Here is a 64,286-nt window from a genome sequence, read left to right on the forward strand (position 1 = left end):
TGAGTGATTTGACCAAAGATCAAAAATATTTCAAACATAATTCAAAGTGATTTTTATAATGGTTTTGAAAATGGCTTTGCAATTAAAGAAATGGAAATAGAAAATAAAAGACAAATCCCCTCCTCTCCCTCTTCCTGGCCTGATGGCCCAAATCCCCTCTCCCCACCCACGGCCCGCCAGTGCACCTCCTCTCCTTCTGCTTTCATAGGCCGTGAAGCTCAGCCAGCCCATGACCCGAGTGGCGCCCCACTTCCCCTCTCCGGCCCAAGCCAGCGCACCCCTCTTTTTCCCCCTTTCCCCTCCGCTCGGCCCGATACGCAGCAGGTCAGCCCAGCCGCGCCTCCCCTTCCCTTCTTTCCACTGCCAGCTGGGCCCCGCTTGTCAGTGTCTTCCCTTTCCCTTCCTTTCTCCTTCCTCGTTTCGTTACCAAGATGGACTCCTACCCCAACCGCGCCATACGATCCCAGAAACCCGAGATTTCCTTGCAAACGTGTGGTCCAAGCTCACTATAAAGGCCCTAAGACCCCGCCGCGACCCCCTTTTTCTTAGCGCACGCTTTAACCGAGCCCTAGCCGCTGTTTGCAGCGCGATTTGGATCTCACCGGGAACTAAGCTCGCCGCTGCCGTGGCTCTTGCAATTCGCGAGTGTTCGGCCGAAATTGATTTGCTGCCGAGCTCCGCGTTTGGGTAACGAAGCCACCAAGACCTTCCGTTTGCTCTCTCTCACATTCTAGGCCACGCTAACCAATGCCGAACTTGCTCAGGAAGTCACCGTCCGCCATCCGTGTGGTCCGCCCGACTCCAAGCTCTCCCCGGCCTTGAAAACCCTCCCAGTGAGTTCGTCTTGACCTCCTCTTGCTTCCCGTGTTTTTAAATTGGAGTTTGGCTCTCGGTAGCATGTTTCCCATCAACTCCGACGAGGCCATCAATGGCGCCGCCACCGGAGGTCCTGTTCCGGTGACCGGCCGGCTGAGAGACCCCTCTCTCTCCCCCTGGAATTTGATCAGAGCCATTGAAACACGATCTAACGGCCAGATTTGGAGGATACCCCTTCGCGGGGATTTTTATTAAAGAGCCCCTCTACTTCTTAGATATAGAACCCACATTCCATGACGGTTTCTGAGAATACGCTTTGTCCTTTTGAAAGCGTAAATAACTCGTCTTGGTTTCAAAATACGTTTTCAGTATTTACTAAATTGCCACTGAAAGTATTTTGCTCATAAATTGGTCATTTTAAATCCGTTTTGATCCATTCAAATTGCGTTAGGTTCGTTTTCATGAGCTCTACATGTTAGTAAACCTTATTCACCAGTTTGAAACTTTTTAATTTCGTGACCTTAATTAATTAATTACTCTTCTATGTAAAATCTTAGAAAATTCATAACTCCTACGTTTTAACTCCGATTTTCGTGATCTTGACGTCTATGAAATCGTAGCGATGCGTAAAATCATTTTATAAATTTTTCATACTGTTTTTATATGATTGCTGTACTGTTCTAATTGTAGCCTTGTTTGCTTCGTGTATGTTGTCTCCGATTGTTTGTGTGTTGATGATCGATGATCGAGTTTAGTCGGTGAACAATTCGTGGTGAACAAGAGTACTTCAGTGATCAAGATCTGAGCCTTGGACAACTTGTGAGACCAGCAGGATAAGCAAGAGCAATTGGATTAAGGCAAGTATAGCATTTGGATTTTATTTCTGTGACCATGATCCTGTGACTAGATTAATGTTAAGTAATAAATGATAAAAATGACTTTTTAGCAACTTGATGACTTATCTGTAAGTGATAACCGGGACAATAGTGCAACCATGAGGGCTATAATGGCTCTGGCTTTAGCTCAGTATGAAGCCCTTTTCTAGCTTGTTAGAGGTTACCCGAAAGGGCGGAGGGGCTGAACTGTTTTGGGTATAGTGTGGCCTCTATCTGTATGTGTATAGGCTGCGCGTCATTGTGCCATCGGAAGGGGGGCTCTATATCTACGCGCAAAGGAAACCTTGCGGCCCTAACATGTTAGACGAACTTTTGAAAGGCTTCATAGCGATCCCTACCGACCTTCCTTGGAAGTGGGTTAAGAGGCTGATCACCTCGGGCGAAAGGGTAAATCATGACTCATGGGTAAAGATGTACAACCTCTGCAGAGTGTAGAACTGGTATACTAGCCGTGCTCACGGTCATGAGCGGCCTTGGGGATTCTTGCATCGACGATGATGAATCTTGTGTGTTAAATATGCTCATTGTTTATTATTTATTTAATGCTTTACATTATTTATGTCACATTGATCATGAGATTGTGGGAGCTATACAATCTAGTTGCTATACTTGTGGAGTTCGACATGGACTCACTCTTGCTATTTTCCCCCACACTTCAGGAGATGGTTTAGGCTTGTGATCAACCAGTTAGTTGGATCCTGTAGAGTGAAGTTAATACCCGAAGGTTGGAGTTGTCTATCCGCTGTTTGCTATCAAAGGTTATATCTTTTATACTAAGTACGTTATATATTTATGCATTGTCTTTTGATATTACCCCTTATTTGTAGTTATATGTGGGATTTGACTTCTAAAACTCACATATGGTGCATATCTGATTTTGTCCTTAAAATCGGGTATTACAGAACGGCATAAACACAGATATAACTTGGTATATCCCATTATCACTTTTGGGATCTCCATCTCCATCTATCTGTTCATCATGGTGATCTCCATCTCCATCATGGTGATCTTTCATAACATAGTTTCCAACACATCTATATTTTGGAAACAATGAATAAGAGTTTTATGGGAATGAAACTCTCTCTACTCGCATGAAACTCTTATCATCTCTCTTCATTAATATAGCGCCACATCAGCATATTTAATGTGCATGAAACTCAAATAAAACCCCATGTCTCAATGAAGTTTCACCAAGAGTGTCATGCATATTAAATAGTCTGCCACATCAGCAAGAGCACACTTTTTGCAAGAAACTAGGAGGAGAGAGAATGGAAAAGTTTCACCCTAGTGAAACGATACAGCGTTGTTTTCAAAATGTCAAAAATGGTGTGAAACCCGCATTGAGAGCCACGATTCGTTTTATCCCATCGGTCTTGTTCAACACTAGCCCCGCGGACTCCGCTACACGAGCCACCTTCTACAGTCGTGCTCTACTGCGGTCGCGGTCTGTTGGCATGTAGTCGCTGCCTCCACCACGGTGAGGCATCGGTGGCTCCACCAGGGCCTCCTCGTCCACCCAAGGCGAGTTCACACAGAGGGCACATGCATGGTGAGGCATCGGTGGCTCCACCATGGCCTCCTCGTCCACCCAAGGCGAGTTCACACAGAGGGCACATGCATCCGTACACAACCGTGGATGCATGCCTCCTAGCGTGGCAAGCGTGAGCGCCAGGTAGGCGCCACCACAGGGCTCCTGGCCTCGAACCAAACGACAATACGCCGCTAAATCCCAACTCCTCGACGATGCACGCGGTGGACCACGGGTGCTGCTCATCATGACGACTCGTACCTCCTCGACAACACGTGGGGCGGACCATCGTCATGCAGAAGAGTCAGTGTGCAACCGCCGCAAGCGGGAAGGCCAGGCGAGGGCGAGGGCGAGCTGCTGCTGGGCGCGGACATGGGAGAGTTGTTGTTGTTGATTTCAGGAACACAATCACAAATGCTAGATGATTAGATTGGCTAACCTATGAACACTGGATCGCAAGAATTGAACTCAGACACGTCGGGAACCGCCAAGGTGACAGCTCCCCTTTTCGCTTTCTCCAAGTTTAGATAAAATAGTGTTTACAACCAACACTCTGCGATAACACACTCCCTAAACATCCAGCCTTTTATACCAAGGCTTACAACTCACGCTGATAACACAGAAAACAACACCGCACATGATACAAACGAGGTAAAATGTAACTGCCTGCTTGAGTGTCTGTTGGGTATTTTAAACGCAAACAGAAAATTCCACAAGCGCACGGATACCGATGTAGCTTTCACCCGGGAATATTCTAGAGTATCGATTTTCCACAAGGAACGTGAGTGTACTAATTAAGATTCAAGATCGCCCAAGGATAACTATATAATTATTTTTGGTGGGAAGAAGGGAAGTTTCCTGAGAGTTCTCTAGTTGATCTAAGGATCAAGAATTACTTCAAAGATTATTTATTTCGAGACATCAGAACACTAACCACAGAAAGAGATGAGAAGGGGGCTAGGAAGCTCTGACTACGGTCCTACAAACACCGATCCGAACGAGGTGGAATACGTCGACCGTTAGGGTTGTCACTACCCTAGGGCTACCACAACAATCCGCAGGATTGAGTGCAATTCCAGGTAATTGCAAGACTAAACACCACGTCTAATCTATTAATTACTACTCTAGCGTTATAAAGACTAGAGCACTTGATGCAAGCGAGAATCCAATAAATAACTTGAATGTAAATAAAAGTAATTAAAGAACTCAGGAATTATGAATTGAAGAACCTAGAGAACGATGAAGAACTAACCAGTTGCTGCAAGAGTACAATGTTGAGGAAGATCCAACAGACCCGGCTTCTCCTCCGCTCTCCTCTTCTCTCTCCCTATTTTCTAGATTACAACTAGAACTAACTAGAACTAGAATTAGAGGAACTAGAACTAGAACTAGATAAACTAGAGGGATCCTCTCTACTTGGATGAAGAATTGAAACCATAACTTTGATTCTGTAGAACTTTGAGTCTTTTCAGATGAATCTAGGCCGTCGGATCAAACCGACATTGATTGAACGGTTATCCTTGATCCTTTATGTCGTTGGAGCGTGATCCGCGAAACGGGTCCAAATTGGACACTATAGGAGGGCGGGCGCCCTAGTCCTTAGGGCGGGAGCCCTGGGCCAGGCCCTGTTCTCCCTCTGCTTCGTTCCCGTGGCTTCTGGAGTCTTCTAGATGATAGAAAATTGCGTGGTACGTTAATATCGCTATGTAAACCCGACGTGTGGGCCTTTCCTCCGTATTTCCTGATAACCCCCTGTAGAAATAGACAAACACCAAAACTCGTGGAATTCTATCAGATAAAACCCTAAGTCTAGGTGTTAGTTGCATTTGGATCCTTTTCCATGATTAGTTGATGGTTAAATGTGAGCATTAAGGACCGTCAACAAGCTCCCCCAAGCTTAACCTTTGCTCGTCCCTGAGCAAAGATGAACTCAAGAGTTTCTGCAGTGGTTTCATGCCTTAAAGGTACACATGCGTTCAAACAAGATCTCATCTCTGGGTTAGGGTAAACTGTTAAGATTTAAATTTACTCATTTTACCTTCCACCATGGGGCTTGCAACCGTCACTTGTGTCTTGAGTAGTTAAAAGATAGAACGGTCTAGTCAAGTGCCATGTCTCTTGTTCTTTGATTAACTATAGCTCTGGAGTTTTTGAAGATTTTCAAATAAAACTCAGAGATTCCTTGTATGACTCTCTCTAGTCTCTCTTTTGTGGTATTTTTGGATCCTTACCAAGGCAGTAGTGGTGTATGCCTTCTCTCAAAGTTTGTGGTATTTTTGGTATGAGGCATAGTGGCATTGCCCTCTCTCTCACCCTACTCTAATAAGGTTTTGATATCTGGAGCTCATAGGTGGGAGACAACTAATACATACTTACAAGACATTTATTGCATAGTCAAACCATGGATCTAGAAGAACAAGTCAATAAGTCAAATCAAGATATGCATGTGTGGTGAATGAATGGTGTATGGTGATGATGGTGATAACAATGGTGAAAGTCTAATTCTACTTGTGCTCTTTTGAGGGGATACATACCTTTCTTGCTCTTTTGAAACTTTTTGAGGAGAATGAGAATGATGATGGTGATAACAATGGTGATGTATGGTTCATAGTCTAATAAGCATGTATATATGGCTGTGGTAGGAATTTAAACTCTCATCATACAGGAACTCATCATGTGATATTTTAAAGATTTTTAAAGATAAAATTCTCCAAAATTCTAGCATCTCTAGGAACAGATAAACAACAGCTCAACCTTCCCATGTCATATCCGTTAACAACTTAGACTTTAGATCAAGTAATCTTCCCACAAGTTCAGGTTTAGAGCAAATCTTAATTAATAACAGTCATGCCTAAATTTGAGAGAGATTTCAATTTTGAGAACTAGTCATGGCAGAGCAACTATTCATCCTTTCCATGTGAGAGCTTATCACGAGGGTTCATAGAAAATTTTATTTATTTATTTATTTAGCAAACTAAGCAAAGATATATATATATAAGCATAAAATCTTTATTTGGGTTTTTATAATTATGCATCTTTTTATTATTTGAGTAAAGTATAAACATGAGTAGAACACTTAGCTGGATAAATGGGGGTGCTCTCCCCCAAGCTGGATTTTGACGTAATTTCTTCTGATATAGCTAGCAGGTGGCGGAGGTGTATTTGAATGTCGGCAGTACCCTGACAGCGATTAGGATGTCCTCCGTCTACTAGTCTTCTTTGATCCTTGAATTCTGTGGAGCTCAAATAGACAACAAAGCTTTGTGGAACTGGTTAAGTGTTAACATAAATATCTAGCCTTTATCATGTTGAGCCTCCTCAATAAATGTTACTCTCTTTAGTAGGATCATAAATTTATTTTTATATTTTCATTTTTATAGGATAGGAATATATTTATTTTATTTTTATGCCACCACAGTGAATGTACTTATGGGTTTTATGCCATGAGCATACTCACATGGGGCTTACTATTTTTAACATTTTTATTTTCTTTTCAAGATGATATGAGCCTGATTAACTAAGCAAACTATTTTAAATAATTGAAAGGAAAAGGATAACTACCAAGTTTACCTCTTGGCAAGGCGTTCGGTGTTTTTAAGTCCTCCAAACGAGACTCTCCGTTTTCTCAGTCGTCCTGGGATTTGCTGGATGGCGTAGTCGGTGGTTCCGGCGGCGCCTTCGCTTTGTGTATAACTATCTTCTCTCTCCACACCTGACTCGGTGCTACGGTCTCCTCAGGACAGTTCTGTTCAAGCTGTATGTCTTCAGACCTTACAACTTCTATTTCGTAGTCTGCCCATCCGTCCTTGATGATTTCCCTTCTCTGGTTGCGGTTGCGTCGTCTTCTTCTTGTCGTGACCTACTTAGAGTCTTCAACTATATAGTTAAGGTCAGTAAAATAACGTCGTACCTTCTCAGAGGAGAAGTGCATGTGGACTTCTCCAGTTCCAATGTAGATAATTGCTTTAACGGTGCTGAGGAATGGTCTCCCAAGGATGATGGGTGGATCGTACTTGTCTTCTCCCATGTTAATAACCTTTCGGAATGTCTGATCTGCCATCCGGTGTCGCAAAGCGTCTTCTGGAAGTTGGTTAGGAATGGTGACTTAAGTCGACGATCTTGACCTCCTTGAACTGCAGTGACCATCTTAGCTGACTCAGTCTACATTTGCTTGTTCTTGTTCCTCCTGTTGGTCCTCTTCTTAGTTCATGTCGGGATTGCTCTGAGACTTGTGTAGTCTTGTTCTTGAAGGAAAACATCTCCTTCCTTCCCTTTATGTAGAAACTGATCTTGGCAGTACTAGCGTAGATGTCAACTCCTGAGGTGTTCAGGAATGGCCTCCATAGGATGATGGGTGTCGTCTCATCAGTACCAGTCTTTATCACCACGAAGTCTGCTGGGGCGTACAAGGTACCAACTCGGACGCAGAGGTTCTTCAATATTCCCTCTGGGAAACTTAGCATACGATCTGCAAGCTACAAACACATGGCTGTTTCTAATAAAGGATGTGTAAAGAATTTTTCATAGAGTACCCTGGGTATAATGTTGACGCTGGAGCCAAAGTCGCAGAGTGCTTCTGGGAAGTTCACCATGCCGATGGAGATCAGGATGACGGTGCGTCCTGGATCGCCTCTTGACCGACAGAAGGTCAGTAATTTCTTCCACAACGGGGTTACTCCAGTAGTTACGTCCCCAAGCATCTCAGGGCAGTGATTGCCTGAGTGTCTAGTATCTCTAGTGTGTTTGTGCTCGTAGATCTAGGTTCTTCACTTGGTGGAGTCTAGGAGTTGTAAAACTCCTTCATATTTTGCTCGAAGTGTACCTGCTCATAGAGACAAGGCAGTGATCAAGTGCATGGGCCCTGTTGGTGGAAAACACCAATAGAACCAAAAGTGTATTTGTTCTCTCTAACCTTAAGCATAGTGAGCAAGACAAAGTTGATGGATAATAAGATCATGAGTGTAACATTTAAAACATTTGTCAGATCAAATCGCTCAACCTAATGGAAAGATAATCTTTCTATACTTATGTTTTTTATATATATCTTCCAAAGATTGAGTGTGCAACATTTTAGCTTATATGATTAGGAGTGTGGGGTCACCAAGGTGGAAGGACTAAACATGTTGAATCGATTGGGTTGATAAATCTAGAGTTGTAAATCATACATGTCTGTCTCTTTTATTCATGTGAACACCAGAACCAAGGAGAAGCTTATAAAAGTGATAGTCTAGTACCTTAAGATGTTACCTTACTTGAAGAGTGATGGTACAGTATCACCTTATGGAAGCTTTCCTTTCTTAGCGGTTGTGCATCGTGGTTGTGGCACCCTCCTTGCACCATCTCTTGCGAGCTATGCCTTCCTTGTGTAAATTGTTAACCTTCATGTGTCACTCTCTTTGTCTCCAATGTGAGTTTATCTCAGGACTTCCCAGGTCGATATTGAAAGTTTTCCTGCAGGGGTTAATCCAACAAAATATCCCATATCTACTATAGCATACTATCGGCTCAAAAATCAACCTAGACACCATGTCTAATTTGATTTAGGAGGGCATTTTAACCTAAGCATCAAGCTTAATTTAGACTCCCTTAGAAGTAAGATCATCAGCCCTAAACTAAACACCATGCTTAATTAAGAGATAAATGAAACTACTCCAAACCTAGACATATACTAATGTAAATAAAGGTAGCATGAGAGCATTTATAGAGATCTACTCAAGTGGAGATGAAGTAGTGTGATTAGTATTTAACAAATTGAGCATGTCTCAAAGGTAGGGACAACCAACATAGCAACATGGCAAAGGATGTTTTTAATGTAAAGTACTCCTCCAAGCTTGAATTTTACAAAATTCAAGTTTGGATGAATTTAATTCAGTGTTGTATGATGATTGGTTGGACATACCTTGTGCTTGTCATTCATCCGATCTTCTTGCTCCAATCCTGGAAAGGTTAGTGACAAGAATACCCAAAGGAATTTTTTTTACAATCATCCTTATATGCTCAATACACAAGGTAATGTTGCAAATAATTAAAAGCTCATGTTACGATCTGATGAGTGCTTATTTTAGGACACTAAGCTTGTCCTTGGGAAACCATCAATTTATGTCTGCGAAGTGGTTTCCCCTCCAACGCTGACCTATATCAAGATCAACTCAACGAGATCTGCAAAATTTATTATAGACATATGCAAGACTGAACACCATGTCTAATCTATTAATTACTACTCTAGCGTTATAAAGACTAGAGCACTTGATGCAAGCGGGAATCCAATAAATAACTTGAATGTAAATAAAAGTAATTAATGAACTCAGGGATTATGAATTGAAGAACCTGGAGAACGATGAAGAACGAACCAGTTGCTGTACAATGTTGAGGAAGATCCAAGACACCCGGCTTCTCCTCCGCTCTCCTCTTCTCTCTCCCTATTTTCTAGATTACAACTAGAACTAACTAGAACTAGAACTAACTAGAACTAGAACTAGAGGAACTAGAACTAGAACTAGATGAACTAGAGGGGTCCTCTCTACTTGGATGAAGAATTGAAACCCTAACTTTGATTCTGTAGAAGAGGTATGCTCTCCAGGGGCCAAAGGGGCCTTGCTTATATAGTCTTTTCAGATGAATCTAGGTCATCGGATCAAACCAACATTGATTGAACAGTTATCCTTGATCCTTTAGGTCGGTGGAGCGTGATCCGTGAAACGAATCCAAATTGGACACTATAGGAGGGCGGGCGCCCTGGTCCTTAGGGCGGGCGCCCTGGGCCAGGCCCCGTTCTGCCTCCGCTTCGTTCCCGTGGCTTCTAGAGTCTTCTAGATGATAGAAAATTGCACGGTACGTTAATATCGCTATGTAAACCCGACGTGTGGGCCTTTCCTTTGTATTTCCTAATAACCCCCTGCAGAAATAGACAAACACCAAAACTCGTGGAATTCTGTCAGATAAAACCCTAAGTCTGGGTGTTAGTTGCATTTGGATCCTTTTCCATGATTAGTTGACGGCTAAATGTGAGCATTAAGGACCGTCAACAGTGTCTGCTGTGTCTGTGCTCACCACGCCAGCAACTGCTCCCGCGTTCCCGGTCACTTAGAATTCAAATGACCCCCGCTCCCGCTTTGCTGTCATTCACCATGTCACAGACATCCCACAACATCAGGCTTACACTCAACATTCTCCCCCTTAAGCCTGATTTACCTCAAGCTCTCTCACACCAAGCATGTGCCTCATCTCTCCCAACTTTGTCACAGCCATTGCCTTTGTCATAGAGTCAGCTTTCTGCTCAAGTGTTCCAATCCATTTCACAGCAATTTGACCCTTGTCCACACACTCCTTGATGTAGTGGAATTTAATGTCAATGTGCTTGTTGCATCCATGAAATACAGGATTCTTCATTAACTCAATTGCAGACTTATTGTCAACTTTTATCACCACACACTATAGCCTCTTCCTTGTGAGCTCACTCAACAGACTCCTGAGCCACATGGCTTGCATTGCAGCTGTTGTTGCAGCCATGAACTCAGCCTCACAACTAGATAATGCCACTGTTTTCTCCTTATGTGAACACCAAGTGATAAGTCCTCCATTGAGATAAAACGCCATTCCTCCTATACTTCTCCTGTGATCTCTATCACCTCCATGGTCACTGTCTGAATACCCAGTCAGGATCTCCTCCTTTTCTTCTCTGGTATACACTAGCCCATAGTTCAGAGTTCCCCGCACATACCTTAGAATCTGCTTGATGGCATTCTGATGTAGCACAGTAGGTCTTTCCATTAATCTACTAGCAATTCCAACAGAGAATGCCAGATCAGGCCTTGTGTGTAGCAAGTACTCTTGTACTCAGTTGCATCAACAGTTACTCCCTGCTTATCATCATGCAACACAGTCCCTGGATTGATTGGCACTTTGGTTGGATTACAATCTGTCATTCCAAATCTTGACAGAACCTTCTTGGCATAACTTGTTTGCTTAATAGTGATGCAATCACTCTCCTGCTTAACCTCTATCCGAAGATAGAATGACAACAAACCCAGGTCACTCATCTCAAACTCAGAAGTCATCTGCCTCTTGAATGTTGCAATTTCATTTGGATATCCTCCAGTCACTATCAAGTCATCCACATAAACACCAAGTATCAATCTTGTCTTTCCAATTCCCCTTGTATACACTGCTGCTTCACTAGCACACTTCTTGAATCCTAACTTCTTTAGACAGTTATCAAGTTTCACATTCCATGCCGTTGGAGCTTGTTTAAGTCCATACAAAGCTTTACTCAGTTTGTACACCATTTGTTCCTTGCTTCTAACAACATAACCATCTGGTTGAGACACATACACATCCTCCACAAGGTCTCCATTCAGAAATGCAGTTTTAACATCTAAGTGATGCACTTCCCAGCCCCAATTTGCTGCCATTGCCAAGAGTAACCTGACTGTATCAAGTATTGCAACAGGTGCAAATACCTCATCATAGTCAATTCCTTTCTTCTGTTACATACCCTTTGGCAACTAGCCTTGCTTTATGCTTCACTATCTCTCCTTCTACGTTCTTCTTAAGTTTAAACACCCACTTCAATCCTATGGATTTTGACCAGGTGGCAATTTAACCAAGCTCCAAGTTTTGTTCTTGTTGATTGACTAAAGTTCACTTTCCATTGCTGCTCTCCAGTCCACACTGTTTGCAGCTTCCTGATAACAAGTTGGCTCTTCCATGACAGTCAATAAAGCATTCACCTCTATGTCTACATCTGAAGTTACCTCCACCTCAGCAGCATCCTCATAGACTTCATAAATACTTCTCATCCTGATTGGTGCATCATCATGATCAACATCCATGTTTTCATCATTCAGCATTTGATCTCCATCCAATTCATGATTCACAGAATTTTCCCCTTTTGTCACTTGACTATCAACATGTTCAATCTGAACATCACTGCCTTGCTGCATTGAGTTTTCACCACTCCCAACTACTTCATCATACTGATTCAGCTCATGATTGATACCTCCACTATCTTCAAGCATATGTTCAGGTATTCCCCCTGAATTCTTTTGTATCACTTGTTCAGGTACTCCCCCTGAAGCTTCTTGTGGCTGTGCATTATGGTTTTCACCACCATAACCACCAAAGACTCCAGCATAACCCTGTTGTGCCACTCCTTCACCATTCTCTTCCACCCTGAACTCTAAATTTTCTCCAAATTCAGTGTTCCATCTCCAGGCTACATTTTCTTTAAACACCACATCTCTACTCACTACTATTCTCCTAGTCTGTGGGTTGTAGAGTCTATGTGCTTTACTTCGCTCTTCCACACCAAAATACACCATTGGTACACTTCTGTCTTCAAGCTTTGTCAGATGTGCCTTTGCTGTTCTGACATGTGCCTTGCAGCCAAAGACTCTCATGTGTCCCATTTGTGGCTTTCTGCCATTCCATGCTTTAAATGGTGTTCTTGATCCCATTGGTCTTGTGGGAAGTTTGTTGAGCAGATGTACTGAATGCCTTACTGCCTCACCCAGAACCTTCCAGGTACCTTCATGCTTTTCATGATTGATCTTGCCATCACCATGACAGTTCTATTTCTTCTCTCAACTACTCCATTCTATTGAGGTGTGAATGGAGCTGTCAATTGCCTTCTTATCCTTGCCTCCTCACAGATCTCCTTGAAAGCAATTGCAAGAAACTCACCTCCTCTATCTGATCTCACACATTTTACTTTGTTTCCCAAAGTATTCTCAGCTTCTGCCTTGAATTTTGCAAAAGCCTCAACAGCCTGATCCTTAGTCTTGAGAACTGACACTATCATCCATCTTGTGCAATTATCAACCATTAACATAAAATACCTACTCCCACCTTCTGTTTCTAGAGTGATAGGCCCACACAAATCAATGTGAACTAACTCAAGTGGCTCATGTGCTTTCCACCTAGAGACTGTTGGAAATGAACATCTAGTTTGTTTTGCTGCTAAACATGACTGATAGACTTGATTAGGATGATCTATCAGTGGTAGCCCCCCTGCCATCTCCTTCTCAGATAACATTTTCAATGACAAAAAATTTATATGCCCAAGTCTTCCATGCCAAAGCCATGACACATCATTCACATTAGCTAACAAACTCACTGGTTCAACAACTTTCAGTTCAATTTTGTATAATCTATTCACTGATCTCTGCACCCTCATGATTATTTTGTCAGGGTTCTTTTGATCTACTTCAATCAAGTGATCATCCATGATTACTCTATGTCCTATCTCAGTTAACTATCCCAAGCTAACCAAATTACTCTTCAACTTTGGAATGTAATAGACATCATAGAGCACCCACTGATCACCTAACTGTCCCTCAAACACCACTGAACCCTTCCCCTTAATCTCAACAGTTGAACCATCACCAAATGTAACACTACTAGCTATAGTAGTATCAATTTCTCTGAATTTCTCCCTATCCCCAGTCATATGATTACTAGCTCCATTATCTAGATACCATACATCACCATATGACACACCATCACTAGTGTAATGGAGCTTAGGGCAAACTTTTACCACATTCAGAGTTAACTGACAGTCATTCAACAACAAGCTCTCTGACGGTGTCTGCTTCAGCTTCCACGACACAGTTGTCTTTGCTTCTTGTCTATTCCAGGACACTTATTTGCATAGTGTCCTTTCTCGTGGCACTTGACGCATTTGATGTGGCTCTTCTCTTGTTTGACAGAACCTTCACCTCGTCCTCCGCGGCCTCCGCGTCCTCCACCATGGCCACGACCCCAACCTCGGCCTCCACTACTACTCTCCTGTGAATTTTTCTTCCCTGAACCTTCACTAGTTGCACACTTCTGCCTTGCTTCCCACTCGGCCTACGTGAGCAGTGCTTGATTCCCTTCACACTTCACTGAATTGGTTCCTCTCCCGATCCTCTCCTCAAATGCCTTCAACTGCTCGATTGCATCTACAAATGAGAGCTTCTTCAGATTGAAGAACTGCTCGATCCCTGCTACCACTTGGATGAATCGATCGGGCACTGTGTCGAACAACTTCTTCACAAGTGCTTGATCATCGAGCGATCCACCCAAATTTCCATACCGGATTGACATCCCCATCAACTGTCTAGCATAGGCATCGATAGTGTCTCCTTCCTTCATCTCCAGATTGTCACATTCACTTTTCAACGTCCGAAGACGTGCATCCTTCACCCGCTCCTCACCGACATACTGTTGACGGTCCTTAAGTACTAAAATTAATCATCAACTAAACATGGAAAAGGATCAATATGGACCAAACATCTAGAATTAGGGTTTTATCTGACAGAATTCAACGAGCTTTGGTGTTTATCTATTTCTGCAGGGGGTTATGAGAAAATATGGAGAGAAGGCCCACATGTCATGTTTACAACGAGATAATTACGTGCCGCACAATTTTCCTCAATCTAGAAGAGTCCAGAAGCCACAGGAACGAATGAGAAGACGATCGGGCTCGGGGGCAGGGCGCCCGCCCACCCCCCTTGGGTGCCCACCCAGGGTTAGAGTCCAATCAGGACTCTCTTTTGGGACTAAACTCCACCAACCTAAAGGATGAATCTAAACCATACAATCAATGTCAGTTTGATCCAACGGCCCAAATTCACTTGAAAGGACTATATAACCAAGGCCTCTCCACCCCTGGGGAGAGAGGAGAAGAGAAGAAATCATTATCAGAGGTAGCCATCAAAGTTAGGGTTTAGAGCTTCTCTCCCACAGAGAATTAGAATTAGCTACTCCCTAATCCTTCAAGTTTAGAGGTTTGATTAGATAGCAATTAGAGAAGTAGAGCACTATGCTCTGGATTCGGATCTTCGGTAATAAAGATTGGTATTATTCATATCTTTCTCTAATTCTTTGTTCTAATTGCATTATGTCTCTAATTATTATGTTCTTAGTTTGCTCTAGTTCTATATTTGATATAGTTATGATTGATAATGAGTTTATGTATAAGTTTGCAAAGTGCTTAGCTCTTAACGCGAGGGAGTTAAGTGGTAGATCACATGTTGGCGTGGTGCTTAGATGTTATTTACCTGCAAATGTATCCTATTGGCCGGGTCGTGTGGTAGTTCGCGATAGTGACAGCTTCGTTGATTCTTATATAGTCCACCCTCCGTTGATAGGACAGGCAGAACTGGTATTGTGGAGTAAGTCTTGCGATGTTCTGATTTACTTCAGCAATGTTCCTTATACATGAATGAAGAGTCTTTTATGCTATATATGATCTTGTAGATAACTAGAGTAGATTATGACTTAGTAGATAGTAGATAACTTAGAATCCATTCTCTAGCTAATCCGACGTCACCTACATATATGAGGAGTAGTCTATTTTCTAATCGCTGTGTTATTTACTCTTGAACTTATAATTCATTATCATTATCTTTATGGTTTACCCCCTGCTAAAGTAAGTGACTGTGTGACGAGTTTCTCATTAGTAATCATGTTCTTGCAAGTTTATCTCTAGTCTATGCCTTGATAGATTTTGTCCTTAATTTAATTTCATCCCTTTTGTTCTCTTAAGCAAAATTATAAATAACGATACCTGGAATACTTATCCTGGTGAAATGCTACAATGAGGTGTTTTATCTGTGTGCTTGCGGATAGAATAGATTATTTTCTAGAGAGCTTTTACATTTATAAATACCTTTGTACACTCTAGCACCATGCTGGGGATGACAACCTAGTATTCAAGTGGTGTTAGCTAGTGTCAACAAGCATTTCTGGCGCCGTTGCCGGGGAACAAAAGGGTAATACATAGGAACGGTAAGGAAAGTCAGGAAATCAGTCAAGGTTATTCACATAAAATATTAGACTAGACTATAGAGAAATAATTGCATAAACAGCTACTAAGTGAGAAATCATAACAAGGCACCTCTGCTTTGGCAGGTTCACCCTGTTGTTTTTCTATGTTTATATTTTTATACAGGGTATATCAGGATTGACTTTGGGTACATTCAACTCTTCATCATCAGAACCAAAGCAATCAAGAGAAGAAGAAGCTAGCTACCAATTGCTAAAGCTATGGCACAGAAGACCCTACAAGAATTCTCTGCTCCAAGTCTTGAGAACATTCCAACTGGTCCAAGATTTGCAGTAGAAGGAGTACCCGAGTTTGAGCTCAGGTCAAGCCTCATCAATTTGGTGCAAGCTACACAATTCAGTGGAAAGGCACATGAAGATGCTAGTGCACACTTGCAGAATTTCTTAGAAATTGGAAGCACAATCCACATCAATGGAGTTGACAAAGACGTCATACTACTTCGCCTTTTTCCATTCTCACTAGAAGGAAAAAGCAAGGAAGTGGTTCTACACTCATCAAGATAACATCAACAACTGGACGAACTTGTCAGATGCCTTTCTATCAAAGTTTTTCCCTATAGGCAAAATAACTGCCTTAAGAGGAAATATTGTCAGTTTCCAACAGCAGAAGACAGAAACCATTCAAGAAGCATGGGAGCGTTTTCAAGAATACATATCAGATTGTCCTCACCATGGAATGGCCACATGGTTACTTATGCAGACCTTCTACCATGGATTAACCCAGAAGGCTCGTGAGTGCCTAGAAGCATCTGCTAAAGGATCATTCTTGGAGCTTACAATTGGAAAAGCAGAGATACTTTTGGATAAGATAGCAGAAAACCAAAGCTGGTTCCAAGATGAAGCTCAACAATGTCATCAAACTGAAGAAATACCAGAAGAAGTAAAAGCACTATCAACCAAGATGGAAAATTTGCTCCATTGGATTGACCAGAGGGCCAAGTTCAAAGAAGATCAAAGGGCCATTGAGACAGCATACAAATATCAACCTACCTCGAGTCAACCCAATAGCAAAGGTATGAATGCAGGTAATACTTTCAAGCAACTTTCATTAAAAGAGATAATTGCTAACCAAAATTAATGATGAAGTTAAACAAAGGCTAGATACAAATGAATCATCTCTAAAAGATATACACAATAAAATGGATTTTCTACTAACTGCCTTTGATGAGCAAAACACTCTTAATAAGAGGGTAGAGCTTAAATTAATAAAGTTAGCTGTTGCACTGCCTGTTGCTACTAACATTGAGCAGGTAAAGAACATAACTACTGGAGGAGGCAAAGCCACCAGGGATCCCCCATACCCAAAAGAGAAACAAAGAACATCAGCACCAGTGCAACCAGTAGTGATAGAAGAAGAAAGCCTAGTTGAAGCAGAAGATCTGCTGCAACCACCAAGAACTGGAGAAATGAGAAAAGATTTTTACGACACCAACTATTTGCCATTTCCCAGAAGAAACAGAGGACTGCAGTCGGATGAGCAGTTTGGTAAGTTTGTAGAGGTCATTCAGAAATTATATGTCAACATACCTCTACTTGATGCCATAGAGGTACCCACATACGCAAAGTACATCAGAGATATTCTTAACAAGAAGAGACCACTGCCCACCACTGAGGTTATCAAGCTGACAGAAGAATGTAGTGCGGCTATCCTCAATATACCACCAAGGAAGAAGGAAGATCCAGGATGCCCCACTATTGATTGCTTGATCGGAAACCAACACTTCAATGCACTTTGTGATCTTGGAGCAAGTGTCAGTGTGATGCCAGCATCAGTCTACAAAAAGCTTGAGCATACAACCCTAGAACCAACATCAATGTGTCTACAACTAGCAGATCAATCGGTTCGACACCCATTGGGCATCGCCGAGAACATTCCAGTCAAGATCAGAGATTTCCTGGTGCCAGTAGACTTCGTAGTACTGGACATGAGTCCTGACTCAAATGTGTCCATCATCCTTGGAAGGCCATTTCTGAGCACTGCCAATGCCCATATTGATGTCGGGAAGTGAGAAATCAAGTTCAACATAAACGGAAAAGAAGAACACTTCACATTCAAACCCAGACCAGAGAGACCCTACAGTGAAGGAAGTCCATGAAGAAGAACCACCGGAGACACCATCTCCGGAGGAAGGAAATTCAGAAGATTAAAAGATTTGGAGGTCCAGCTTGGGGGACCTAAAAATCCCAAACCCTCGCTGGGAGGTAAATCGATATTTATCCACATTGTTTAAATTCTTGCATAATTAATTCTTGCATTAGTCATATATACTCATAGCATTATTATAATAATAATAAAGCCCCATATAAATAATATTTGTGGTGTGTTACAACCCATATTTATTAATTATTGTGGAGGCACAAAAATATTTTTCCATTATCATTTCAAATAAGTTTTAGTTCTCATAGATTTTCCTGCATTATATTATATTATAGCAACCTTCTAGAAGCATGACCCACAGTCCTTGGGTCCCACATGTCATACACCACACCTCACATACATCCCATCACATTATTTGATCCACCAACATATCTCCACTCACCAGCACTTTTCCACCGACTAACCACCACCATTGATCTATTATTTTGCGTAAGAATTAAGCAAGGGAGGGAGTGGAGAAAGGGCAGCCAGGATGAGCACCACAAGTGGGCGCCCGCCAACCTACCAAGGGCGCCCGCCCTGCCCTTCCTTCCTCCTATAAATAGCCACCTTCTACCTCCATCTTCTTCACACAAGCATCCCAGAAAACCACGCAAGTTTCAGTTTCCAGAAAAAGAGCTCTTGTAGTGAAGTAAAGAGAGAGTAGAGAGGAAGAGAAGAGTGGGAAAGAAGTTGGTAGTTTTTGAGTGAGAGACTGAGTTTCACCTAGTAAGTAGTGATCCCGCTGTCCAAGCGGAAGTAAAAGTTGTTGAGGGGGAGGTTCTGCCAAACTAAAAACTTGTCTTGAACGACTAACCCCTGGACTACTGACATTTCAGACAGCTAACCACTAACATTTTCTCTCACATTTTTCCACTAGTTGTGTTTTTTCCAACTTTTGTCTTTAGGATGTTTAAGAAGGTGAAGAACGCAGGGAAGGCTCTCAAGAACATAGGTACAAGGAGTTCATCCCGACACTCCTCACACCCATCAGAAATGAGCGTCGACCCAGCGCCCACACAAGCTCCGTCATCTTCATCTGATCAGCAAGTCAAGGTCCTTCTCAAGATAGGAGACCTTGGACTAAAGACCCAAAGGGAGAAGGAAGTCTACGAGCAACTAAAGAACAAAGATTTCATTCACACCCTACTCTTGATCCAATCTTACTACAAGAAACAGGTATGGATACTGAATTCGACTTAATTTTCCAGATGCTAGGTTGGACAAATTTTTGGAACATAACTGAGCTAGGTTCTCGTCTTCTCACCCTCAAATTTCTATGCACTTTATAATATTATGAGGGGCTTCAGATGTTCAAACAGGAGATTATGTTGTCTTGGAGAGAACTGAGCGACCAACTTGGTTTCTCTTCAAGATGCATCTTGAACATTGACTCCGACCTACCCAATTTTGAGAGACACCAGTTCTGGAGAGAAATATCTAGAGATAATTTTTATAGTCAAGCCCGAACCAGTGACATGGAACACCTCACTCTTACGATGTTCCACAAATGGCTTGGGTACAATCTTTTCTATCGTGATGATATTAGAAAAGTAAGAGTAGGAGATTTACAACTTTTATATGCTTCTATTAATAAAGTACCCACTTCACCTGTTCCACTTTTGGTTTCTCATTGGCTTAGTATACCTAGTCTTCAGGGACCAGTAGGATGTACTTCACTTATCACTCGTCTAGCCTCTAATCTGTATTTACTAGAAAATTCATCATTGGACTTCATAAATGAGTTAAGAATTTATCATGGCTATGACACATTTAGACAGGCTCGGATGTTAAAGAAAGAGGGGAACATAATGTATATGCGATATGATGATAAAGGCAAGATTCGGTTACCTAACCCGAACCTTGGCCTCTACGTTGTTCAAAATTTTTTGATTGAGATTGCAGCAACACCAGTAAACCAGAGAGCTCCACAGCGAGTGGCATCTGAAAGGATCACCACCCACCGAGAACGCACCTGGTAATAGAGCTGATCCCACACTAGAAGAAGCAGTGCACCTGCATTATAGTGATTACAACCCCCGAGTCCTTCGAGACCCATGGGTTCGACATGCACAACCACAAGAGCCAACACAGGAGACATGGACGGAGAGCCAAGATCACTAGTGGACAAACCCGACTTTTACAGGCAGGTACTCCACAGATCCATATGGAGCTTCAGGATCCAGACCTCCACCCCAATTCGATGCAGGACGATACTCCGACGCCTCCAACGCTTTCACAAATGACTACTACCAAGAGGCCAGCGCTTTCTTCAACCGCACCGACAACACTCTCCTTGACATCCAGAACACGCAAGCAGAACATGGAAGACTCCTGGAAGAACAACAAAAATAGAACCAGGACCACACCACTGCAGTACAAGAGCTGAGACAAGATACAACAACAATGAACGACAACATCACTACCATGATGCGATTCTGGAACATCGAATAAAGACCGACAACAACATCCAGCTTGGGGGAGTTCTTCCCCACTTTATCAAGTAAGTTTTTATTTACTCTTCTTATTTATTCTTTTCTATTTTAGTATTTTATCTTAAAAAAAATTAGAAAACCCAATAAATATTTTCTTACTTTAATTTACTGCATTTTATAAATATGAAAACAAAATAAAAAGAGTGTGTAGACAAGTGTGCTTTATTTTCTCTGTTAAGTTTAATCTCTAGAAAAATAAAAAGACCAAAAAGATACATGATGGAAATGATGAACAGTTGCTCTGTTTGCTTACTTTCAAGTACCTAGCTTTTATATTAGAGTTCTTCCAGGAATTAATAAAACTAAAATTACTATCTATGAGAAGCATAAAACTAAAGTCTAGGTAAGAGAAAGGCATGATATAAAGTTGAGTTGTTGTTTATCTTGTTCCTACTACACTATGTTCTGGAGATTAGTTTTGAAAACTTACAAATCACATGATTAGTTTCTAGCATTACAAACTACCTACCACAGCCATACTTGCTATAACATTTATAATCACATTGAGTTTGATCGAGCTGTGTAGACCCTTAGGAGCTTTTCATGTGGTTAAATTAAGATATTCACTTGCACACATCCACTACACCATCCATTACCATACATTATCACTCACTGTCCCAAGTATTGTTATTCTCTCTCTAAAAAATTCAATGCAGAAGAGGCATGGGTTATGCAAAAAATATGCGAGGAAATAAAAAGGGGCAAGTGCCCGAAACCTCGAAAAAGAAAGAAAAAGAGTGAGACGAGAGGTAAAAATGGACAAGTGTCCAGAGTAGAATTAGGGGTACAAAGATACCCACTTGAGCAGAAAAAATGGACAAGTGTCCGATAGTAGAATTAGGGGTATCTACTACCCACCTGAGAAAAGAAAAGAAAAAGATAGCCCATGTTCTCCCAAAGCAAAGATCAATGAAGAAGAGAGGTAGCAATATGAGGAGCAATGAGAAGTAAGTTTTATTATTATCACTTATACATTTTTACCATCACTATCATTTACTCCACCACACATGCACATCTTGATTTAATTATATGCTGAGTTCCTTTGGATCCATGGCTCGATTAGACAACATATGTATGAGCTGTTTTTCACACCTAGGAGCTCCACTTAAATATTCCATTAGCTATAGGTAAAGTGACATTTTTGGTAAGGATCCACAAATACCACATATAGAGAGACTTGAGAGAATCATTGCTGGGAACACTGAATTTTATTTTGAAAACTTATGAAAAACTCTAGAATAAAGGTGAAGTATAGACAGGAGAAATAGTGCTTGACTTAATTATTTTGCCTTTCGATTACTTAAGACTTAGGTGCAGGTACTAAGCTCCATGACACTTCACTCTAATCTAGAAGAATTTTTTAAAAAAGCATGTGTGCCTGTCAGGAAAGAAAACATCGAAGCAACTCCGGATCCATCTGAGTTTAGCTATTTGCTCAGGGACGAGCAAAGGGTAAGCTTGGGGGAGTTTGTTGACGGTCCTTAAGTACTAAAATTAATCATCAACTAAACATGGAAAAGGATCAATATGGACCAAACATCCAGAATTAGGGTTTTATCTGACAGAATTCCACGAGCTTTGGTGTTTATCTATTTCTGCAGGGGGTTATCAGAAAATATGGAGAGAATGCCCACATGTCATGTTTACAACGAGATAATTACGTGCCGCGTAATTTTCCTCAATCTAGAAGAGTCCAGAAGCCACGGGAACGAACGAGAAGACGATCGGGCTCGGGGGCAGGGCGCCCGCCCACCCCCCTTGGGCGCCCGCCCAGGGTTAGAGTCCAATGAGGACTCTCTTTCGGGACTAAACTCCACCGACCTAAAGGATGAATCTAAACCATCCAATCAATGTCGGTTTGATCCAACGGCCCAAATTCACTTGAAAGGACTATATAACCAAGGCCTCTCCACCCCTGGGGGAGAGAGGAGAAGAGAAGAAATCATTATCAGAGGTAGCCATCAAAGTTAGGGTTTAGAGCTTCTCTCCCATAGAGAATTAGAATTAGCTACTCCCTAATCCTTCAAGTTTAGAGGTTTGATTAGATAGCAATTAGAGAAGTAGAGCACCACGCTTTGGATTTGGATCTTCGGTAATAAAGATTGGTATTATTCATATCTTTCTCTAATTCTTTGTTCTAATTGCATTATGTCTCTAATTATTATGTTCTTAGTTTGCTCTAGTTCTATATTTGATATAGTTATGATTGATAATGAGTTTATGTATTAGTTTGCAAAGCGCTTAGCTCTTGACGTGAGGGAGTTAAGTGGTAGATCACATGTTGGTGTGGTGCTTAGATGTTATTTACCTGCAAATGTATCCTATTGGCCGGGTCGTGTGGTAGTTCGCGATAGTGACAGCTTCGTTGATTCTTATATAGTCCACCCTCCGTTGATAGGATAGGCAGAACTGGTATTGTGGAGTAAGTCTTGCGATGTTCTGATTTACTTCAGCAATGTTCCTTATACATGAATGAAGAGTCTTTTATGCTATATATGATCTTGTAGATAACTAGAGTAGATTATGACTTAGTAGATAGTAGATAACTTAGAATCCATTCTCTAGCTAATCTGACGTCACCTACATATATGAGGAGTAGTCTATTTTCTAATCGCTGTGTTATTTACTCTTGAACTTATAATTCATTATCATTATCTTTATGGTTTACCCCCTGCTAAAGTAAGTGACTGTGTGACGAGTTTCTCATTAGTAATCATGTTCTTGCAAGTTTATCTCTAGTCTATGCCTTGATAGATTTTGTCCTTAATTTAATTTCATCCCTTTTGTTCTCTTAAGCAAAATTATAAATAACGATACCTGGAATACTTATCCTAGTGAAATGCTACAATGAGGTGTTTTATCTGTGCGCTTGCGGATAGAATAGATTATTTTCTAGAGAGCTTTTACATTTATAAATACCTTTGTACACTCTAGCACCATGCTGGGGATGACAACCTAGTATTCAAGTGGTGTTAGCTAGTGTCAACACATACCTCGCCCTGAGCGAATCCTAGACTTCCTTCCCAGTCTTCTTGTCGGCAACTTGCATCAGGATGTCATCTGGCAGACACTACAGCAGATGAGCTTTCGCCTTCTTTTCCTTTGCCTTAACCGCCGCCTCGGTCGGCCCTAATTGGGATGTCCCCTCCGATGGCTCCATCACCTCCCACACCCCTTGATCTTCCATGATTGCTTGGACGCAAATGCTCCAACTTGTGTAATTGGTTGTTGTGAGTGCCGGATATGGGATCTGGTCACCTCGCCCTCTGCCGTCGCCACGCTAGCTACGCTCACTCATGATCTATGAACAAGAGATGATTAGCGAGTGATTTGGCTCTGATACCACATGTTGATTTTAGGAACACAATCACAAACGCTAGATGATTATATTGGCTAACCTATGAACACTGGATCGCAAGAATTGAACTCAGACACGTTGGGAACCGCCAGGGTGATAGCGCCCCTTTTTGCTTTCTCCAAGTTCAGATACAATAGTATTTACAAGCAACACTCTGTGATAACACACTCCCTAAGTGTCCAGCCTTTTATACCAAGGCTTACAACTCACGCTTACAACACAGAACACAACACCGCACATGATACAAACGAGGTAAAATGTAATTGCCTGCTTGAGTGTCTACTGTGTCTGCGGTCACCACGCTAGCAACTGCTCCCGTGTTCCCGGTCACTTAGAATTAAAATGACCCCCAGCTCCCACTCTGCTGTCATTCACCACATCACACACATCCCACAACATCAGGCTTACACTCAATAGCTGTCGGGAGCAGACGTGAGTGAGCCGCCTTTGCTGCTGCCGGTCACGGCCCCGCTGGCCATGACGCGATGTAGCTCTCGTCCTTCATCTTATTCTTCACCACCTCATGCACCAGGCTCATGTCCTGTTCATCCAGATCCAGCGTCTAGGGGATCATCGCTTTCTGAATGAACAAATAAAGGAAGCGGAGGAAAAAAGAGAAACACATCGGAAGTTGAAAGCCCTAATTTTGTTTTTGGATAATTGATGAAACCCTAGTACTAACCTCTATACTAAGTGTGTGTAGACTTACTGAGGTTGATACGTGCCAAGTGATGGAGCAAGTGATGATCATGGTGATGATGTTGATGACCACAAGATGATCAAGTGCTCAACTTAGAAAAAAAGATCGAGAAAAACAAAACCCTATGGAGATCAAGACAAAGGTATTGCTTAGGGTTTTAGTTTTGGTGATCAAGACACCATAGAGGGTGTGATTACATTTAGGATAGATAGTCATACTATAAAGAGGGGAATTCTTTGGCTAAGCTGTTATCAAGTGCCACAAGGTGTCATTGTTCATGTGCATGCATTTGGAACCTAGTAAGCTAACTTAACTTCTTCGAAGAAAATGATTGTGAAAATGCTAACACACGTACACTCGTTGGTACACACTTGGTGGTGTTGGCACACTTTGAGAAGGAGGTGGAGGTTGAAGGGTAGAGAGGGGTTTAGGTTCCTCTCTATTACGCCGATGGAAGTATTTTGGAAGTAACACTCACCCGACGCAGTGCACAGATGCACCGGGTGTCTAACCAGAGAGAGCAGAGTGCACCGAACGCTCTGCATCGGACGCAAGAGATCTATTGTGTGTGTGTCCGGTGCTTGTCAGGGTCAGTACGGTAGACTGTGAAGTTTTCTGACAAAGCACCGGACGCACTGGAGTGAGTCCGGTGCTCAGCGTCCGGTGTGGGATCTTTTTGCAAACCTCCCTACGTATGAGACCGACGAGCACATGACAAGTCCGGTGCTCAGTGTCCGGTGATCGAGTGTCTTTGCAATCCTCTCTGCGCACGGGTCCGGTGGTCTGCTGGTGTAGCACCCGGTTTTAAGAACAAAACCAGATACACACCATATGTGAGCCCAGGAAGTCAAATCTCACATATAGCCACAAATAGGGGTAATATCAATAGACAATGCTTATATATATAACGTACTTAGTATAAAAGATATAACCTTAGTCAGCAAACAGCGGAAAGACACTCCGTTCTTCAGGCGAAAGCTCCAAATCCACACGGACAACTGACTGGTTGAGCACAAGCCTAAACTCTTCTCCAACTTGCAAGCTGGTACCCATCTGGGATTTTTATCCAAATAAAATGTAAAGGCAAGCGTAAGTACATCTCGTACTCAGCAAGAATAACATAGGGTTCATGAGGCTCAAAGGCTAGACACTGGTTTTACTGCATGTAGCTTTTAGTTGTCATAATTTTAGCATATGAGTAGCATCAAGTTGTCAAGACCCATAATAAACTCATGATCAAGTAAAGTGAATAAAGAATAGCATAAACAACATATTAACAATAATAATATTAATAACTTGCCATTAGTGATCATTTATTCTGTATTGGTCCAAGGCCGCTCGTGACCGTGAGCACGGCTGATATACCAGTTTTACACTCTGCAGAGGTTGTACACTTTCACTGTGAGTCATGATTTACCCTTTCGCCCGAGGCCCGTCGACCTCTTAGCCCACTACCAAGGAAGACCGGCAGGGTTCACTATGAAGCCTTTCAAAGGTTCGTCTAACAAGTTAGGGCCGCTTGGTTTCGTTAGTCAGTCCGTGTGACTCACCCGCAGGAATCCACAGTCTGCTATCCCCCATTTGCGCCACAAGGGTAACCACTAACAAGCTAGAAAAGGTCCTCATACTGAGCTAAAGCCAGAGCCATGTAGCCCTCACAGTTGTACTGTATGTCCCGGATGGTCAGATACAGATAAGTCCTTATGGAGAGAAACTAGAGCACCATGAGATAGCCCAATGCTCCAGCCCTCTTTTCCAAAGTTGCTAAAAAGTCATCTTTTAACGTTTATTGCATATTCCATTAATCAAATTACAAGATCATGGTTTAGTGGAGCACTAGCATAAGCTACCCAATGCAAAACCATAGGTGACAAGGTATAAGGTCAATACTAAGAAATCCTTATCAAGGAGACACATGCAATATGAATTGTGTGATTAAAGTTATTAGGAAACAAGGATGATCCCATGCTATACTTGCCTTGAAACTCAGATCTTCTTTTAGTTCTAAACCTTCCACAAACTGCTTCTTGATCACCACGTAAAAGCTCACCGTCTAAACTCAGTCATCACATCAACAACAATCATCCAGAGGCAATCATACAAAGCAAACAACCTATAATTAGAACAATACACCAACAGTAGAAAATAACGATGAAAAGTTTATATAACAAAACTACATCGCTCTACGATCACACAGACGTAAAGTTCACGAAAATCGAAGCTATAACGAAAAAGATATGGATTTTATAAGATTTCCTTTAATAAAATAATAGATTAAATCTAGATTCAGATTTAAAAAGTTGAAAACTTGTACTACAGTAGCATGAGGCTATAGTTTACGCGAAAACGAATCTAACGAAATTTGAACGGATCAAAACGGAGTTAAAACGAAGAATATATGAATTTTCTAAGATTTTCTTTAGAAAAACAATTAATTAATTGGGTCACGGAATTAAAAAGTTTCAAACTGAGAAAACAATTTTACTAATATATAGATCTTTTGAATACAAGACCAACGCAATTTGAACGAGTCAAAACGGAATTAAGAGGAATATTTTATGTGTAAAACAAATCCAGTGGCAAACTTGTAATTTCCTGAAAACGTATTTTGAATAAACCAGCACGGGGTACGTTTTTAAACTGTGAAAACGTATTTTGAATCAGAGCAGACGGGAATACGCTTTCGAAGTTAGGAAGCGTATTGTGGAAATCCGCAAAGGACTGCGGGTTAAGACTTTAAAAAAGCACGGGGGGTTTTCTGAAAAATAGCCGGCCGAAGGGGTACCCTTCATCTGGGGCCGTTGGATTTCAAAGTGACGGCTCAGATTAGATCGCAGGGGGGGTTTCACGCCGGCCGGCCGGAGTTCGACGGCCGCGGCGGCTCCATGGCCGGAGTTGGCCGGAGTTAGGCAATCGGGCGCTAGAGAGCGGTAGGGAGCAAACCGAATACACCGGGATGCTCAGGAGCTTGTCGCGAACTCACCTGAGGCAAGAACCGCAACGAAGAAAGGCCGGCTCGGGCACGCGACGACGAACGGCGGACGGCGACCCCTGGAACGAGTTCGGCGAGCGTTAGCAAGGGATACAAAACAGTAAAGCACAAAAGGAGGGTCTCCGCGACTTCGCACGATGAAAACGAAGCCCGGCACGTCGCTCGCGGAGGCTCGAAGGCGCTGCAGCGGCGGGTTGGTGATGCGGCGGATCTCGGCGGCGATTTAGGCGAGCTTGGACGCGTTGGCTGCGGCTCGGGTTGAATTGGGGGTTAGCGGAGCTTCGGGGCGGTATATAAAGCACGGGAATCGGGCGAAATCGGGACTCCTCGCGCGAATCGCGCGCACGGTTGCAGTGCCGCTCGTGTCCGGCTCGGACTCGAGGTAGAAGATGAGCCCGACAGGTGGGTCCCACCTGGCAGTGACGCAAAGGCGCGGGACCCTGCGGTCATCCACTGTGGCGAAGGGGAGAGGAGGCGCGCGGCGCTCAGCTGCTGGGCCGGATGCTGGTGCTTGGGCCGAAACCGAGAAGAAAGGGGGAAGGGGGGGGACAGGCCGTGGGGGGAGAAAAGGATTGGGCCAAGCCCGAGACAGAGAGGGATAAAGGAAATTCTTTTCCATTTTCTAAATTATGTTTCCCTTTTTCTTTTAAAACAAAACACATTTCAAAACCAAATTTGAATTCCTTTTAAACTTTAGTCAAAACCACTCATCACAATAAACCCAATGCAACGGCATGCATGCTCAAACAATTTGTTAACTCCTATAGTAAATTTTAATTCAAAGAAAAATATTATTTTTCCTATATTTCATGGGCACAAAAATACACAATTTAACATTTTATCCTGTTTTGGAAAATTGCAAATTTTGGGGTGTTACAGCTGGTGACCGTTAGAGATCGACGCGCAAAAGTAAAAAGAGGGACACGTGGCCATTTTCTTTGCACTGGACGCAGGGCTTGAGCATCTGGTGGCTCCCTGCAGAGCGTCCGGTGACCCCAAGCTCAGCCTAGTGAAAGAGCCAACGGCTCTATTTATTTGAGGGGCTTATAAATACGTGTTTGCCGGCTTGGGGCTCACTCTCTTGGCATTCTAGTATACTTGACATTCTTGTGAGCCTAAGCAAACTCCTCCCACTCATCTTCTTCATAGATTATTCATCTTTGTGAGATTGGGAGTGATTCCAAGTGTATTTGCTTGAGTGATTGCATCTAGTGGCACTTGAGGATCGATTTGGCTGCGGTTTTCTTGTTACTCTTGGTGGTTGCCGCCACCTAGATGGCTTGGAGCAGTGGAGGAGCATTGGCACGAGTTGGTGATTGTTCGTGGCCATCTCCCGGTGATTGTGAGGGGTTTGTGCCTACCCCGGTGGAGAGCCGTAGGCAACTCTAGTGGATTGAGCGTGTCATTGAGCTACCTCACTTGTGGGTAGGTTCTTGTGGTGTCATAGTGAGGACGAGGTTCGTGCTACACCTCTTAGCCGCCGAACCACCAAGTGTTGGTCGACACAACGGGGACGTAGCGTGCCGGCAAGCATGTGAACCTCGGGAGAAAAATCGTTGTCTCTATTGTGATTGATTGGCATTTTCTCGGTGCTTGATTGTTTATATATTGGTGATTGGTTCATCCCCTACACGGCGGTATAAACATCTCTTCCTCTCCATTTACTTACCGCAAAGTAGTGTAACTAGTTTAGTTGCTAGTATTGCCTTTTGTAGCATACTTCACTAGTGTAGCTTGTAGTGACATAGTTTGTGTGTGCCTAGTGATCATATCAACTAGAATTGTTGTTTAGGTGGCTTGCAAACACCCCATTAGAGTTAGAGTAAAAAGCTTCGCTTTGTTATTTACTAACCTCTTGCTCTAGTGAGTTTGTAGAATTTTCAAATAGGCTATTCACCCTCTCTCTAACCATATTAGGATCTTTTAGATGTCCAGAGAATTGATCTGAATGCCATTGTCTGATGATGAACACTGAGCAACGGCACCGGCACGAGGAAGCACCGGTCGGGCGGCGGCGAGTACAGCTCGGGATGACTAGAAAAAACAGCCGCGACGCCATCTGCTGGGCACGGCTCAGCTGGCCGCGAGAGGGGAAAAGAGAACGATGGGATCCACAAAAGTCTAGAATAATATATGAAACTATGCCATGAAATTACACACTATGGAGAAAGATATATTTGAAGTTAAGTTTCACATCTTGAAACCCGGAAGGTGAAACCTTTCATTGAGACTGGTCTAAGAGAGTCTATTTCATTCGCAGTTACCAATACTGTCACGTCTTGAAAAACAGTCGAATGAAACACAGACTGTCCTTATATATGACGACTCGCCTGTGCCCACCAGCCTGCAACCACGCCTCCTCACACGCGCAGCAAGGTCGTCGAGCGGCGGCCGGTCGGCCGGTGTCATGTGCTGTGGTGTGTAGGGGGCCGATCGATCGAGACGGGTGGCTAGCTATTAGCTTGTTGGACGACAACCGGCCATGCATATGCAACGAGGTGGTCCAGGTCCATCCATGGCGATGGCGGCGGCAACGACGACCGTGGTTGATCGGGTGGTGTTCGCCCTGAACGGGCAGAGGTACGAGGTGGCCGGAGTCGACCCGTCGACGAGGCTGCTAGAGTTCATCCGCACCCGGACGCCCTTCACGGGCCCCAAGCTCGGCTGCGGCGAAGGTACGTAACGTACAGTGCACGCATGCTAGCTAGCTACATGCATAGAGAGATTGTTAAATATACTCTCTCTAGTTTAAAATAAAAGTTATTCTGGTTTCTAAGAAGTTAAATTTTTAAACTTTGACCAATTATATATAAAATAATATTAATATTTATAATATATAATTAGTATTATTAGAGAGATTGTTAAATATACTATCATAATAAATTTATTTAGAGATATAAATGTACACGTATTTTCTATAAGTTAGTTAAAGTTGAGAAAGTTTAACCAGAGCATATCCCATAACATCATCTATTCTGGGGCAATGGAGAGAATAATATTTTCTACTATGATTATAACTAATGGTAAGTACAGCTAACGCAATCGGATAGGACGTCTCATGGGTAAGCTAAAATGTCATGTAACCACATACGGTCAAGTTAGCTTAATGAACACTTAGAATTTAGCTAATGCTGACGAGTGTGGATCTTCTCACTGTTTCTCATCTTGCTTGCTTTGTTGAGGCCATCATTCAAACAAAACTTTAGATTGTAATCGGATAGGACGTCTCATATATATAGGTAGGCTAAAATATCATGTAACCACGTACTGTCTAATCATGGATACAAAATTTTAGATTGCAATAGAATAGGACGTGTCATGGGTAGGCTAAAATATCATGTAACCACGCACCATCAATTAGTCCCCGCTGCCCTCGCTCTTGAACCCACAACGTCCTTGATGTTGATCGGCCATATGGATAGCTAGCTAGCTGTTGAATAATGCTTGCTAGGCCGTAGATAGCTAGCTTGACTAATATAAAAGTATGTTTCGTTGTAGGTGTTAAAGTTTAACGGGTACTATAGCATTTTTGTTTTATTTGACAATTAGTGTCAATTATGGACTAATATATTAGCCTCAAAAGAATTTTCTTGCAAATTAAATGCAAACTGTGCAATTAGTTATTTTTTATCTATATTTAATAGTTGATGCATGTGTCCAAACATTTAATGTAATATGAGTTAAAGTTTACCGACACAAACCGAACGAAGCCGATGACAAGATGTTACAGTCCAGGAACTATCTGCTTCAGTGTCACTCTCATTGGACGACCCGTTGTTTTCAAAAAGACTAGTAGATTTGAGTTTAGTCCAACTTTTAAGTTTAACTAAGTTTAAAAAACAATATTAATATTTATATCTCTATAAATAGAAATATATTTCATATTATGAGTATAGCACGCTAACTTGTTTTCTAAGCAGCATTTTCGTCAAAGTGTAATTGTAGTGGGCTAACTAGTTTTAAGCATCATTTTTCTGACAAAGCCTGTAAACTTTCTTGGCCTGTATTTTACAGCGATTTGGGTTCCAAAGACCCTAAAACTTTAATTTTTATTATCCGTTTACTTTCTTCGATTGTGTTATCATTGAGAAAATATTTTACTCTGAGTTCAAACACGTACCGACATACGATCGTGTTGTGGGTGATCATAAATGGATTAATACGCCTTATTTGGATGTAATTAGATTCACAATAATCCATATATGTCGAAGTGGAAAGGTGTGTAACTACTTGAGCTAAATTCTACACTAATCCACTCTAATACGTGTGAATTGAGATGAATTCAATAAGGCCTGAACGACACATATACGTGGATATGCCGTATTATGAGATGCAAAATATGATGTGGCCGGTGGTGGCTTGATTTTGAGTATTAAATAACAAAACTATCTTCGGAGATAGCGATTAGGCTATATATAGTAGCTTACTTCATGTGGCCAGCCCAACTCAAGTTTTATATATATCCTATTTTTCTTGTTATCAGTGCCCACAGATTTTCTTGTGGGGTGGCTATAAATTTTCCTGTCGGTTCCTATGACAGGGATATAAATCTAAACCTGATGCGGATGAATTCTCTTGTTGAGGTCATAAGTTTATAATTAACTTATTGCTCATTTTGAACTATTTACCTACTCGTCTTATAAAAAGCTCTATTAGCTAGCTTATAAAGAGCTGGTTTGGATCTATTACACTAATAATTTACTTCCACCATTCTAAATTATAAGATATTTTATCTTTTCTAGATTCATAGCTGCGCACCTAGATATAAGTTGTGTCTAGGTACATAGTAAAACTATGTATCTAGAAATATCAAAATATCTTATAACAGAATGATGAAAGGAGTAGTAGCTAAATTAGCGGTTGGTCATCTAAAGAGGTCAGCTAATTATTACAAGTGGAGGTGCTAACAATTAGTTTATTAGTTGGTGAAGGGATACCAATAGGTGCTAACAGTTCATATACACCTTCCACCAAGTATCCAACCACCTATTAGTAGATGGATCTAAATAGGCAACTGCTAATAGCTTTTTAGCTATTACTAGCTAACTATCAACACTAATGGACCCAAATAGGGCCTAAGAATCCAAATGGGACTGAACCAATAGGTTAGCTAAAAGCCCTACTAAGAAAAAGATATTAACTATTTTCATTACTATGGAAACTATTTTTTAGATGTGTCTTTCTTTTAGTCTAGAGACAACTGCATCAAGAAGTGTCTTGAAATTGTTTTTTTCTAGCCACCTCTAGAAATGACCTCTACTTTAAAGGTGGCTAGAAAATCCAGCTACCTCTAAAAATGCCTTTCTAGAGAGGCACCTAGACTTTACAACTGTATTTAGAAACAGATCTAATCTATTGAAAATTTGGCTTGCCTCTACAACATAGTCAAATTCTTATCTTTTTTCAAACCTAGTCGGATGAAGGTAAACTTCATATCATAGTTGTAGTACTTAAAGAGATCTACAATTTTGTGTTGGCTACTTTTCATTTAAAATCAATTAAGACCTAGCAATTATGTATCAATTTTTTAGAATTTAGAATTCAATGTTTTCAAAATTTTAAAATAACCTCGAATGGAGAAGTGGCCCACACAAAAGTTATAATCCTCGAAGTAATCTGGAACTTTCTAATTGACAACTTTTCATTTGGAAGCATTTAGAGCCTATAAATCTTACTTTAGTTTTTTTAGAATTCCAAATCCATTTTTTTAAATTTTTCTAAAGATATCAGATGGAGAAATGAAATAAACCAAAATTATAGTATCCAAAGATATTTACATCTTTACAGTTGATTACGTTTTTCATTTAGAATCATTTAGGACCCAATTTTTTTAAGTCTACAACTTTTTTTTGAATTTTTAAAATGACATCAGATGGAGAACAATCTAATCTAAGGAAACCCAAAATTTGTAGTTGACTACTTTTCATTTGAAATCATTTAGGCCCCAAGAATTATGTTTTAAGTTTTTAGATTTGGACTGCCATTTGTTTGAATTTTTCAAGTGACTTTGGACGGAAGAAAAATAAACTAAAGCTATAAAACTTTTAAGTTCAGTTTGTTTCATTTAGATTAGTTTGATGTGTCTAGTAGTTACCCCTATAGCAGGGGCAGATATGGGAGTCAGGCTAGGGGGTTGCAGCCCGGACTACAACCCAAAATTCCTAGAAGTAGGTTTTCCGCAGCCCATGAAAACCCCTGATGTCTAGCCCAATTTATCCCATCAGCTAGAAACAACCTTTACTAATTAGTCCCCTCCCTCCCTTATGGCGTTTCTAGATCCAACCTTGCGCTATAGTAAATATAAAAGCATTGTATCAACTACGTAGTTGTGAATTTGATCCCCAAGACCGCACGCATCTGTAATTTGCCCGGTGGACTTCTCCTAGGGGAAATTTTTGCTATTTTTTTAATCCGTTTTGCAAATTTTGTAAACAATTTCTAAAAAGGAGACTTATATTAAATCTTGCTATAGTACATCCCAAATTACACATAAAAAGTTTTGAAACAAAAAATACATAATATTGTATCAAATTCTTCTATCATCTTCTTCCTCACATAGTAGCAATCACTGAAGTTATCACAAGAAACACGATCCCGACCAAAAATCATCTAATTTTGGGGGAAGATTTATTGGACTAAACCCGGAGAGGAAGAGGGGCCTAGGAGGAGCAGCAGCGGTGGAAGCAAGAGTTGCAGCCACAGCGGGTTGTTTCTTGGTGGTGTCAGCTTCCGTGATCAGGGGCGGATGTATATAGTGAACTCTGGGTGCGTCCTCACCACAAAAAATTGAAAAAACAATGGTAACGTCTAAATTTTCACCATATTCGTATGCTCACGATAAAAGTGTATGTGCCCACAAGGCAAGTGCACCCTCTTTGAATTTGCTTTAGCTCCACCACCGTCCATGTAAAGGCAAGTCAAAGGCTAAAGGCTATAGGATTTTTTACTACCACTAGAAATTGATCTCTAGGGTTTGTAGTGACGATCTCTAAAAATAGGTTATGAACAAAGAATAACTTACCATACGAAGAAGAGAGGGAGTACCAGGCTCACATTGACAGACGAAAAAGCAGCGTGACCACATCTCAATGTCACAGTTATTCAATCCATATATCTTTTTCCAGTTTCCTTTCTAGTTTTTCCTTAAATAAAGGAAATTTATTTTACATCATATTTAGTACTCCCATAGTCTGAATTATAAGATGTTAGTTTTTCTATGTATCGAGAAAAGCCAAAACGTCATATAAAATTACATTCTAAATTATAAGGCATTGTGATTTTATTTATCCTATTCTTCCAAAAATATGAAAATAGCACGGTAAACAAATAGCATGGGATAACATTTATTTATCCCTCAATTTATCCATGTGTAGGGTGGGGGAGTTGTTAGCACTATAGTCCATGGATCTTCATAGGCTAAAGACATACGCATAAGAGCATCTCCAGCATTGAAGGTTTAAGAAATAAAAACACAGGTTTAGTTCACTCCCTCAGCCCTCATTTCTAGGGACTCTCCACCTAGCCCCTACTTTGCAGTTGAAGCCGTTTCTCACCCATGACTCCTCTGCTTCGGCATGAGATCTTGCTCTTCCTGTCTACACTACCCCACTTCTCGTGGCGAGCCTTTGCGGCAGTGAGGTCCTCCCCCGGTGACTCGGCGAGCGGCTCCCACGGCTACAGGAGTAGATCCCTACAAGGTCACGGCGAGCGGCTCCCACTATTGCGGGAGCAAATCCCTATGAGGTCGCGGTGAGCAGCTCAGCTTTCCTGGTGAGCCCCTATCTCCAATGAGCGGCTCAAATCCCAGCAAGGCCGCTACAAGATGTGCCCCAACACGAGAGGGTCTTACAAATGGCTCCCTAGTGGGCCCCTGCGACTGTGGATCCCGGCGAGGCCATGCCGTGGCATGCCCCTATAGGAGCGGCTCCCCAGGCATGGAGTGTCCCTGCGGCCTACGGGAGAGGGTCTGACAAGCAGCCTCGATGATATTGAGGATGGAGAATGACATGTAGATTCCTTGTGTCAATGTCCCTCAAAAAGGATTTGATGTCTCTAATTTGAGGGCTTCTATTAGAGTAGATGAGAAGATTAGGCCTTCAAAAATGAGGGGAAGTCTTAAATTCAAAGTAGGCTTTGATTTGAGGGCTAGTACAGGAGATGCTCTTGCGTAGCACATTGTCTTTGAAATTGTTTGGATATAATCGTATTCGAATCAATCCAGATCAGGATACAAACTACTCTCTTCATTCTAAATTTTAAAATATTTTATTTTTTAGATACATAGCTTTATCTATTTACTTAAATATACACTATATCTAAATGATGATGATGATGATAGTAATAGTAATAGTAATAGTAATAGTAATAGTAATAGTAATAGTAATAGTAATAGTAATAGTAATAGTAATAGTAATAGTAATAGTAATAGTAATAGTAATAGTAATAGTAATAGTAATAGTAATAGTAATAGTAATAGTAATAGTAATAGTAATAGTAATAGTACTAGTAGTAATAGTAATAGTACTAGTAGTAATAGTAATAGTAATAGTAATATGTCTAGAAAACTGAACACCCTATAATTTAAAACGGACGAGGTACCTAATTTTTCATCTTAATTGACTCCAATATATATGGACCAAGATAAATACATATACATCCAAACAACGTCTCAATTTATTTAAGTTTAGTTTTAAAAGTAATATAGAGTTAATTATATAGTTAGTGAACCTCCAACTTTAAAGCATACTTATTTATAATCGGAAGAGTTAAATACACGAGGGACCTCTAAACTTATCAAAAGCTGCCACTTTGGTAAACAAACTTTAAAAAACATATATCTAAATCTCTAAACTTGTTCCAGCCCATTTGGTTTGCATCGGGAAACTTTAACTCCTATCATAGCGAATGTTTGGATATATATATGAAGTATTAAATATAGGTAAGCAATAACTAATTGTACAGTTTGCATATAATTTTGAAGATGAATCTTTTAAGCCTAATTAGTTTATAATTAGACACTAATTGTTAAATATAATAAAAATACTATCGTATTTGTTAAACTTTAACAGATCCAACCAACACATACCCTAAGTGGTCGTTGTTAAATGGTGCACTAAGGTCTACCTATATAGACTATACCAACCTCTGACATACCACTAGAGCAAGTATGATAGCAAAAATGCTAATGCGAAGAAGAGAAGGGCAGTTTAGGCATAAGAATCAAGAAACTCTGCTGAGATGTATTAAGAGCATCTCCAACAGTTATGCAATTGGAATTTGCCATTTGTTAGAGTTTGCCAAGTCCCTAAACGTTTTGCTAAAGGGAAAATAAGTTCATCTCCAAGTGTTTGACATTTTTGACTTGGCATTTCCCAAACTAGTGGACTCAACTATTTTTGTCCGGGAATCTTTCATCTTCGCGGCAAATTTTCTCGTGCGTCATGCGGGCGCCCGTCGCGCACAATTCCTTCGCCCGTCGCCGCCAATTGTCTCGTGCATCGCGCAGCCGTAGCAGCGTCGAAGATGGAATAGCACGGGAGTTTTGATCTCGTCGCTGCGATCGATCTCCTAGCCTCGCGTCGCTGCAACAAAACGAGGCGGCGATGGATCTCCTAGGTGGCGTAGCGTCGCATGAAGGAAGGAGAGGAGGTGGCCATGGATCTCCTAGCCTCGCGTCGCTGCAAGAAAAGGAGGCGGCGATGGATCTCCTTCGTCCCCGTGCGAAGAAAGGATGCAGCGCGCAAAAAAAAGGAGGCGACGCGTGGGGGAAAGAGAATAGTCGTGCGCGAGGACTCGTATCGCGGGAAACTACCGCGACATGGGGAATATGGGCACGACAAGGAGTCCAAGATTCTCGGGATATCAAAATGCCAAACCATTGTGCCTATGCAAAAATACCAAGTTTGGTTCATCAAGTGCCAAGTTTGACAAAATGCATAAGTCAAATGCAAAACTGTTGGAGAGCAATTTTTAAGTTTTTTGGCAAATTTTAAGAATGCAAAGTCCAATTGCATAACTGTTGGAGATGCTCTAATGGTGAAAACTTACTATTCTAGGTAAGCTGAGAGAAGGCTAAAAAATACCTGTATTATTAGCCTTGCTCTAATAAGTTTAGAGTTCCACAAATATTTCAAAGTTTATGGTTCTAAGTAAATTTGAGAGCTATTTATGTACTTTTTTTTTTTGCGAGCAGAGCTATTTATTGGTGAAGAAGATTTGGCTTGACTGGAGGCTGGAGCCAAACGAACATGGGCCAAATTTTTTGGCAAAATGAACACTGTAGCATTTTCGTTTTTATTTGACAAATATTGTTTAATTATAAATTGATTAGGCTCAAAAGATTCATCTCTCAAATTACAGGTGAACTGTGTAATTAGTTTTTATTTTTATTTATATTTAATGCTCAATGCATGTGTCTAAAGATTCGATGTGACGAAAAATCTAAAAAATTTTGCAAAATTTTTTGAACTAAACAACGCCCAATTTGCACAGCACGACGGTTTTGACGCTTTTCGTCGATAGCTTCCAAGCACTTTTTCCTACTTTGAGCGACACCGTCGCGCGAGAGCCGCCCGCCAGTCTCCACGCTCTCTAGCCGTCGTCAACGCATGAAGAAGCCGCCATTCCTGTGCCTTGGTTCGCCGATGCGCGGCGGCAAGGGACTTCCCTGTCGATGGGCCATGGCGCACGAGTTGGGGTGGCCGCGGAAAGCGGCCACGAGATGAGCTCGCTTCGGACAGAATGGCGGCAGAGATGCCGCAAGTATCGATCTCCTTCAGTGCGTTCAGTCTTGTGCTCTGTAGTGCGACTTCTGATTCAGGTTAGGTTTACATTTCTTGACAGATAGGAATTTTTTTCCGCCAGCAAAATTGGGAGGGAGCCTAGTTCCCCAAATTTTTCAAGATTCCCCATCACATCGAATGTTGCGGCACATGCATGGAGTATTAAATATAATTACACTGTAATTTGCAAGATGAATCTTTTAAGTCTACTTAGTCTATGTTTAAACAATAATTACCAATACAAACGAAAATGCTACCGTACCCAAAACTAAATTTTTTTGCCAATTAAACAAGGCCGAATCTACATAGCGGGCTATCTGCCTGGTTGTGTGACATTGCAGGTATTAGGAAGTTGTTTGGCAAGGCTCTTAAAAGTTCATGGAAAAGGTCACTAAAGTACAATGTCAAAAGTATCTATTCTGAAAAGAAGCATGCAGATATTGGTATCCGCATGACAGTAATCCATAAAATTGTAAGATTTTAAACTGAATTAATCTGTTACATCTCAATCACCTTGTTGACTATATTTATTTCTTTGGAGCTTTAAATTCAGGTTTGGAATTAAAAGTCTTTACCGGACAAATCAAATCACAACATATTTGGTTATTTTAGTTAGGTTCAGATTCTTCAGTTCGACCTATTCTTGCACATCTGTGTGGTATATTTAGTATGACTTGTTCTCACTAATTCATATTGCAGGTGGTTGTGGGGCTTGTGTTGTCCTTATAGCAAAGTATAACCCAAAGACGGATGAAGTGACTGAGTTTACTGCAAGTTCATGCCTGACACTTCTTTACACTATAAATTTATGTTCAGTAATCACTACCGAGGGTCTTGGGAATAGCCAAGATGGCTTTCATGCTGTTCAGAAAAGGATGTCTGGGTTTCATGCCTCTCAGTGTGGCTTCTGCACTCCTGGAATGTGCATGTCTATTTTCACTTCCCTTATCAATGCTGACAAATCCAATAGGCCTGAACCACCAAAGGGGTTCTCAAAACTAAAAGTATCAGAAGCAGAAAAGGCTTTCTCTGGCAACATGTGCAGATGCACTGGTTACCGTCCAATTGTTGATGCCTGCAAAAGTTTTGCATCAGATGTTGACTTGGAGGATTTGGGCCTTAATATATTCTGGAAGAAAGGTGATAGGAACCCCGATGTTAGTGACTTGCCATGTTACACTCTTGGTGGCGGAGTCTGCACCTTCCCAGACTTTCTAAAAACTGAGATTAAATCTTCGCTTGATCATCTGAGTAATCGTTGTATTGCAGCCTCCGTGGAGGGTTGGTATCATCCGAGAAGTATCAAAGAGTATTATGAGTTAATAAATTCTTGTTTTTTTAGTGACTCAGTCAAAGTGGTTGTTGGGAATACTAGTAGTGGTATACCAGGATACAAGGATCAAGACCTCTATAGTAAGTATATTGACATAGGAGGCATTCCTGAACTTTCAAATATTGTAAGGAGGGAGTCTGGCTTTGAAATTGGAGCAGCTACACCAATCTCTAGAACCATTGAGATACTTGAGGAAGAATGTGAATCTGTATCCTCTCCAAATGGAAATGTCGTTTTGAGAAAACTTGCGAACCACATGAGCAAAGTTGCTACACCTTTTGTTCGCAACACAGCTAGTATTGGAGGAAACATAGTTTTGGCACAAAAATTCCCATTTCCATCAGACATTGCAACCATACTCCTCGGTGCTGGTGCAACTGTTTGTCTTCAGGTCGTTGCAGAACGGAGACAAATTACTTTGGAAGAGTTCCTAGAGCAGCCTCCTATACATGCTACTACTTTACTCCTGAGCATATTTATTCCACACTGGATTTCAGATTCTGGGACAAATACAAGTTTGTTATTTGAAACATACAGAGCAGCGCCTCGTCCTCTTGGCAATGCTGTTTCATATGTAAATTGTGCTTTCCTGGGGCATGCTTCTGTGGATAAACAATCAGATACTCTTGTATTAAGTAATCTGCGCTTGGCTTTTGGTGCATATGGAACAGAACATGCTATTAGAGCAAAGAAGGTGGAGGAATTCCTTACTGGTAAATCACTGACTGCATCGGTTGTACTTGGTGCAATTCAATTACTTAGAGAAACGGTCGTACCAATGGTGGGAACATCTCATCCTGAATATAGAGTCAGTGCAGCTGTTGGATTTCTCTTCAGTTATCTATCTCCGCTTTCTAAAGGCATCCCAGAGCCTGGAAAGTCTCTGACCAGTAGTTGTGCTGATTCAGCAGATACAGATGATGTCTGTAACCTGCCATTATCAACATGTCGAGAAACACTTTCCAGTGGCGAATATAAACCAGTTGGTGAACCGATTAAGAAGTATGGTGTTGAACTCCAATCTTCTGGTATGTGGTTACATTAGGGTTGTTAGTATTGTTGTCAACATATTCTCCAGAAACTTTTTGCAGAGCAAGATTTGAAGTTTCTATTGTGTGATACAGGGGAGGCAGTATATGTGGATGATATTCCTGCTCCAAAGAATTGCCTCTATGGAGAATTTATTTACAGCACACGACCCCTTGCTTATGTGAAAAGTGTAAAATTCAAGTCTTCATTAGCATCAGAGAAGATCATCTCTTTTGTTTCTGCAAAGGATATTCCAAGTGGAGGGCAAAATATTGGGTCATCCTTGATGTTTGGTGATGAACCACTATTTGGTGATCCGATTGCTGAGTATGCTGGTCAAGCTCTTGGCATTGTGGTACTTACCCTTTCCTGTTTGTAGTATAACCACTCACAGGAATTATTGCTCTCTTAAAAATCTCTTTGATAAAACAAAATTATGAATATTAATGACCATAACCTGTATTGCTAAATCATTATCTCTAACTCAGATTGCAGAAACACAAAGGTATGCTGACATGGCAGCCAAACAGGTTATTGTCGAATATGACACAGAAGATTTGAGCCCACCGATCATAACTGTGGAGCAAGCAGTGGAAAAGAGTAGCTACTTTGATGTCCCCCACGAATTGTATCCTAAAGAAGTTGGTGATGTTTCCAAGGGCATGGCAGAAGCAGATCACAAGATCCCATCAACAGAAGTATTTTTGTTCGACAACTTTCCCGAATTAAGAGGGTTACGCCCAAACAGGATTCTTTTGGGTTTCATCTCCATACTAGTGGCTAAGTTTTTACATTGGCTCGCCAAGCCTAACACAACCCTCCTCCTTTATCAGGGTTGAGACCTGCTATGCTAGAACAACATAGGCACCCCAACATAGGCGGAGTTCAATAGTGTAATGTTGGTAACTATTTTAATGTCACACATGTTTTCTTCCGAAGGGCAGCAAAAGTTTTGCAGCTAGTTTTATTAGGTAGAGAAAAATAAAAACATGTGCGAGCCCAGTTCTTTGAGTGGTAGGTCCAGAAATCACACGACTAATGACACATTTAGTGACTCATTTTTTTTGTATAATATCCAACTTTGACTTGAAACATATACATGTTCAGAAATTTGGGATGTTTCGCATAGATAGTAAAGCGTCAATTACGGTGGAAGTTTAAAATATAGAAGTTTGAAATTGCATAGTAAGATCCATCAGTGTACTTTTCACTAGTACCTATCCTACTTGCTGTTTCATGGAAGCTGAGAGACCACATCTCATGTTGTTTTGATGATTGCAGGTAAAACTTGCCTCTGAGTACTACTTCTACATGGAAACACAGACAGCACTAGCAGTTCCAGATGAGGATAACACTTTGGTAGTCTATAGTTCGTCACAGTACCCTGAACATGCACAAAGTGTCATAGCAAGGTGCCTAGGTATTCCATTCAGCAATGTGCGTGTCATTACAAGAAGGGTTGGAGGAGGCTTTGGTGGAAAGGCATTCAGATCATTCCAAGTGAGAATAAAAAAACTAGATCATAATAACCAAAATCTTCCATTTTATGAAAATTAATTATTTTTAATATAAATCTTTATGCTGGAGTATAATTTATTGTACTTTTGTATCTTTTTTTAACGTCTGATGAGGTCATTTCATGTTTAGACCAGGACTAGTGTCATTTTTTAAAAACAATCCTTATTATTCTTCGGTTAAGTGCTTTTTCTGTAGACATGCAAAACTTTTTTTTTAAAACGCAGGAGAGCTGCGTTTCATTGTATTATAGAGATGCAAACAGGGGGGGGGTCCCTAACAGGATCCTCACTCATAGTAGACATGCAAACTGAAAAAGGACATCCAAAGTTTACATTTATAGTACAGATGAAAAAGTTAATATTCTGTTTTCTATGTATACAGTTTTAAACATTGAAAATTGTTAAGTGCAATATTTTTTTCTACTTTGTTAACTGCGTTGTTTGTGGAAAATAACTGTTGTATTGATAGTTTGTAGTATGAGGTTTGGTTATAGGAATCATGTTTTCCGAGGAAAGCCATTTAGGCTTAATGCACAATATATTCATTTAACCATGTGCTTTTACATCTAACTCTGACTCTTTTATTTGGGTTTCGCAATAAAAAACCCTAGCTTAAAATCAAATTAAGTCTCTCTAGTAACTATTTTAGACTTAAGTTTATTGGCCCTCGATCTCCCTGCAGTGGTGAGTGTTACCTCACCGGCACCCACACAAACACACACGGCTAGAGGTTGAAGAAAGGGGCTAGCACAGGGCACACACACAGCACAAGCACTCAGAGTGTGGCAACTGAACTGCTTCCTCCATTGCCTTTGCTTTGAATAAAGTGTTGAATATGTTCTAAATTTAGTTGCACATTATAAAGGCCGACTGTTGAATATTGTCCTGGAGAATACATGGCTGATATCAGCCTCTAACAACTACCATGGCTGAAGTATGCCACTACTACTATTGTACAATCTAGTTCTAGAGGTGATGACCTATTGTTGTACCTCAAACAGTGACAGCAGAGCTTGATAGATTGATTAGCCAACAGGCTTGAATACTTGATGATGGATTACAGAGGGTTTACATATATAGGGAGCACAGGAGGGTGGCCCAAGGGGCCAGCTGAGTGTGAAAGGGCCTGTCCAGCCTAGCAGACGGCACAGTAAGCTAAGAGATTACATAAAGCAGTAATTAATTCTAACACCCCCTGCAGTTGGAACGTCGATGCAACGAACGTTCAGACTGGAGCGAAATTCGGTGAAGACAGACGAGGGAAGCCCCTTGGTGAAGACATCAGCGTACTGTGACGTGGTGGGAACGTGGAGGACACGGACAACACCAATGGCGACCTTTTCACGCACGAAGTGGAGGTCGATTTCCACGTGCTTTGTGCGCTGATGTTGCACGGGGTTGGTGGAGAGGTAGACGGCGTGACGTTGTCGTAGTAGACGAGGGAGGCAGTCTGTAGGGGGTGGTGCAGTTCCTGTAGAAGTTGATGCAGCCAGCAACACCGTTGGCGACAACACGGTACTCAGCTTCGGCACTTGACCGAGAGACGGTGGGCTGCCGTTTAGATGACCAGGAAATGAGACTGCCGCCGAGGAAGACCGCATAGCCGGACGTGGAGCGGCGAGTGTCCGGGCATCCAGCCCAATCAGCATCAATGTAGACGACGAGCTGAGATGGATTGGACCGGGGAATGACTAGGCCGTAGCTGAGGGTGCCTTGCAGGTATCGAAGAATCCGCTTGGCAACAGTCAGGTGAGCTTCTCGGGGGTCATGCATGTGGAGGCAAATCTGTTGGACAGCGTAGGCAATGTCGGGGCGAGTAAAAGTCAGGTATTGGAGGGCGCCGGCGAGACTCCGGTAGGCAGTGGGATCAGCCACCAGGGAGCCAGCATCGGCGGGTACCTTGGCGCAAGTATCAATAGGGGTGGAGCAGGGGTTGTAGCCGGTCATGCCATGTCGATCAAGGATGTCCAGAGTATATTGCCGCTGAGAGAGAGTGAGAGTGTCCTTGTGGCGCTGAACTGCCACGCCGAGGAAGTGATGTAGGGGGCCAAGGTCCTTCATGGCAAACTCTTTCTTCCTAGCAGTAATCTCACCCGGAGGAGGAGCTGTTGAGAGGAGGCGGTGAGGACAATGTCATCCACATATAGCAGTAAGTAGACAGTTTCAGTTCCACGACGGTATATGAACAAGGTGTCTGACTTGGCTTCAGTGAACCCCAGGGTGAGCAGATAGGCAGCAAACCGACTGTACCAGGCACGGGGCGCTTGCTTCAGCCCGTACAGAGACTTGTTGAGCTTGCACACGTGCTCTGGAAAAGCAGGATCAGCGAACCCGGTGGGCTGAGAGCAGTATACAGTGACAGAGTGCCGTGGAGGAAAGCATTCTTCACATCGAGTTGATGGATTGGCCAGTTCCAAGTGTGCGCCAAGGTAATGACGGTGCGGGCGGTGGCTGGTTTGACGATAGGGCTGAAAGTCTCGTCGTAATCAACACCAGGGCGCTGGGTTAAACCGCGAAGGACCCAGCGAGCCTTGTATCTTTCCAGGGAACCATTAGCATGAAATTTATGTTTGAAAATCCACTTTCCAGTGACCACATTGGCCTTGTTTGGACGAGGAACAAGATCCCATGTGTGGTTGTCTAGAAGGGCAACATGTTCTTCTTCCATTGCTCGGCGCCAGTGAGGATTGGCAAGAGCATCACGACATGAGCGCGGAACTGGAGCCAGAGCTTCGGTGTGCAGGGCAAGACGAGGCTGGTGGTACCCTGACTTCCCACGAGTTGCCATGCCATGGGAGTTGGCAACCGGCGGGATGGGGACAGCCGTTGGTGGAACCGGGGGGCCGTGCTTGACGTAGCGCGGTGGAGACAGGATGATGCTAGAGCGGCGAGGAGGGCCTCCCACAGCGAGCTCGGGTGAGGAGCTGGGTGTGGGGGGCGCCTCGAGTAGACGTGGACAACCGGCGGCTTGATGAAGCAAGGAGCTAAGGGTGCCACAGGCGGTGTGGGTGCCGCTGAGGTGGACGTCGAGGGCGCCGGGGACGCCGTGGGCGCCGAGGGCGTCGGGGACGCCTGGGAAGGTGGCGTGCGAGGCGCCTGATCGTCCGGAGGCGACGCAGGAGTGGCAGTGGACATGCCATGTGAGCATGAGCCAGGTACCGGGGCGATCAGCGGCTAAGGCGCGGGAAAGCCCGGTGGTGGCGAGCGAGGTGCCGGGTGGCCTTGTCCAGCCATCGATGGGCCGTTAGGCCCTGGTGTACTTGCAGGGAAGGGTAGCACTAGTAGGGGATCATCGTTAGTTAGAAAATGGAGCTCCTAGGAAGGAGGCAGGGGCCGACGGAGGGAAAAAGGGAATGTTGTTTCATCGAAAACAACATGGCGAGAGATGATGACATGATGGGTGGCAAGATCTAGGCACTGGTAGCCCTTGTGGTCAGGCGAGTAGCCGAGGAGCACACAAAGAGTTGAGCGTGGAGCGAGATTGTGGGCAGCAGTGGCAGTGAGGTTGGGGTAACAGGTTCACCCAAAAGTGCGCAGGTCATGGTAAGAGGGAAGGGTGCCATGAAGTGCAAAGTGAGGGGTGCTCATGTTAAGGGTTTTGGTGGGGAGCCGATTGAGGAGGAGAGTGGCAATGGCAAGAGCATCGGCCCAGTAGGAAGAGGGCATGGAAGCCTGAAAGAGGAGGGTTCGGGTGACATTGTTGGTGGTGCGAATCATGCGCTCGGCTTTCCTGTTTTGCTGTGAGGTGTAAGGGCAAGACATGCGAAGAGTAACACCATGAGCAAGGAAGAAAGCATGAGAGGCTGAGTTGTCAAACTCGCGACCATTGTCACATTGAACTGTTTTGATGGTGCAGCCGAACTGAGTGTGCACATGAGCAAAGAAATTGGAAATAGTGGAAAAAGTATCGGACTTCAACCGAATGGGGAATGTCCAAAGGAAATGAGAGCAGTCATCGAGAATCACCAAGTAATATTTGAAACCTGATACACTTGTGACAGGAGAAGTCCACAGATCACAATGAACTAAATCAAAATTTTTAGGAGCTCTAGATAGGGAATTGCTAAAGGGTAAGCGAACATGGCGGCCCAGTTGACACACATGGCATAGGGGTGCGTCGTCAAACTTGCTGCGGATGATCGAAGAAGACTGAACAAGGCTTTAAAGAGCAGCCTTGCCGGGATGACCGAGGCGACAATGCCAAGTCGTCGAGGAGGGAGTGGCCACCAGAGCGCAGGGGCTGGAGGAAGGCGATGGCAGCTGTAAGTCGTACAGAGGCCCCGAGCTGTCACATCGAAGGAGGGTGTTCTTAGAATGGAGATCCTTCACAGAAACACCAAGGGGGTCAAATTCAACTGAAACAGAGCAACAAGGACATTGTTGAGGCGAAAGGGTCTAGGAAGAATGGAGTAACCGGTGCCGACCACGGGAAGGGTGACTCCGTTGCCAACAACAATGGAAGAGGGAAAGGAAGAGAATGGTGAGGCGATGACCATACCAGGGTTGGAGGCAATATGAGAAGAAGCACCACTGCCACCAGAGTCGATGACCCAGTCAGAGGTGTCTGGTGGCGGAGTGAGGGCGACGGTGTTGAAGGCGTTGGTGAGGGATTCAGAGGTCCAGGACGTCGGCAACCAGGAGTAAGGGGACGCCTGCTGGGGCGCCTGGTAGTATGCCGAAGGGGGAGGGAAATTTCCTGGTGGAGCACCGGCCATCAGTGCTTGTTGTGGTGATGGTGGCGCAGCGACACGAGGCGGTGGACCGCGACGGCCTCCTGGGTTGGACCCGGTCCAAGGGTTGAAGATGGAGGGCCACTGCTGACCGCCGGCGGACTGTTGCCCACTTGGATGGCCACCTTGGGGGCCGCCATGGGAGCCGCCATGGCCACGGCCACCGCGGTGGTGGCGTCCGCGGCCATTGCCGTTGCCCCTAGGCTGCCCACCAGCAGCCTGATGAGGGCGTGGAGCAGCAGGGGAAGATGGTGTGGAGGAGGCGGGTGGCTTGGCGGATGAAGAGGCGACGAGAGCCGAGGGTGGAGCGGACAATGTCGCCATGTTGAGCTCGGCGAGGTGCAGATCGGCACGGACGTCGGTGAAAGAGGGAAAAGGCCGCTGTCGAGTGACGAGCTACGACATGAACTGAAAGCGTTCATTAAGACCGCGAAGGACGTTGAGCACCAGAGTGCGGTCCTGCACGGGCTCGCCGAGGCCGGCAAGAGAGTCTGCCATGGTCTTCATCTTCCGGCAGAAATCATCGACGAAGAGGGTTCCCTGGCAGGTGGTGCGGAACTCGGCGTCGAGGAGCATGGCGCGGGATTCGCGGTTGTTGAAGAACTGCTGCTCGAGGCCAAGCCACGCTACTCGAGCGGTGATGCCATCGCGCTCGTGAACAATGTCGAGAAGGTCGGGGGAGATGGTGTTGAAGATCCACGAGACAACGACGCGGTCCATGTAGGACCAGGCCGTGTCGTGGAGACGGGTGGCGTCGCTGAGGACATGGTCCTTGAGAGCGAACCGGCCGAGGACGAGGAGGATGTAGCCGCGCCATTTGGAGTAGTTGGAGGCCTGTAGGTCGAGGACAATGGGGATCAAGTTCCTGATATTCTGCAGGGCGGCGGCCTGGCTGTGCAGGTGAGCGATGGCCGCGGCCTCAGAGGAGATGGAGCGCGTGTCGTCGTCGGCGACCGAGTCGTCGTCACGAAAAGGTCTCAGCGCGAAGTCGCTCCCGGAGGACAGACGCCTGCCCCTCCAGGGCGTCGGCCTGTGCGCGCTCCGTGTCGAGAGCACCGGCGGTGAGGTAGACGCGTTCCTGGGCGGCGGCGGCGTACTTGAGGAGGTCCGCCTCCTCCTAGAGTTGCTAACTATGCTCGGCGTTGGAGGTACGCAGACATGCGGCCTCCTCCTCCAGTTTCGCGGCGGCGGCGGTGGCTTCGTCCCGAAGCTTGGCCGCGATGGTGGTGGTGAGGCGCCAGAGTTGGAGTCGCCGGTGGCCATGGGCTCAGCGGCGGACGGCACGCGCGGGGGGCCGTCGAGAGGTGCGCGGCGGCCGAGCGGGCGCGCATGGCCCGAGGTGGGAAAGCGGAAGCAGGGGATCAGGTGGGAAACGGGCATAGGACCTATAGTTAGTCGACTGATACCATGATAGATTGATTAGCCAATAGGCTTGAATACTTGATGATGGATTACAGAGGGTTTACATATATAGGGAGCACAGGAGGGTGGCCCAAGGGGCCAGCTGAGTGTGAAAGGGCCGGTCCAGCCTAGCGGACGGCACAGTAAGCTAAGAGATTACATAAAGGAGTAATTAATTCTAACAGAGCTGACCGAACCAACTCTGTTGCTGCAGCAAAATCAAAGAGAGGGGGAGCAGCAGATTATCTCACAAACTTGACATATTTGATATTTCCATTTGTTGTGATTGCATTTGACAATCTGCTAACAATATCATGAAATCATAAAAACCTAGTATACATTACCATCTGTTTCTTACATATGGTACATGCTTGTGCAGGTTGCAACAGCAGCTGCACTTTGTGCGTACAAGTTACGACGTCCTGTGCGAATGTACCTTAATCGCAACACTGATATGGTTATGATTGGTGGTAGACACCCAGTGAAAGCTCATTATTCCATTGGATTCAAGTCTGATGGGAAAATTACGGCCTTGCATCTAGATTTGTTAATTAATGCTGGGATATCTCCAGATGCAAGCCCCATTATGCCAGGCTATATTATATCTAGTGTCAAGAAGTATAATTGGGGTGCTCTGTCATTTGACATTAAGCTCTGCAAAACAAATAATTCATCTAAATCTGTAATGCGTGCTCCTGGAGATACACAAGGCTCTCTAATTGCAGATGCTGTAATTGAGCATGTTGCATCTGTCTTGTCAGTGGATGCTAACAGCGTGAGGGAAAAGAATTTTCACACCTATGGTACTCTTCAGTTATTCTACCCAGATAGTGCAGGCGAAGCTTCTACGTACACATTGCATTCTATTTTTGATAGGTTGGTCTCAACTTCAAGCTACCTGGATCGAGCTGAATCCATAAAGGAATTTAACAGTAATAACAAGTGGCAGAAACGGGGCATCTCTTGTGTGCCCCTCATTTTCAAAGTAGAGCCATGGGCGGCCCCAGGAAGGGTTTCTGTGCTCAGTGATGGCTCCATAGTGGTGGAGGTTGGAAGAATTGAAATAGGGCAAGGCCTGTGGACTAAAGTACAGCAGATGACTGCCTTTGGTCTGGGAAAATTGTGGCCTGATGGAGGTGAAAGTCTTCTTGAGAGAGTGCGTGTTCTGCAGGCTGACACCTTGAACTTAATACAAGGTGGACTTACTGCTGGCAGTACTTCTTCTGAATCTAGTTGTGCTGCCACCCTTCAGGCATGCAATATGCTGTTTGACAGATTAAAGCCAGTCTTGGATAGGCTGCAGCAGCAATCAGAAAATGTCTCATGGGATACTTTGATTTCACAGGCAAGTTTATCCTCCTCTATTTTGTGTTCATTGTACAATACTAATTCCTGCTGTAACAGCAATCAGAAAATCTCCTGTAATGTTTCCCAGCAGGCCTCTGAAGATAATGTTAATTTATCTGCAAGTGCATACTGGGTACCTGGCCAAGTTTCTAATAAGTACATTAACTATGGAGCTGGTATAAGTGAGGTGCGCCAAAATTCTCAAGACTAATTTACAACAGTGCAGTTAAATCATGTTTGGATGTCTTATAGGTGATACTCTTTCTTTTGAAAATTTTCTAAAAAGTGCAGGTGGAGATTGATCTTCTTACAGGAGCAATTACTTTAATGAGGGGCGATCTTGTGTATGACTGTGGGAAGAGCTTGAACCCTGCGATAGACTTAGGACAGGTTTGCTGTAGATCCTTTTATGCTTCCTGTCTTAACAAATTTTAATTTTGAATGTAGTTCATTGATTTACAGAGTATAGACCATAGTTTTGAACTGGATGTGGGTAATATAATTAAAGTACATGAGAAATATGAAGCACATTTTCTGTTAATTGTTTGATATATATTAGAGAGTTATCTTGTTGGGTGGCATTTTCAAATGAAAATTGGTTAACTGCTGGCAATTTAATTTTATATCTGCAAACATTCAATTTATTGCATGTATAGTTTTGAAATACTGCATTTTTCTTTTTTTTCCTCGAACTGCGTATTTTTAAAGAGAGAAATAGTAGACCCTTACAACACAAGCCCCATAATCTCATTCTTTTTAACACAACGGCAGGAGCTCTGCCTTTCACTTGAGTAAGAGGGAAAGAGAGTTTATATACAGGCAACAAATAGAGACCACCCAAAACGAATAGGGAGGGGGAACAGAGCCGCACAAAAACAGCCAACAATCTATGGGAGGCAGCGGCTAAACATAAGTGAAAGCTCTGTTTCTTTGCTCTATGTCTTCTTTGGTTCTTGCAGCCACCTGTAGCGTCGTTTCTCCTTCATTGTTGAAAATTCACCTCTTTCTCTCTTTCCAAATATTCCAAAATGTGTAGATAACCACCCCGTTGAGCCTTCTACGCTCGGTTTTAGGCACTTTCTTCTCTGCCTCCTCCACCATGCTCTGATGTGGATGGGGTCAGCCTGTTGTTGGGACTGCAGCTTAGTGAAGTTCTCCCAAGAGAAGATTTGGTCCCAAACTGCCTTTTTAAAGGGACACCACAAACAGAGGTGACGGCCGGTTTCTAATGGGCCATTGCAAAGCACACAGTGTTCTTGGTGTAGCAAAAAGAGAGTAAAAAATGATCACCTGATGCAAAATGACTGAATGTTGTATGTTTTCATATTTTGCAGCATTCAGTCTTGGTGACATTTGCAAACACTGTATCTTCCTGACTAGCAATGTGATGGATATGCTAACAATGAGCTCCAAAGATAGAGCTAACGTTGAGCTATTTGGGCATTTCCCTTGTCAAGAGTTTACTATGCCCTGTTGTGCTCCATACTGATCTCTTGAACACATAGTACAGCTAAATACTGGCACAGGTTTTGCAACATAGCTAGTGCCTTATTGGGCTCTTGTACATTAATTTGATGGCACCATATCTTATCCATGGAATTTATCTTGCAGATTGAAGGTTCCTTTATACAGGGAATTGGTTTTTTCGTATATGAAGAGTATATTACAAACAGTGATGGCCTGATGATTAGCAACAGCACATGGGACTACAAGATCCCAAGTGTCGACATAATCCCAAAGCAGTTTAATGCTGAAGTGCTGAACACTGGATACCATAAGAACCGTGTGCTTTCTTCCAAAGGTAGTCACTTAGTTATTTCCTCATTCAGATTGAAGTAGGCTTGGTAGATACCAATCAATTTGTACTGTTTCTGCCAGCTGCTGGTGAACCTGCCTTGGTTCTTGCCTCATCCGTTCATTGTGCACTGAGAGAAGCTATCCGAGCAGCAAGAATGGAGTTTGCAAACAGCACTGTATCTGGACGCTCACCGCTGGAATTCAAGATGGATGTCCCAGCACCAATGACACTGGTGAAACAACTATGCGGTTTAGATATTGTGGAGAAGTACTTAGAAAGTCTATCTACCTATGAACGTGAAGCTGGGTTGTAATCTAACGTCCTGTTATCTCAAGAGAAAAGGAGTGGTGTCATCTTTTTTTTGTTGTTGTTTGCAATAAAACGGGAAGGAGGAAGGAGGTTTTCTGTTATCCTTAATGGTAATGGGGTTTCCTCATGTAGAAAAAAACAACAGGAAGGAGGGAGGTGTTAAATTAGCACAATATTTGAATAATGCTTTCAACCATCTGTATTCATGAATCCTTATTAAGGCTACTGGGAGAGGGTTGTGTTTAAGTAATTTATTGTTATAAATTGTGAGTGCTGGTCAATTTTATGAAATATTTTCCTTCAACTTAGTTAAAGAAAGTACAAGCTAGAAATCCAGAACCTTTTTATTCGAATGAACATTTCCATAGCTTATATATAGAATTAAAGGTTTAGTGCCCCCTCTGTATTTTTATTCGTTAGGATCCCCCCCACCCCAAACATGCATATAAATACTTGAATGCCTTTGTACTAGGAAATAGCAGAAGTAAACCTATTGTAAAAATACTTGAATGCCTTTTTACTACGAAAAATATCAGACGAAACCTATTGTAAGGTTCCAAGTGTGAAGCGTTGCAATTAAGTATCATTCAAGCATGTCATTTGCATTTCATAATCACAGAAAGTGCATTTTTATTGTAAAGAAGATATCACAAATGATGATGATGATGATGTAGGGTGTAAACTCTATTACATGAGGTCAAACTCACTTTTTTGAAAAAGTAATTATACTATTATTTTAAGGCAAAATTATGGAAATAATCCAAGTTGGTCCAATAATTCATTCAAATTGGTTAATAATTAATTATAACATGAATTCATATCTTAAACAAAATCAAAATCAGGAAATAGGGTTGGAGACCCTAATTACATGAAATAGTGGACAACGGTATGTTTAGGCTTTGGTTAAATAAAATCTATTTAACCGTTGTTGGCAACCGTGCCCTTTGAAAATTTTCATATATGAACTAAACCTTGTGCCATAAAACATGCTGCAATCCTTAGCACTAGAACACTGGGGTGATCAATTTGAAGATTATACATGTTTTCGGATCTATGCTTGGCTGAAAAGTCATAGCAGAAAGTATTGTTCGATGATTTATTATGAGAGAAAAACATTACTGAAAAAAAAGATAGAGTCGTCTGATAAGCTCAAACAAACAGGGCAGGACTCCACTCACCCAGTTGACAAACCAAAGTTTGAGGCTCCTATTCTTAATTTCCAACCTTTGCTCATTTAGTCCTAGTTATTAAACGTTTATTCTAGCCTAATAACGATCAGTGAACAACTTTGCTTAAGGTTGATGATGGTGATGTGACTAAATGATTTTGCAAGAAAACATGACTTAAACGTGTATTGTAACCTAATGAACGGTGAACAATTTTGCTTAAGGTTGATGGTGTGACCCTAATGAACGTTTAACAACTTTTTGCTTAAGGTTGTCGGTGAGGTGACTAAATGACTTTGCAAGAAAACATGGCTCGATTGTCAAAAGAAAAAAAAAAACATGGCTAGCTTGAAGATGTTGTGGGATGCGGCCGGCCAACCACGTGGGCAGTGACACTTGCCAATGCGGCGACGCAGACTCCACACGTATTAGGTTTTTTCTAAGCCACTTACAAGCTATGACTAAAAAATCATTAACTTATATAAGTTCTCAAGATGCGTTCTAGGTTTTTGTAAGTGTTGTTATCTCATGCGCAGAAACATGTGTACCTTAAGTTTTAATCCAATCAACTAATCTAGCATGCTAGACTAGGAAGGTAAGCCGCACACCAAGAATTGCAATAAGTAAATGTGGAAATGTAAATGAGTTTTTTTAGCAACAAAACATAAATGAGTTAAAGAAGAAAACTCCCGTTTGATGATATTTTTTCCAAGGGCCACTACTATACAAAATCTTTTGAGAGACATTTTGTTTTTGTGCCACAAAAGCAGGCGGGCTGGCGGCCTGTAAAGCAGATATCCACCGAGTTTTAGAAGTCAAATCTCACATATAGCTACAAATAAGGGGTAATATCAAAAGACAATGCATAAATTATATAACGTACTTAGTATAAAAGAGATAACCTTTGATAGCAACAGCGGATAAACAACTCCAAACTTCGGGTATTAACTTCTCTCTACATGATCCAACTGACTGGTTGATCACAAGCCTAAACTTCTCCTAAGGTTTGGGGGAAATAGCAAGAACTACACAAGTATAGCAACTAGATTCTATATATCCCACAATCTCATGATCAATGTGACAAATAATGTAGAGCATTAAATAATAAATAATGGTCATATTTAACACACAAGAATCATCATCGTCGATGCAAGAATCCCCAAGGCTGCTCATGACCGTGAGCACGACGGCTAGTATACCAGTTTTACACTCTGCAGAGGTTGTACATCTTTACCCATGAGTCATGATTTACCCTTTCGCCCGAGGTAGCTAATCTCTTAACCCCCTTCCTAGGGAGGTCGACAGGGATCACTATGAAGCCTTTCAAAGGTTTCGTCTAACAAGTTAGGGCCATTAGATTCACTCGGCAGGCAGATATAGAGCCCCCCTTCCATGGTACATAACCCGCAGCCTATACACACGGACAGAGGCCACACTATACCCAACGTGTCTAGCCATTCTTACGCCATTTAAGGTAACCGCTAACAAGCTAGAAAAAGGTCCTCATACTGAGCTAAAGCCAGAGCCATTATAGCCCTCATGGTTGCACTATTGTCCCGGTTATCACTTACAGATAAATCATCAAGTGGCTAAAAAGTCATTTTTATCATTTATTACTTAACATTAATCTAGTCACAGAATCATGGTCACAGAATTAAAATCCAAATGCTATACTTGCCTTAATCCAAATTGCTCTTGTTGATTCTGCTGGTCTTATTAGTTGTCCAAGGCTCTGATCTTGATCACTGAAGTACTCTTGATCACCACGAGTTGCTCTCCGTCTAAACTCGACCATCGATCATCGACACACAAACAAACGGAGACAAACATACACGAAGCAAATAAGGCTACAATTAGAATCAATACACCAAGCAATAAAATGGTTTGAAAACTAATCTACACATTGCTACAAGCGCGCAGTCGTGAAAAAACACTCTAATCGGAGCTACGATGAAAAAGAAACGACAACCGAAAGATTGTCTTTATAAGAGAGAAAACTTTAAGCTTCATTTATTTTAACAATATAAAAGCATATCTATTTGAATTGCATATGACGTGAGTTGAAACAAATCAAATTATAATTTAAAAACATATTAGTGATATCAATTAAATTGTTTAATATTTATATATAAAAACATCGATGTGTAACTTCTCTGTTAATTTTATTTATAAAAACTGGTTACATAAACATTAATCAATTTAGAAATTAAACTAATGAAATAATAAAAACGTGACATGAAAACATTAGCACTGCTGCATCGGGCATGTCGACACAAATCTAATGCAATTTAACTGAGCCAAAACGGAGTTAAAACCAAGAAATGATGGAGATCCCTTGCTCGTGTATTTCTATAGTATTTGTGGATTTATTTTTCTAAATGAAAACGGCCATAATGCTTACTTGATGTTATAGTGATGTGATCATGATGTCATCGTGCTAATTAGGCATTGGAGCATGGCATAGCACATCGAGCGGCACCAGCAGCGCCGGCCGTATCATGGGAAAAACTAAACCGCAATTACAATCACAGAATCACTCGAAAGAAAAGCAAACGAATCAGAGGCTTCAAAACATCGAAAGGGATACGGGGAGTGCGGGATGTACCATACCAACGCGGTGGCCGTTGCCCGTTGGTGGCGGTGCGGCGGAGAGCCGATGACAATGACGCCGAAGCTTGCCTGCGGCAGCGGCGGCGGGGGCTCAACCAAAGCTAGGGCAGAACGTGTGATGTAAAAGAAAATCAACGCATACTACGTGTGTACGTACGTGAGGTTTGGATGAGTTGGACTAGGGTTAGAATTTAATATTTTCGAAAATCATTTTAAATCATTTTAAATTATTTTTAAACTTTAGTCAAACCACTCATTGCAACAAAAATTAATGCAAAAGCATGAATGCTCAACAAGTTGCTAAGTTCTATGATAAATTTTAATTAACTAAAAATATTATTTTTTTCTATGTTCTCATGAGCACAAAAATACCAAATTAAATTATTTTTTCTCTATTTCTAAAGAACAAATTGTTAGGGTGTTACACGGTCCGCCTCGGTTAATCTGAGCTGGGCCGCTGGCCCGGAAACCGCCTAGGTTAATACGTTAACCATGGCGGCTGACCTAAGGAGACCGCCACGGTTAATACGTTAACCGTGACGGTTGTGTTGCAGTGACCGTCACGGTTAATCCATTTAACCACGACGGTTGCTTTAGAGTAACCGTCTCGGTTAAGTTTTAACTGTGGTGGTTGCTCTAACTGCAACCGCCACAGTTAATAAGTGATTAACCGTGGCGGTTTCTGTAATGTGCCCGCCACGGTTAAGTCTATACCTATATAAGTAGCAACAACCCCATTCTTCTTCCCTGTGGCTCCTTCTCCATTTATTAGGGTTTTGACCTCAAAATCCTAATATTTGATATCTTAGAGGGGAGAAGGTTTTGCCCTTAGATTTGGTGAAGGGGCAACGCAAGAGGTGGATTTCTTACTCTCTAACTCTCATTTTCTCTCCTTTGCATTATTTAGGTGGTTTTGAGCTAGATCTAAATCTAGCTCTAGATCTAGATCCAAATGGAGGAGAGAGAAAACTAGATCTAGGGCTACTCACATGTTTTTTCTTAATCATTCCGCTGTTTTCATATGGCTTTTTTGTTTTTCTTCCTTTGTATGTGCAAGGTGGTCGCGGTCATCATGGACAGGGAAGAGTGGATGTATAAGATACTGAGGGTCAGCAACGATTTGGCTTTTCTGGGACGTGTGAGAAAGTTTGTTGCCGCTGCAAAAAAAGCACCGTGTGCGTTTGGGTCGAGAGCGCATCATTTGTCCATGCAATAGCTGCAAGAACAACCTTCTCCAGGAAGATAATGTGATGCAGTCTCACTTGATCCGGCATGGACTGGTCATATCCAGTCACCTCCGCATCCACCCATGCCCCCGCTACCAGTCAGCCTTGTCATGCTCAACGCATCAACATAGGCTGGTTGTAGGCGTCAAATCTGATATTTGTAGTAGGCTATTGTCAGCATCCATGTCGAGGCCCACTTCAAGCGCCCACCCGTCCCTAGTCGGCTAGTCGCCAGCTCGCCTTTAGCTAACCATTTGCACGACAAGCAGCTGACCCACAGCCGGTCTGCCTCCACATCGCTACCCACCCACCTATCTCGAGCCGACCTACCTTCATGTGTTAGATGCTCACCCGCCTCTAGCAAGCCACTGATAGCCTCCGCGTTAGGGTTCGCCTCCATGTCAAAGCTTGCATTGAGGGCCGCCCTGGTTGACGCCGTAGGTCGCCTCCATGTCGGCGCTCATCTCTAGGCGACTGCAAGAAGAAGAAAGCTCCTTCATGTAGAGTCATTCTAAGCCTCATCTTCTGTCACCGCACCTCACTACCTTTAGTGGCAACCTCATCTCTAGTACACGCCAACCTTGAGCGCCTCCTGTCGACGAAAGCTAGTCGGCAGTCTGCCTTGGGGTATACCCACGGTAGTAGTTTATCGGTAGACGGTGCGCAAACTACGAACTCGATGGTGACGCAAGACACGGACAAGCTTTTTATCCAGGTTCGGCCGCCGAGCTGGCGTAACACCTACGTCCTGTGTCTCGTTGTATTGATTTGTGTTGAGAGAATAATGATATCCTAGGGGGTCCCTTGCCTCTCCTTATATAGTCCGGATGGTAGGGTTACAGATCTGGAAACTAATCCTAGTCGGTTACAATTGCCATAGATAGTTTGATATCAATTCCTATAACCGACTAGAATCCTGCTTGATCTCTACGTCTTGTTTCCTTATGTGAAACTCTGAGCTGTCGGATCAAGCCTCGAACTTGTCTCGTAATGGGCCAAGCCTCCTGGCCCAAGTCTAGCCGTAAGGGTATAGGAGTTTATACCCCCACAGCTAGTCCCCGAGCACCATGTATTGTGAAGTAACACGCCGTCTTGAGCTTCTTCGACCAATGAAACTTGACGCCTTCAATAAGCAGGAGAGTTGCCCTATCAGTCGTAATGACATTTTGACCAACTTCAAAGATAGTTGACCAACATTGGCATCGAAGAAGCAGGCTGATCGAAGAATGCATGGTGCTCTTAACCAAAAAAGATTTCTTTCTTGGTGAAGTGTGCCCACTTTATTTTTCTGAAAAGTATAGCCTTTCAAAAAGAAAGCATATTCACCGCAAGGTAAAGTGTGCCCACTTAGTCCCCGAGCTTGGTAGTAGGTGACGTAGGCACGTGGTGCCAGGGTCAAAAGAAAATTTCTCAAAGAAACTTTGAACTGAGATGCATCGCCAGATGCATCGTACCGATGTAGTCCCCGAGCTTGCTGGAAGGCGAAGTATGAGCCTTGTACCAAGGTCTAAAAAATTCAAGTTATCCAGTCCCCGAGCATCTCATGCTCATTTGCCATCGGTTAGACTTATCAACCCATCCCCGAGCGTGTAGTGCTCGGTGGTTGGTGCAGTACTCATATTTCCAAACTGGCAGACTGGTCGACCAGTCCCCGAGCATACAACACTCGGTGGTCAGTGCAGTCCCCAGATCTCCAAACTGGAAGACTGGGCGACCAGTCCCCGAGCATACAGTGCTCGATGGTCGGTGCAATCCCTAGATCTCCATGCACGAAAACTGGACGACCAGTCCCCGAGCTTACAGTGCTCGGTGGTCGGTGTAGTTCCCAGGAACGTTTGATCCACTACCAATTTTTATCTGTTATTTTGAAAACGTCTTTTCACATAAATGGGCGATGTGACGAGACCTCCTGACGCGCTGTCGGATGGTTGCGTGAAAAGGTGCGCCCGGTAACTATGCAGCCGCCATTTGCGCGGTTTGAGAAAAGGAAACCATCAATTATACCAAAAGGTCGCCGTATTAACTGCCGATAATCATTGAAAACCGAAGCGCCGCGTCCGCCGCTGGGCCTGCCCACTTCCCAAGAATGCGGGAAGTGGGAGGGGTGGAGTTGTGGTTTATAAAAGCCTGACAGTGCCCCCGCATTGCTTACCCTGCCATCGCCTTCAAGCTTTCCGCTCTTGCCTTCTACAACCACCTGCAATCCTCCTAGCTCGCAGTCACTCCTGCAACGCCAATGGCGAAGAGCGACTCCAAGGAATGGAAAAAGTCCCGAAGCAGTGTGAAGTCCCTCAATGACCTCGTCGACATGGGGCTACTGCACAGCCCGGAGCTCGGCGGCTGGAGGGCGCCAGAGGGGGAGAGCTACCCCGTCCCCCGTGCCGGTGAGATTGTAGTGTTCGAAGATTTTCTCAAGAGGGGTTTTGGGATTTCTGTCCATCCTTTTCTCTAGGGGCTTCTCTTGTACTATGAGATCGGGATCTGCAATCTACACCCGAACTCAATCCTTCTCATCTCTACTTTCATTCATCTGTGCGAGGCCTATGTTGGCATAGAGCCGCACTTCGATCTTTTCCGTTATCTTTTCTGTTTAAGGAAGAAAGGAGCGGTTGGAGGCTCCAAGATTGCAGGTGGAGTATACCTCAATCTTCGTGACGGGATGAAGAATCGGTATCTAAGCTGCCCATGGAACACTTCCCTCACCGAATGGTACACAAAGTGGTTCTACGTCAGGGAAGAGCCGGGCAGCTCCACGTTCTGCGACGTGGGGTACATCCCCGAGAAGAGGGTCAGTTGGACCGACCGCCAGAGTTCGCCGGTCAAGTGGCGGACCTGATGAAGCAGATCGACTGGTCACGTTTGGACGGGCTAGGAGTGGTCGGCAACTTCGTTTGTCGTCGGGTGATGCCCTGCCAGAAGAGGGTGCACTCGGCGTACGAGTACGCTGGAAGCCAGGACCCGACCAGGATGAGGCCTGAGGTCTTGGAGAAGGAGGAAGTGCAGCAACTGTTGAACGAACTGTTCAACTTTGCGGACGGCAGCTTCGTCCGTGGTAGTGATCGGGTGCAGGCCTTCAAGCTGGGGCGACCAGCTCCTAAGGTAACGTTACTTACTGATTGTGCATCCTTAGTTTTTGGTCTTTCCAGCTGCTGACTTGTATTTGTTACTTTTGCAGATCGGAGACGTTGATCGGTGCACAGTGTACGTATCACTGGCACCTAGGATAGAGAATCCCGCGGGGGAAGATCCACCGGAGGATGACGCTGCTCGGTGTGCTCGGTACACCAGCAGTGAGGAGGAGCAGGCCCGCCCCACCCCGACCACCGAGGACAGAGTGGCGGGGAAAAGGCCATTAGCAGCAGACCCTTCCTCTGCCCCGACGCTGCCAGCAGAGAGCACCCAGGCGCTAAAATGCCGTCGGCTCGTCCGGATCGCCGCCGCCGACGACGAGGAGGAGGAGGCCGCGCCGTCGTTGGTTCAGAGGCCTCGTAGTCGTCCGGACGTTGCGCCGGCCACCACTGGTCGGGTGACCAGTGACCCGCCTGCTCCGCATGTCGAGCCGACGCGCGTCGTGGAGACGGGGGCGCAGGCACCGATGGGTAGAGTCAGGAGGCGGTTTACCGCGACGCACCGGTGCTCTGACCTGTAAGTTTGCATTCTTACTTTTGTGCTATGATATTTTGCGTTTTGTTGCTGCGTTTTGACACTGTTTAAATGTCGTTTTATTGTTAGCGCGGCATCGGTCGTCGATCCTGACCACATTGCGGCTAGAGGGTGGCCGAATCTGCCGATGCCGCTGTGGACACCGCGCTGCAGACCACGGAGCAGCCCGCGGCGGCAACCGTGGCTGAGAGCGCTGAGGAGCTTCCGGCCTCAGCAAGGACCGCAGCGAGCAGCCCGACAAGGGATGAGGAGGCTACGAGGGCCCCTCCCCCGAGTAGCATCGTGGAAGGGGAAGACAGAGTCCCGACTCCTCCGGCCGGAGAAGGGAGAGTCCCAACACCGCCCCGAGCAGGGGCCTCTTCGCCCGTAGGCTCCCCTGGCCTGGACCAGGGGCCAGTGATGCCCACGACCGCGGCGGAGGCAGTGCGGCAAACGAGGAGCCCCAGGCGGCCTCTGACGACGACGTGGAGGAGATCTAGGGTCGTCCCCGTGACGGCCGCCAACACGTCTACGTGTGGCGCCAACGCGGGGATCACTTTATTAGACACGAGGAGCTCGCGGAGACCGAAGAGGCTACGAGGCTGGAGCGCGCAGCCAAACATCTCGTGGATGAGGTTAAGGTAAGTGGTCCTGTGTGCCGCTCGACACTTATGTGTAGTGTTCTTGTGTTCGACATATGTTCTTCTTTGCAGGGCGCAATGAAAACGGCGAAGTACCAGAAAAGGTGCTTCGACCAAATCGAGGGCATTGTGGCCAAGAACAAAGCCCTGTCCGCGGAGGTGGACCGGCTTCGGTCAAAAGTTGGTGAGAAGGTGGCCGAGATGAGTGCTCAGGAAGAGCGCCGTCTCGAGCTTACTCGGCGTTTAGCCGACCAGTATCGGCAGAGGACAGGTCAGTCGCACACTCTGAGCTGCTGTATATAGCCGTGTGATTAGTTTTGTTGACCAGGGGTTTATTCATGTAGACTTGGAGGAGGAGGTCGCGCGCCTTCGGCAAGAGAAGGAGCAGCTCGGTCAAGAGCTTGCCAGGGCGCTGGAGGCCGGGCGCCGAGCAGGCGAGGAGCTAGGCCAGAGGAACCGGGAGTTGTCTGGTAATAACCGTGCCGCCCCCCTTTATTTGACTGCTCAACGTGCCTTTCATTGTGCTTAAACTGACCTCTTGCTTGATTTGTAGTGCTCAAGGTGAATGCCAAGAAGCACTTAGACGAGCTGGTCAAGGATCGGGACTCCTGGAAGACTAACTGTATTAGGCTTTGGAAAGGAGTAGCCCCGGTCCTGGACTTGATTAGCCTCGAGCTTCCTAAAGACCAGCCCCGCGCGCCGAAGCTGACGCCAGTCGAGAAGGCGCAACGGGTATGGGATTGGCTCCAGCAGTTCGTTAAGGATACCGGGGAGTTCGCCGGCGCACATGTCCTCAGCATGGTGCGCGCCCACTATCCCCTGGTCGACTTGTCCAGGCTGGAGAGGGGGTACCCCAAGGAAGTCAGCCCGCAGGAGGCGGACGATGTTCGAGCTGGCCTGCTAGACTTGTCGTCGACGGTGATCGGCGGCATCAACCTATGCGGGACGGCCACTCCCCCCGACCAGCCGGGGTCAGACAGGTCGGCCAGGAAGTTGTCGGGGGCGTCTATTGCTGGAGATGGGCGGTCGACGCCTGCGGTCTCGACCAGCCAGGCGCCGGTGGCCCCGACCCCTTCGTCCGGGCAGCAAGGCCAGGCGGGTGATCAGCCCGAGCAGTAGGCCAGTAGGATAGTCTGTACGAGTAGACTAGTGACCGCCCGTCAGGGTGTTTATTGTAAACTTTGTATGTAAAGTTTGTAATAAAGTTTTGATTTTGTCATGACCATTATTTTGAGCGCTGTAAAGTTATCTGAGTGATGTATCACTGTGTTTGATTGATAGTCGTTAAGGATCTCCGTCGCAGAGGATATTATTGTGCTCGTCGAAAGCTCTGCGTGTAAACAAAGTATAGCGAAAAAGGAAAACTTTTATCAATTATAAGAAACTTACAAGCAAAAGTTACTGGAACTTATGGATAAAAACGACGCAGTTTGTCTATGTGCCAAGAATTAGGCACGCGTGTTCCGTCTGGATACGCCAATCTCTAGGATGTGGGACGTGTGACTTCGGCGACTACAAAGGGTCCTTCCCAGGGGGTGGATAGCTTGTGCATTCCTTCCTGGCTTATTTTCCACCTAAGTACCAGATCGCCGACCACGAAAGAACGGTCCTTGACGTTCCTGTTGTGGTACCGTCTGATTGCTGTAAGATACTTTGCTGTTCGAAGACATGAATTTAGACGCTTTTCCTCCATGCAGTTGATTTCGAGCTCCCTGGCGTTGTCGGCTGTTGACTGGTCAAAGTTTTCAATTCTTGGAGACCCGAAGGTTATATCAGACGGCAGCACTGCCTCGGTGCCGTAAACCATGAAGTAGGGTGACACCCCCGTGTTCCGACTAGCCTGTGTTCGGAGACCCCAGACCACAGCCGGCAACTCTTTCATCCATCGACCAACTGCTCTGTCGTTCTCGGTATACAACCTTTTCTTTAGGGCGTCAATGATCATTCCGTTCGCGCGCTCGACTTGGCCATTTGCTCGTGGGTGAGCTACTGACACGTATTTTATGACTATGCCTCTGTCATCGCAGAAGTCCCAAAATGTAGTGCCAGTGAACTGAGTGCCCAGGTCGGTGATTATACTATTGGGGATCCCGAATCTGTGTATGATTTGATTGAGGAACTCCACAGCCTTCTCGGAGGTTGCCTTGACCAGTGGCATGTATTCGATCCACTTCAAGAACTTGTCGATTAATACGAAGACGAACTTGAAGTTGCCGGGGGCCGGTTTAAATGGCCCGATCATGTCGAGCCCCCAGCAGGCGAAAGGCCAGGATGACGGGATAGTTTGAATCTCATGAGCAGGTACGTGGGTCCTTTCAGCAAAGAACTGGCATCATTCACAATGTCGGACCAGTTTTTCTGCGTCGGTGACCGCGGTTGGCCAGTAAAAACCTGCTCGGAAAGCCTTCCCGACCAGCGTCCTGGAGGCAGCATGGTTGCCGCAGGATCCGTCATGTATGTCGTCTAGGAGCTTGATGCCATCATCTTGGGATATGCATTTGAGCAGCACTTCAGAACTTGCATTTTTTCACATAAGTTTGTCGTCCACCAGTATCTAATTCTTTGATCGTCGAATGAGGCGCTCGTTCTCCATTTTATCCTGAAAGCCTGACCCGTCTGATATATATCTGATGAACGGGGTGCGCCAATCACGGCAACTGGTTGTCGGAGTAGCGTCGTCTATGAGCATTGCCTCAATAGGTTGCTTTTCGACCAGGTCTGTGCCCACACTTGGCTCGTGGATGTCCTGGACGAAAACATCTCGCGGGATCCGGGCCCGAGATGACCCTAACTTTGACAGCGCATCCGCTGCCTGGTTTTTGTCCCGGACCACGTGGGTGTACTCTATGCCATAGAAGTTGGATTCCCATTTACGGATTTCTTTGCAGTAGAGATCCATCTTCTCGTGGGTTGCGTCCCATTCCTTGTTGAGCTGGTTGATAACTAAGGCGGAGTCGCCATAGACGTAGAGGCGTTTGACTCCCAACTCAACGGCTAGTCGTATGC

General features: G+C 43.8%; 1 protein-coding gene across 3 annotated transcripts; it reads left to right on the forward strand.

The window, feature by feature from the left end:
* LOC8084619 (putative aldehyde oxidase-like protein) lies at positions 30,108 to 52,245 on the forward strand. 3 transcript variants are annotated; one of them, XM_002459659.2, is made up of 10 exons: positions 30,108 to 30,425; positions 39,231 to 40,892; positions 40,989 to 41,248; positions 41,382 to 41,591; positions 42,175 to 42,393; positions 48,921 to 49,886; positions 49,980 to 50,075; positions 50,180 to 50,278; positions 51,500 to 51,689; positions 51,767 to 52,245. In XM_002459659.2, exons 1-10 carry the CDS (start codon positions 30,233 to 30,235, stop codon positions 51,997 to 51,999), a joined length of 4,128 nt encoding a protein of 1,375 aa, XP_002459704.2. In that variant the 5' UTR covers positions 30,108 to 30,232; the 3' UTR covers positions 52,000 to 52,245. The 3 variants fall into 3 exon arrangements, with proteins under 3 accessions (XP_002459704.2, XP_021309891.1, XP_021309890.1); XM_021454215.1 differs by lacking the exon at positions 30,108 to 30,425 and adding an exon at positions 38,278 to 38,569; XM_021454216.1 differs by lacking the exons at positions 51,500 to 51,689; positions 51,767 to 52,245 and adding an exon at positions 51,223 to 51,411.

Source organism: Sorghum bicolor, chromosome 2 (assembly GCF_000003195.3).
Source record: "Sorghum bicolor cultivar BTx623 chromosome 2, Sorghum_bicolor_NCBIv3, whole genome shotgun sequence".
Taxonomy (NCBI): domain Eukaryota; kingdom Viridiplantae; phylum Streptophyta; class Magnoliopsida; order Poales; family Poaceae; genus Sorghum; species Sorghum bicolor.

Coding starts and splice junctions, on each gene's coding strand:
- LOC8084619 (XM_002459659.2), top strand. CDS start 30,233: ATGCATATGCAACGAGGTGGTCCAGGTCCATCCATGGCGATGGCGGCG. Junction 41,249..41,381: donor GTCAAGCTCTTGGCATTGTG/GTACTTACCCTT, acceptor TCTCTAACTCAG/ATTGCAGAAACACAAAGGTA. Junction 50,076..50,179: donor ATGGAGCTGGTATAAGTGAG/GTGCGCCAAAAT, acceptor TAAAAAGTGCAG/GTGGAGATTGATCTTCTTAC.